This window comes from Cryptomeria japonica, chromosome 10, assembly GCF_030272615.1.
Source record: "Cryptomeria japonica chromosome 10, Sugi_1.0, whole genome shotgun sequence".
NCBI classification, from domain to species: domain Eukaryota; kingdom Viridiplantae; phylum Streptophyta; class Pinopsida; order Cupressales; family Cupressaceae; genus Cryptomeria; species Cryptomeria japonica.
In genome coordinates, this window is record NC_081414.1 from 137,393,284 (window position 1) to 137,465,372 (window position 72,089).

General features: G+C 35.3%; 4 protein-coding genes, 2 non-coding genes and 5 pseudogenes across 6 annotated transcripts; 3 read left to right on the plus strand and 8 right to left on the minus strand.

Annotated features, from left to right (window-relative positions):
- Positions 1–3,562: 3,562 nt before the first annotated feature.
- On the minus strand, positions 3,563–4,725 carry LOC131027170 (cytochrome f-like; annotated as a pseudogene).
- Positions 4,726–7,691: 2,966 nt separating this feature from the next.
- LOC131027160 (photosystem II CP47 reaction center protein-like) lies at positions 7,692–12,909 on the plus strand (annotated as a pseudogene).
- Positions 12,910–12,966: 57 nt separating this feature from the next.
- LOC131027555 (DNA-directed RNA polymerase subunit alpha-like) lies at positions 12,967–14,156 on the minus strand (annotated as a pseudogene).
- LOC131046950 (small ribosomal subunit protein uS11c) lies at positions 14,123–15,975 on the minus strand. Its single transcript, XM_059212267.1, has 2 exons — positions 15,816–15,975; positions 14,123–14,409 (listed from the first exon to the last, which is right to left on the minus strand). Exons 1-2 carry the CDS (start codon positions 15,973–15,975, stop codon positions 14,123–14,125), a joined length of 447 nt encoding a protein of 148 aa, XP_059068250.1.
- A 2,771-nt stretch (positions 15,976–18,746) lies between these two features.
- Positions 18,747–28,522, minus strand: LOC131858818 (large ribosomal subunit protein uL2c-like). Its single transcript, XM_059212268.1, has 3 exons — positions 28,002–28,522; positions 20,619–20,807; positions 18,747–19,927 (listed from the first exon to the last, which is right to left on the minus strand). Exons 1-3 carry the CDS (start codon positions 28,520–28,522, stop codon positions 19,495–19,497), a joined length of 1,143 nt encoding a protein of 380 aa, XP_059068251.1. The 3' UTR covers positions 18,747–19,494.
- Positions 24,719–24,792, plus strand: TRNAP-UGG (transfer RNA proline (anticodon UGG)). Its single transcript has one exon. It is a non-coding gene; the product is annotated as a tRNA-Pro (tRNA).
- TRNAW-CCA (transfer RNA tryptophan (anticodon CCA)) lies at positions 24,943–25,016 on the plus strand. Its single transcript has one exon. It is a non-coding gene; the product is annotated as a tRNA-Trp (tRNA).
- Positions 28,523–29,479: 957 nt separating the features above from the next.
- On the minus strand, positions 29,480–31,697 carry LOC131027158 (acetyl-coenzyme A carboxylase carboxyl transferase subunit beta, chloroplastic-like). Its single transcript, XM_057957145.2, has 2 exons — positions 31,395–31,697; positions 29,480–30,200 (listed from the first exon to the last, which is right to left on the minus strand). The coding sequence occupies exons 1-2, from the start codon at positions 31,695–31,697 to the stop codon at positions 29,592–29,594; spliced, it is 912 nt and encodes a 303-aa protein (XP_057813128.2). The 3' UTR covers positions 29,480–29,591.
- A 481-nt stretch (positions 31,698–32,178) lies between these two features.
- Positions 32,179–33,938, minus strand: LOC131027157 (ribulose bisphosphate carboxylase large chain-like; annotated as a pseudogene).
- Positions 33,939–34,375: 437 nt separating this feature from the next.
- Positions 34,376–34,690, minus strand: LOC131027141 (ATP synthase epsilon chain, chloroplastic-like). The gene has a single exon (XM_057957132.2). It carries the CDS (start codon positions 34,688–34,690, stop codon positions 34,376–34,378), a length of 315 nt encoding a protein of 104 aa, XP_057813115.2.
- Positions 34,600–36,175, minus strand: LOC131027169 (ATP synthase subunit beta, chloroplastic-like; annotated as a pseudogene).
- Positions 36,176–72,089: the final 35,914 nt, after the last annotated feature.

Consider the following 72,089-nt stretch of genomic DNA (forward strand, 5'->3'; position numbering starts at 1 on the left):
ACGAAGAAAAAGAAAAACTATTGAGGATGTCAATGAAAAAATTTCAAGTTCTTTTATTTTCGAAGATATTCTCCTTCCAAGACATCGTAGAGAATTTCGAATTTCGAATCTTTTGAATCTAGAAACCCCTATAGATCAAAGTATAGGATTAAATAGTAAAGCGATACTAAATGACAAAGGTCTCATCGAAAAAGATGAACCTCTTTGCATAGATACAAGAGCAAAAATCAGACGTTTTCTTTGGCCTCGTTATCGAGTAGAGGATCTAATTTGCATGAATTGATTCTGGTGGAATACTAGTAATGGTAGTCGATCTATTATGTTGAGGGTATGCATGTATCCCAAAATAGATCATTGGGAGCATATGCAAAATAGTTTTTATTTTATAAAACAAAGTTTTGTTTCAATAAGAGAGATTCTTCAAGATTTGGCAAATTGGACCAAAAGTTTATTGGGTACGAAGTGTTCACCAGTTTTTGGACAAAATGAACCTCTAAATCAGGCAGAGCTGCAAAAAAAGAATAATTTTTGTAGCATAAGTGCGTCTTTTCCTTCCGGCCGCTCCCCGTGCAATGAACTTCTTACAAAAATGATAAAATTGATAAGTTCTTTTAGGGATCAACTTAGAAAATTTCTAACGGAAAGTAGAGATTCTCTTCCAAAATTGATAAGTTCTTTTAGGGATCAACTTAGAAAATTTCTAACGGAAAGTAGAGATTCTCTTCCAAAATTGATAAGTTCTTTTAGGGATCAACTTAGAAAATTTCTAACGGAAAGTAGAGATTCTCTTCCAAAATCGATAAGTTCTTTTAGGGATCAACTTAGAAAATTTCTAAAGGAAAGTAGAGATTCTGTTCTAAAAAATGAAATCATAAGAAAAAATCTTAGAAAATTTCTAACGAAATTAAAAAATTATCTTTCAAAAAAGAAATGGGTAAGAACCGTTTGTTCTAAAATTACAACTAAGTTAGAAGAAACTATACGTTATTTAGACAAATATGAACCGACTCGGTGGCAAAAAATAAAGAATTTTGCCAAGTCTTGGTTGACGGCTTATAGCATCGGGGGGATTCTCGTGCCGCTAGGCAAAGATTGTGGACTCTATTTTGGGATACCTGATTGGCTAAAGTTTAAATTATATCATTTAGCTTCTAAAATAGTTTTTATAGCTAAAGATTGTTTTAAGTTAGCATTTTATTCTATTTTTTATTTTTTTTTTAGAAGATAAAAATTAGTTTTTGTATTTACGAAGTTAAATAGATTCCTTTACAAATTTATTACTAATAAGCTGTGTTGTTTCTGCGGGAATATGCAAATAAATGCATCTCCCGTAGAAACCTTCGGGACGAATAAGAATATATTAATGTTCAATAACAGAATAGATCTACACGATCTTGTTTACCGTTGCTTTCGGAGCAGCAGGATTTGAACCCACGACCTCCACCACCCCAAGATGGCACGCTACCAAACTGTGCTATACTCCGTTATAACGACCAACATTGCATTTTTCTATTTAATGTTAATTCGGACATTGAAGAGAAAAAAATACTCTTCTCTCAATATTTGCATTGACAATTTCAGGAAAAATAGTCTAATATAGTAACTAAACAATATCAAGCCGCCATGGTGAAATTGGTAGACACGCTGCTCTTAGGAAGCAGTGCTAGAGCATCTCGGTTCAAATCCGAGTGGCGGCATTATTGTTAATAAGATACTATGGGTTCAATCCCTTCGATATATATATATATATATGTGTGTGTGTGTGTGTGTGTGTGTGTGTGTGTGTGTGTGTGTGTGTGTGTGTGTGTGTTATTTATAGAGTACCTATATAGATCGAAATTACTATCATTGTTCGATCTATGTTAATATAATTGATGACATATCAATCGATTTTATCTTTCTCTTACGAAACGAATCCTATATTAAATAAAATAAATGGGTTTATTATGATATTTATAACTCTAGAACATATATCGGCTCATTCTCTTTTTCTCTTACTTTTGTTGTCACTCTCATTTATTGGGGAACCTTAGTTTATAAAAGTGAAGAACTAAGTAATTCGGGAGGAAAGGGCATGATAGTATTAGTTACTCGTTCCCTCTATTCAGGGCATTTACCGTTAAGTAATTTGTATGAGTCATTCATGTTCCTTTCATGGACTTCCTCCATGATTCATATAGTTATAGAAGTACGGGGCCAGGATGCTTGGTGGTTAGGTGTAATCACCGCGCCAAGTGCTATGTTAACTCATGGTTTTGCTACTTTAGGTCTTCCAGATAAAATGCAACAATCTGCAATGTTAGTACCCGCTTTACAATCTCATTGGTTAATGATGCATGTAAGTATGATATTGCTCAGTTATGCAACTCTTTTATGCGGATCCCTATCATCGATAGCTTTTTTGGTCATTATGTCCCAAATAAATCAAAAGATTTTTATTAATGTGAAGAATTCCTTTTTCTTCAATAAAAATGGGAATTCACACGACCAAGAAAAAAAGGAATTGAAGCATACTTTCGGCCTTTCATTTATAAATTATCGTAAATGGTAATTTACTAACCAATTAGACCAATTGAGTTATCGTGCCATTGGTCTAGGATTTTCTCTTTTAAGTATAGGTATACTTTCCGGGGCAGTATGGGCCAACGAAGCATGGGGATCTTATTGGAGCTGGGATCCAAAAGAGACTTGGGCGCTAATAACTTGGATTATATTTGCAATTTATCTACATACTAGAATAAACAAGGGTTGGAAAGGGGAAAAACTGGCAATTGTTGCTTCTCTAGGATTTATTCTAGTTTGGACCTGTTACTTAGGGGTTGATTTATTAGGAATAGGGTTACACAGCTATGGCTGGTTGATTTAGTAGAAATAAAAAAAAAAACTACATCTTTTTATTTATGTACTCGAATTACGAGTAGACAGTTTATTTAATTTGACTTAGGAGGATACAATCGTTCTTATGGAACGGTGGAGAGCAATCGACATTACTGCAGGTCTTCCTTAGGAAGGAAGAAGAATCGGTTTTATTGCCGGTAATAGAATATTACTGGGGGAGAATCGGGAACTCAGCAAAAAACAAATCCGAATTTTTCGCAGAACTAAAGTTTTATCATTTCAGTCCAAAAAGGAAAAATTAAATTAGAAAATGAATGAGCTCCTTTGACTTTGGCGAGATAATGGTAAAAAGTAAATATATATATATATATATATATATATATATATATATATATATATATATATATATATATATATATATATATATATATATATATATATATATATATATATATATATATATATATATATATATATACTTTTTACTTTTTCAAGGAGTAGGATAAGTTATAAAATCAGCGAAAATAGCAAGCCAAGATTACCAAATTCTCTCCTTCCTTCTATTTATGCTTTGATTTATTTATTTTGAATATGATAAATCAAGGTGAAAAAAGATAACATATATATATAATATTGAATGTCGCGCATAACTAGGGAACTCACTGTTTAACAAGTTTGTTCCTGAATCACTCATTATTAAAGATGCACATATTCTTTATATCTCCTCATTCTTCACAATCAATCAATATATTCGAACAGAGGGAAGGGGCAAATGAAGGGCTCCGAAAAAGTATGACTTTATTATTGCAATTTTTATTTACATAATTGCATGAATCATCCATAAGATGGAGATTCACTTTTATGCGCCTAAAAATTCATTTCGACCAATTGAACTTTCTCAAATTGTTTCTTCTTAAGAACCAGAAATATCTGTGCTAAAACGACAGATGCTAAGAATAATAAAAGACCTTGAACACGTAAAGGATCTTGAAGTACTATTTCTGCATTTTCTTGACCAAATCCACCCACATTAGGGTTATTCATTAACGACTGATCCGCCTTGATGAATTCACCTTCTGAAACAAGAAGTTCCGGTCCCAGAGGTACAAAGTCAACCACTTGTCGACCGTCTGATGGATTATCAATAGTTATTTGATATCCACCCTTTTCTTTACGCGCAATTTTACTTACTTTACCCGTTGCTGAAGCGTTATAGACTGTATTGTTGCTTTTGCTCCCATCGAGATAAATTTGTCCTCTTCCTCTATTACCACCTACATATATGGGATATTTCAGGAAGTGAGCTGCTTTATTAGTAGCGGGATTTGGTGAAAGCATAGGAAATACAATTTCACTATATTTTTGACCAGGAACAAGACCTATTATTAGAATATTTTTTTGATTGGGACGATAGTTTTGAAAATAAAGATCACCTATTTTTTCCTTAATCTCAGGATAAATACGATCCGGAGGAGCTAATTCGAAACCTTCGGGTAAAATAAGAACAACTCCTACATTTAAAGTCCCTTTCTTACCATTAGCAAGAACTTGTTTTATTTGCTTATCATAGGGTATTTTAACAACTGCTTCAAAAATGGTATCAGGAAGCACGGACTGTGGAACTTCAATCTCCACAGGTTTTTTAGCCAAATGACAATTGGCACATACAATACGCCCAGTTGCTTCTCGAGGATTCTCATAAGCTTGCTATGCAAAAATGGGATATGCATTTGCAATAGATGTGCGAGTCATTATATCTATCATTATTAAGACGGAAATTGATTGAGTTATCCACTTTTTCACCCAGTCATCATAAGTTTTTCTATTTTGCATAGTTCAATTTTTTGTTACAATTCTTTTATTTTAAATAAAATGGTGGTAGGTAACTATCATAGTTACCTACCTGCAATTCTGCTACTATATTAAACCTAAAGCTAAAAAATAAGAAGTATCGCCCTAAAAAAAGTAAAAAAGAGGGGGGGGTCAAATGGGGGAGAAACCATTGGTTATTCATTCATTGAGTGATAAATTACTACAAGTGAAGGAGATATACGATTTAAACGATGGAAGATCCAATATTTGAAAATTGTGTCTAAGATGACTGGAAAAGTTGAAACAAGACCAGATATTATTCGTTCGTTATGAGCAAATCCATAATTTTCGAAGATCCAATTGATCATCAGTTCCCAACCATGGGGCGAATGAAACCCAATACATAGACCGGTTACTAAAAGAATAGAAAAAGATTTCATTGTATCGCTTAGGCTGTAGAAGACTTCTTGGATCCAAGAATTTAGAATGCCAAGTTTCTTCTTACCCAGAATGAGACAAACACTTAGAAGAACCAAACCTATTAGATTTGCTAATAAATGTGAGATGATGTGGATACAATCTTGATTATATATTTTGACCAATTGGATCATCTTTTTCTGCATCTCTACACGAATATCTTGTGAAGGCGTTTTTGAATAATCTTTCACCATTATTTCTAACAGGAATAGTTCTTCTATTTTTTCAAATTTTCTTATAGCGTTTTCTTCTTGTAAATAATCAAATTTTTTTTTTGATTGACCAGTATTCCACCAATTTGTAACCCAAGATTCTAAACTGTTCTGTAATGAAATTGAAATTGCCCAAGGCAATACTATTAAACATGTAAGATATTGTAGAGAAGCGAATGTTTTATATTTGGCGACTTCCAATTCGTGAATCGCTAACGAGCTCGATTGACTCGTTAGCTCTGTCCAAAATCTGAACAAAGTACGAATTATAGAACGAGGTATGAGATCCATAGAATGATCTTTTGTGTAATTCTTCGACCTTGAAAGAAAATATCTTTCGGATGAAAGATGGTTTGTTCCGACTGAGAAGTAGAGTAAAAAAAGGAAGGATCAATCCTTGAAAATTGCTTGGATCCGGACTCATTTTCTATTTATTGTTTTCTTATTTAACTCTTGACCCGAAGAGTCGCTCCAATTTGAGTGGCAAATAAATGAAAATTGAAGTTCAATTCTGGACTCTTTGGTACATAGAGGAGATGATAATATTTCGGGCGCATATGTAAAAAAAGGTGTAAAAAACAATAGTCATCTACTTCATTGTATTCTTTTAAGATATTATACCCATGTTTTCTAATAGATAAAGAATGATATGGAGTGTTTGCAAACTGCCAAAGAATATCAGTATGGTTCCATAAGTAACATTTCGTGTTGGTGGAAATATACTGGCTATATGGTCTTTCCCCCCAGACAAATGTTATGTCAAAATTTTTTCTGGTATCTACTGATACGAGATCTATCAATTTGTATATTAAGAAGACTTTCCCCCCTCATTTCAAAATCCTTCAATGGATACGCGCAAAAAATGGGCTAATTCGACAGCTTTCTGTTCCATTTCACGCAAGGTCAAATTTCTTCAGTACGAGTTAAGGGGATTTCTTGTTGGCCCTTTATTTCCATATAAAGAACACCACGAGGAAAAAGACCTTCTTGAACTTCCATTTTGATCGCTTGAATATCCTTCATATGAAATTGAAGGAAAATATGATGATTTCTTCCGGGAAATCCCCAGCGAAAAAGGCATACAACTTCTTCTTTTTCATCAAACTTATTAGAGCCACTACCCACATTGCACAAAATAGTGCACCACAAATAAGAGCTAATGAACATACCTGCAATCCCATAAAAACACATCACAATTCCTTGTGGCACAAAAAGTATTTGCTGAGATGACAATAAGGGTATCAGGTTCCTACCAAGATAACTTGAAATTCCGACCACAAAAAATCCTAGTGAACCCAAAAAGAGGAGACAAGCAAAAAAAAATTGCTTATTTTTCGAGACCCTGTTATGGGTTCTATCCAGAGCCATTTGGATCGACAATTCATAACAAATTGCGTCCTATTTAATTTGAGGGATTGAACAAATTTTGACTCCCACCCCGAAGTCATTCTCATAAATCGGCTATATTAATAAACTAGCAATATACATATAAGCATTTAAAAAAAAAAAAAAAGGAACATATATATATTCTTCTTCTTTTTCCATGTTATTTTTTTGTCTTCTCTTTTTTAACATGGAAATTTTGTCCTTAACTTATTGACTATCAAAATAATACTTCATTGTATCAGTCAAATAAAAATACGAATCTCTCTATTCAAATGTATATAAACATATTTTGAAGTAGAAGTAAGAAAGACTTATTCTTTCACACACGGGTCTGTATGAATATGTCTCATACATATGATACCATATACATTTACATTTTTTGTTATTTATCATATATGAAAAGATCTAAATAAAGAAAAATATCTATTTAGATCTATTTAAACAAGGTTTTATCTCATATTATAAAAAATATATCTATGTGATATATTGATCAGATTCATAAAATTTCGTCATTTTGAGTATAGAAAAAAAGAAAAAGTATTGTAATTGCTGGAAAAAACAAGCCCACCAAAGGGACTAAAAAAGAGGGTAAGCTGTCGATTATCATATCAAAAGTATATTAAATAGTCTTTTTTTTTCTATTACAAAGATAGATTATAAGATCAAATGAGTGATAGGACCAAATAAGCGGACGTGCCTTTCTTCGTAAAATACCTAATTCATTGGGTGTTTTGTAAAGTAATTAATTACTTTACTTTGTTTGATACAAAACAAATGGGACCAATTACCACATTGTATATTGATACATATAAATGATAAAATATATCCGCTTCTCAATTCTATTTTTTGAAACTGTTCTATTAATAGATAGATGTTCACCTTTGAGACAAAGGTATAATTCCATAGCATAATCTGTCTCTAATGCGAGAAAGTTACAGTGTCTACTTTTTCTGATAAAGGGGTATTTTCATGGGTTTGCCTTGGTATCGTGTCCATACTGTCGTGTTGAATGATCCTGGCTAGTTAATCTCTGTGCATATAATGCATACAACTCTACTTTTTGGATGGGCCGGTTCGATGGCTCTTTACGAATTAGCAGTTTTCGATCCATCCGATCCTATTCTTGATCCAATGTGGAGACAAGGTATGTTCGTTATACCTTTTATGACTCGTTTAGGAATAAAGGATTCATGGGGTGGATGGAGTATAACCAGAGAAACCAGATCTAATCCAGGTATTTGGAGTTATGAAGGTGTGGCCGGGGCACATATTGTGTTTTCTGGCTTGTGCTTTTTAGCAGCTATCTGGCATTGGGTATATTGGGATCTAGACGTATTCTGTGATTCCCGTACAGGAAAACCTTCTTTAGATTTGCCTAAGATTTTTGGAATTCATTTATTCCTCTTAGGAGCAGCTTGTTTCGGATTCAGAGCGTTTCATGTAACGGGTTTGTATGGCCCTGTAATATGGGTGTCTGATCCTTATGGACTAACTGGAAAAATACAGCCTGTAAATCCGACATGGGGAGCTGAAGGTTTTGATCCTTTTGTTTCGGGAGGAATAGATTCTCATCATATTGCAGCAGGTATATTGGGTATATTAGCAGGTCTATTCCATCTCAGTGTTCATCCTCCCCAACGTTTATACAAAGGATTACGTATGGGGAATATTGAAACTGTCCTCTCCAGTAGTATTGCTGCTGTGTTTTTTGCAGCTTTCATTGTGGCTGGAACAATGTGGTATGGTTCCGCAACCACTCCGATCGAATTATTTGGTCCTACTCGTTACCAGTGGGATCAGGGATACTTCCAACAAGAAATAGATCGATGAGTTCGTGCCGGTCTGGCTGAAAATCTGAGTCTATCAGAAGCTTGGTCAAAAATTCCCGAAAAACTTGCTTTTTATGATTACATTGGGAATAATCCAGCTAAAGGGGGGTTATTCAGGGCGGGTGCAATGGACAATGGAGATGGAATTGCTGTTGGTTGGTTAGGACACCCTATTTTCAAAGATAAAAATAGACATGAGCTTTTTGTATGTCGTATGCCTACCTTTTTCGAAACATTTCTAGTCGTTCTAGTAGATGAAGAAGGAATTGTGAAAGCCGATGTTCCTTTTAGGAGAGAAGAATCAAAATATAGTGTTGAACAAGTAGGTGTAACTGTTGAGTTCTATGGTGGTGAACTTGATGGAGTTAGTTTTGGTGATCCTGCTATAGTCAAAAAATATGCTAGACGCGCACAATTAAGTGAGATTTTTGAGTTAGATCGTGCTACTTTGAAATCGGATGGTGTTTTTCGGAGTAGCCCAAGGGGTTGGTTTACTTTTGGGCATGCTACATTTTCTCTTCTTTTCTTTTTTGGACATATTTGGCATGGTGCTAGAACTCTATTCAGAGATGTTTTTGCCGGTATTGATCCGGATTTGGATGCTCAATTAGAATTTGGGGCATTCCAAAAACTGGGAGATCCAACTACTAAAAGACAAGTGGTATAATATGGTATTGCTCCATTCGTTAATGCAATAGTGAGAAATGGCATCTCAGGAATCAAAATCTTTTGATTCCACTTTTTTTATGGAAAATGTTGTAATTAGTACAAAAGCTATCTCTATTAATTATAAACTACGATCGAATCTATGGAAGCATTGGTTTATACATTCCTTTTGGTTTCGACCTTAGGGATAATTTTTTTCGCTATTTTCTTCCGAGAACCCCCCAAAGTTCCGGATAGAGGGGGGAAATAATTTTCTATTTTTCTAATCCTCCTTCTTACTTATAATAAAAAAAGAGAAAATGACCTTCCTAATCGGGAAGGTCATTTTTTTTCAACTAGTCCTCGTTCTCTTCAAAAGGATCTTGAAGTTGTTCAGAAGGTTGCCCAAAGGCGGTGTATAGGGCATAACCAGTAAAGCTAACAAGTAAACAAGATATGGAGATAGCGACTAAGGTTGCAGTTTCCATTGGTAGGTAATCCTATATATGTATATATACATAATAGTATACAAAGTTAATTAGATCTCAACCAATACTATTGTTTTTATGGCTACACAGACCATTGATGATACTTCCAAAACCGGACCAATACGAACTACTGTAGGAGATTATTTAAAACCACTTAATACAGAATCCGATAAAGTTGCTCCCGGATGGGGAACTACTCCTTTTATGGGCATTGCAATGGCCCTATTTGCAGTATTCTTATGTATTATCTTGGAGATTTATAATTCTTCCATTTTATTAGACGGAATTCCAGTTAGTTGGGTCTAGAAAAACTAGAGGATCCACTCAGATCCCAAGTTCATCCAAAAGAAAAAGAATTAAGGAAGGCAGAATTTTGAATAGCTTTCATTTTTAGGTTATTACGTTCTGGTAGTTTGATCGTGTAATTACTTTTATCTAAGGATTTTTGGAATTATGGGTGTGCGACTTGTTAAAATTGATCTCTATTCTAGTACAGAAAACCGATCTGTTGTCTTTATAAAATAAAGATGGTCCTCCTATCTCGTTAGATATTGCTCTAATAGTTAATATCCGAAGCACGAGGTATATAATATATTCAAGAAAATCTGAACTATGGTTTATGCCTGTTTTTAAGACCTCGTGACCAAGCTTCTCATCAATAATTTGAAAGAACTATAATAATGCTGACTAAAGAATGAGATAGTATTCCAGTTTTTATTTTTATTAGTTAGTATATTTCATTAAGTGAGTAACAATGAAATGGGAAGGTTATAACCCATAAAACCTTCTGAGTATTCAAAAAATCATCGGGGTGAAATGAAAATCTGAGGTTTAGATTTATTCATCTATTGAGATCTCGACAAGATAATTCCTATTGATCGTCCATACTAGTTGTTCTCTAGGTGATTTATACCACGAATAGGATAAAAGATCGTTCAAAAGGCCTATAGCGATTTATTTTGCATAAGAATGAGCCAACTTGAAATTTGAGCATTATCACTATGAAGTTTTTTTCCTTCTTATTGTAGGAAAGGATGGATTATTCTCAATCCTCTTCCTTCATACAAAGAAATGAAATTTTGTATTTTACAAACAATGTACATTCTTCAAAAAAGTATTTAGGTGTTCTTGTTTAAGCCGTATGAAAGGAAATTTTCATATACGGTTTTCAGAGGGGGAATTTGAGTTTACCTATCTCAATAATATATACAATTGGTTCGAAGAGCGTCTCAAGATTTAGGCGATTGCAGATGATATCACTAGTAAATATGTTCCTCCCCATGTGAATATATTTTATTGCCTAGGGGGAATCACACTGACTTCTTTTTTGGTACAAGTAGCTACCGGTTTTGCTATGACTTTTTACTATCGTCCCACCGTTCTAGAAGCTTTTTCCTCTATTCAATACATAATGACTGAAGTTAACTTTGGTTGGCTAATCCGATCGGTCCATCGATGGTCGGCAAGTATGATGGTTTTAATGATGATCTTACATGTATTTTGCGTTTATTTAACAGGTGGGTTCAAAAAACCTCACGAATTAACTTGGGTTACGGGTGTAATTCTAGCCGTATTAACCGTATCTTTCTGTGTAACCAGTTATTCTTTGCCCTGGGATCAAATTGGTTATTGGGCAGTCAAAATAGTGACCGGTGTGCCTGAGGCCATTCCGTTAATAGGAACTCCTTTGGTAGAGTTATTACGCGGGAGTGCTAGTGTGGGTCAATCTACCTTGACCCGTTTTTATAGTTTACACACTTTCATATTACCCCTTCTTACTGCTATATTTATGTTAATGTACTTTCTAATGATCCACAAGCAAGGTATTTCAGGTCCTTTATAAAAAGGAAATATACATTTTGAATCAGTATTCAAAGCCTATTATTATTACGATATATCATTGCCGCGAAAAGCATGTTTCTATGATTTCTCCTTTCAATTATAAAGTATTCTTTATTTAATAACAAAGAATTGAAGTAGATACTCATCTCAGATGGAGAAAATGGATTATGGGAGTGTGTGACTTGAACTAGTGGTTAGGCCGTGCAGATCAATTTTAGGATCTGCCATATAAAGATTCAGATCGAAATGTGTCTCTGTCCCAATTTTCTTTCCAAAAATAGGAAGTTTAGAACCTGGGTAAAAGGCAAACACTTTGTTGTCTTCCAAGAGAGTTATTTCTATGATCGAATCCGAATTAGGCTCCGTGAGATCCAGGTAATAGTAATAGCATTACTAAGTAAAATTTATTACTTAAATTATCCTTTCCTTTTCATAGTATGAAAATGCATGCATTTCCCTTGCATTTCAATAGGGTAAACTATCGGAGTAAAAGAAGGGGTCTAAAGAAGGAAAAAGGCCAGATCAGTAACAAGTCAATACCTTGTATGCAAAAAATTGTGAGGGTTGAGATAAACACAGATTACAAGGAATAAGATGATCCAAAAGGCATATTGATTGTGAGCTTACTTGGATACTGAGCATACGAAAAAAGAAAATGATGAATTAACTACAGATCTTCTTAGTTCTTAGTTATACTTATTCTAACGATACGTTGTTCATCATTTTTATTTCAACTAGTGCTCGAGCCGGATGATCAAAATTGACATGTCCAGTTCTTTCAGGGGAAAGATTCATTCATAAAAATCTACTTATCCCAATAACAAAGAAACCTGACTTAAATGATCCTGTATTAAGGGCTAAATTAGCTAAAGGCATGGAACATAATTATTATGGCGAGCCCGCTTGGCCTAATGATCTCTTATATATTTTTCCAGTACTTATTTTTGGTACTATTGCATGTACCGTAGGTTTAGCAGTTCTAGAACCATCAATGATTGGTGAACCGCCAAATCCATTTGCAACTCCTTTGGAAATATTACCCGAATGGTATTTTTTCCCCATATTTCAAATACTTCGTACAGTACCTAATAAATTATTAGGTGTCCTTTTAATGGCTTCAGTACCTGCAGGACTATTGACAGTCCCTTTCTTGGAGAATGTGAATCAATTTCAAAATCCATTTCGTCGTCCAGTAGCTACAACAGTATTCTTATTCGGTACCGCAGTAGCTCTTTGGTTAAGTATTGGGGCAATGTTACCTATCGATGAATCTTTAACTCTAGGTCTTTTCCAATTTGATCTAATTTAGAATATCTTAATATAGGAGAGGAGGGAAATCTTTTGTTTATATATCTAGGGAGTCGTTGCTTTAAGATAAAGGGTCTCTCCCTAGATATATTTTTTTATCAAATATTTTCTAATATTGTTACAGAATGGTCAAAGATTTATTCCAGAAGAACTTAGAAGAAGGGAATGAATGGGGAGATTGAATAGAACTCTTAGAAATCTAAACCGGATTCCCCGGTGAATCAATTTGAATATTTCGTATAAATTCCAAGATTTCTTTGACAGATTGTTCCCCAAGATGTTTTATTTTCATTAAATCTTCTCGACTGTAATTCAAAAGGTCCGATACTATATTTATATTTTCCTTTTTGAGGCAATTATATATCCTAGTAGAGAAGTTTAATTGGTCAATATACATTTGATCAAAAGCTATTCTCTTCGTATCAGTCGATATATGCAAAATAGGTAAGGAAGGAGTAATATCGTCGCTTAGACTGTTTGTTCCATCGCTGTTCTCTTCCTTTGCATTTAGAAAGGGAAGGAAAAAGTCAATCAAATTTCGAGAAGCTTCGTAAAGTGCTTCTTTAGGAGCTAATCCTCCATTCGTCCATATTTCAAGAAATAGAATTTCTTATGTCTCATTTTCGCTCCAATAAGAGTGAATACTGTAATTTACATTTTGAACAGGGGCAAAGGCAGCATCTATAGGAAAGACAAAGGCAGCATCTATAGCAAAAATTTCATCCTTAGGATTGTAATTATTTGGATTTTGAATAATATATCCGCGACCTTTTTCAATTTGTAATGATATATCTAAGGTAATTGATTTGTTTATGTTAGCTGTATGTTGTGTAGTATCGATTATTCTCACAGAAGGTGGTAACATGATATCTTGAGCAGTTACTTTTTTTGGTCCGACAACATGGATAGATCCTTCTCGAATTCCGTACGCATCACTTTGAAGTACAATTTCTTTCAGATTCATCAAAATTTCATGTATTGATTCTTCAATACCTATTATTACGGAATATTCGTTTGATATATTGTGAAATTTAGCACGTGTGATACATGTTCCTTCTACTTCTTTAAGTAAAACTCTTCTTATTGCGCTGCCTATTGTATTAGCTTGACCTTTGCGAAGCGGAGATAGAGTGAAATGACTATAATGAAAACGCTTATTCTCTGTTCTGGATTCAACACACTTCAATTCTGGTATCTTCATTGAGACTGCTATTTCATTCTGATTCATAATATTATTTCAAATAAATAATTTAATCCTTTCTTTCACTTTCAATTTATTCAATTCTTATACACGTCTTCTTTTGGGAGGTCTACATCCGTTATGTAGCATAGGAGTTACATCACGTACATAACTTAATTGTATACCACTTTGAGCAATGGCTCGTAATGCTGTATCTCTCCCCGGACCAGGGCCACTTATCATAACTTCTGCTTCTTTCAGAAGACCTTGATTTACTAAGGTATCAACAACATTTGCTGCTGCAGTCTGAGCAGCAAATGGTGAACGTCTTTTTGTACCTTTGAATCCACAAGCACCAGCAGAATACCAAGAAACCGCTTGCCCCCGTGTATCTGTAACAGTAACAATGGTATTGCGAAAACTTGCTCAAACATAAATAACTCCTTTCAGTATTTGATGTTTAGTTTTACGTGGCAAAAATCTTCTTGTAGCTCTACGTGGCACATATTTTCTTCTAGTTTTTGACACAATTTTTATTTTATTTTTTGACACAACGCAAATCTTCTTATAATTTTTGATAAATTTTGATATTTTGAAGTTAAAAAAAAAGTAATATAATATAAGAAATATATATATATATATATATATATATATATTTCTTATATTATAATAATTCTAAATTGGATGCCAAAATTCCTTTTAGAATTCATATCGTGATATATAATAGGAATTAGCCCTGTTTTTGTTTATGCCTCAGATTGTAACAAATTACAAGAAGGCGTTTCCATCTACGAATTAGGCGGCACTTTTCACAAATTTTGCGAACAGAAGCACAAATTTTCATATTTGTGGTCCTTTATTTAATGCTAAAATCTTTTTCTTTTTTGTTTATAGAGTTAATGGGCCTCAATATTGATCAGTAGCAGATATAAAGTCATCATCATCATTTCATTTGACGGAATGTCTATATATTATACGTCCTTTGCTTAAATCGTAAAGAGGTAATTCAACTGTCACTCTATCTCTCGGTACTACTCGTATTGTTCGATATCTAATTTTACCTGATACAACCGTTAAAACATCTATATCGTTATCTAGATGGACTAAGAACATACCATTAGGATATGCTATCGTAACTACACCCTCAACAGTGACAAAATTCTTTTTGGTACTCATTTTAACTAGACTCCTAGTTTTTTTACAATGATTAAAAAAGGAGGAATAGTTATTAACTATGACATTCATAGTTATTAACTATGAAATTGATTTCTAAAAAAGAGGAATCATTTAATTATAAAAAAAAGAAAAAAGACATTTTAATAGAATTTTAATTGAAAAATAAACATGAATAGCTTTTTTTTGTAAGCTATTACTACTCAATAATATTCATTGAATTATAATGAATTCCTTTTTTGTCAGCCAAATTTCTGACACTGAACACTCAATAATGAGTCATTATTGACTCCTATCATCAATAATATCTTTTGTCAATATTATTGATAGCATTCCAATTATTGGAAGCAAAAATGCAATTCAGGCATTTAATTTTTGTTTTGGAGTTACCATAAAATACATAATAATTTCCCTCCTATTTTTTTTTGTCGAGCTTCTCGATCAGTCATTATTCCTTGCGAAGTAGAAAGGATTGCAATCCCCATTCCACCTAAAACTTTAGGGATCTCTCAAGAATTAGAATAGATTCTCAGACCAGGTTTGCTAATACGCTTTGAAGCGGTTATATATCTCTTTTGCGTCCTTCCCCTAGATTTTGAAGTTAAAACAAAACAAGATTTTTTACCTTCTCGATGTTTCCTAACATCCTCTATAAAACCTTCTCGTAGAAGAATCCTTGTGATGTTCTCGGTAATAATAGTAGCTGCTACTCGAATTGTTTTTTTTTTTACCATGTCAGCGTTTCTTATATAAGTCATTAGATTAACAATAGTATCATTACCCATGGCGAACTAATTCTTAAGAATTTACAAGCTCAATATAAAGGCATGTTTATCTTTTTTTTAGGAATATGCCTAACATTGCTTCTACATAATTTATCAGTATTTATAATACTTCAGGAGCCAATGAGATTATTTTGGTGAAATTCAATTCTCTTAATTCCTCAGTAACTGAACCAAAAACTCAAGTTCCTCTTGGATTTCCTTTCTGATCAATGACAACTGCTGCATTGTCATCAGATCGTATTATCATTCCATCACTATGTTTAAGTTCCTTACACGTACGTATAACTATGGCTCTAACTACCTCTGATTCTTCCAGAGGCAGATTAGGTGCTGCTTCTTTAATTATAGCGATGATAATATCGCCGATATTAGCGGTGTTACGATTACCTGCTCCTAGCACTCGAATACACATTAATTTTTGGGCTCCATTGTTGTCTGCTACATTCAAGTAAGTTTGAGACTGAATCATATTTCCTCCAAAAGAATTGTTAACTCGGCAGAAAAAAAGTATTTCTTATCAAATCAATAATCTTTTTCTGCTAGAAATATCTCTTTGGTTCGGCATTATTTACGCAAACTAGTAATAAATTTAGTATGTATAGGCATTTTATATGCAACGATTTGAAAAGCTGCTCTAGCTATAGTCTCTGATACTCCACTTATTTCATAAAGTATTCGACTTGGTTTGACCACGGATACCCAATATTCTGGAGATCCCTTGGCTTTCCCCGAACCCATACGTATTTCTGCAGGTCTCGTTCTAATAGGTTTGTCGGGAAATATACATATCCATATTTTTACGCCGCGATGGGCATAGCGAGTAATTTCTCGTCGTCTTGCTTCTATCTGCCCAAATGTGATCCAAATAGGTTCCAATGCCTGAAGAGCAAATCTACCAAAACAAATGCGATTACCCCGAGAAGATATTCCCTTTATTCTTCCCCTATGTTGGTGACGAAATTTCGTTCTTTTTGGGTTCTAGTCGATGGTTGTATAATACTATTTGAATCCCATCTCTATTTCAGAACCGAATATGAAAGTTTCTTCTCATACGGCTCCTTGTGAAGAATCTATGACAAATTTGGATTCTAAATATTGAGGTCTTAGGAATAAATCTGTATTGACTCATTACACATATATATTATATATATATATAATATGATAATACAAATACCTCTTTTATTATATGTCGGTACTGCCCAATAAGTATCTTACAGGCGAATATTAACTCTAAGATATTTGGGGTCGACTTATGGACTCCAAAGAAATTTATTCTTTATTGGTTTATTTCGCCATCCTATCCAATGAATGATTCAGATTTCTATATGATGATCTTATGCAATCACAGGTTCCATCGTTCCCATAGCTTTCAAATGGCTGCTTAGGCATACCCTCTGCAATGGAGCTCTTATTTATATTTATTATAGGAATCAATTTTCTTAGTTTCCATTGATCTGAAGCTCTTTTTTTCTCGCTCATAAACTGATTATAAATAATCAGGATAATTCTTATGCTTTATCACACTGCTCTTTGGGGGTGATTTATGAACCATACAATATTGTAAGGAAGAAGATTTCATTTTTTCTTTTTCTCCTTCCTTCCCTTTTTCTTTTCTTGCATTAGCAAAGACTCTTTTTATCTTTACGAGAGATATAGGTTTGTCTCTTTGTGGGAAAAAGTCTTTCGTTTATTTGATAGAACTATTTATATTGAAATAACTAGCTTATTGGATCTTAGTAATTAATATAAAACAAATATACCAGAGACCAATTTGTTTTTATTTGGGGTTTTCTATCATTTTAGAAAAGAAGCAAAAGCTTGATCTCAACGAGTCGCACACTAAGCATAGCACTGCTCCAAGATGTTTCATTTTTTTTATTTGGTTATAGAATTTAAGATTTCTAATTGGTTAGATTAGAGAAAGATATTGCTCATCTTAAACAAAGATCCAAATTTTGATCCCCAATACTCCATAGACGGTTTGAACCGCATAATAACAATAATCAATTTTAGCTCGAAGGGTCTGTAGGGGCACTCTACCTTGCATAGCCGATTCTTTTCGGGCTCTCTCAATTCTATCAAGACGCCCTTTAATTTGTATTTTAATACCTTCTACATCTACCTTTTCAGCCAGTTCAATAGCTTTTTTCATTATTTTTCTTATTTCAACTCTCTCCTTTAGTTGTAGAGCAATATATTCCGCAAGAATTTTGGGTTCTCTATAAGGTTTCTCCACTTTTTCTATAGAAATGACAAGTTTTCTGTTTACAGAATCAAGCATACTTTGTACAAGCATATTTTGTACTTCCTTTCTTAATTGCTTAATTTCTTGTTCGTCATCTTTTTTTTTCTTTTTTTCTTGGCCTTTTTTTTCGATAAACAAGTCGACAAATGCAATATATATATTTACCAAAATCAATTCGGTCTGTTTTAGAATCTCTATACGTGTAATTCCTCCATAACTAGAATTTATGGAACTTTTTATATGTTGTACATAATTTTCAATACAATTATATATTCTCTCATCTTCTCGAAGATCTTCGGAATAATCCCTTTCTTCAAACCAAAGGGAACAATGGTTTTGCGTAAAACCAAGTCTAAAACCAAGTGGATTTATTTTGTTTCCCATACATATTATTTTAAGTACTTTTTTGCAAGTAGTAGTAGTATATTTGCGACATAAATGGATTATGCTTCCATCTATTTGGATATTTTGTTTCTATTTTTTTACCATAATTTAGTTAGAGTCAGTTACATCCTCCAATGTAATACTTATATGACAAGTGGGTTTCTGTATTGGATAACTGCGTCCCCGAGCTCTAGGTCGAAATCTTTTGAAAATAGGACCTTCATTCACTTCAGCCATAAGGACAAATAAAAAGCCCTTATCTATACCCATATTGTGATATGCATTTGCGGCTGCAGAATGAAGTACTTTTAATATGGGATAACATGCTCTATGAGGCATCCAATTCAGTATCGAAAGTGCCTCCATATAGGTACAACCACGAAGTTGATGAGCTACTCTATGTGCTTTATTAGAAGACATACGTACATGTTTAGCTACAGCTCGTATTTTTCTAGTCGAAGCCCTATTTATAAATTTCATCTTCATCCTCCACAATGAATTAATGTATACTATTTACAACGATACTTTTTTCTCGTTTCTCTCTTTTATTTATTTTTTTCATTTTTCGATTTTTTATCCTTTTTTGCATGTCCCTGGAAAATGGAAGTAGGTACAAATTCTCCTAATTTGTGGTTTATCATACCATTTGATATAAAAATGGGTAAATGTGACTTTCCATTATGAACAACAATGGTATGACCGATCATTGCGGGTACAATGGCAGATCTCCGGGACCAGGTTACTATTATCTTCTTCTCTTTATTCATATTTAGATTATCTATTTTACTCAACAAATCATTAGATACAAAAGTATTTTTTCTTAGTGAACGTGCCATGGTTAATTACCTTTCATTTTATTGATAGAAAAAAAAAAGGATTTACAACTATTCTTACTTACGTCGACGAAGGATTGAAACATCACTATATTTATTTCTTTTCCGACTCTTTTTTCCAAGTGCGCTATAGCCCCAAGGGGTCAGGGGTTTTTTTCTGCCAATTGGAGCTCTTCCTTCACCTCCCCCATGAGGATGATCCACAACATTCATAACTACTCCTCTTACTTCAGGACGTTTACCCAGCCAACATTTTGACCCAGCTTTACTTAAAGTTCTATTTTTCCATTTAACGTTGCCTACTTGTCCAATTGTTGCTAAGCAGTTCTCAGATATTAAACGAACCTCCCCAGATGGTAATCTTAATGTGGTCAATCGACCTTCTTTTGCGATCAATTCTGGCATAGCACCCGCTGCTGTAGCTAATTGTCCGCCTTTTCTGACTTGTACTTCGACATTATGTATAGTCGTGCCTAAAGGTATATTGGTTGAAGTAGACCTTTAATTTGTAAAAATCCCTTCCCAAACTGTACAAGCCTCTCTCAAGGCATACAACTTTCTGGATGTGAATAAATATTTATATACTCAATATATATATATATATATCTATATAATATATATATGTATATAATAGATATATATACACATATATCTATTTTATAGATAAATTTCAAATGAAGGGGATACTTTAAATTCCTTATGTCCTTATTTTGTACATCCTAGGTTTTTTTATTCCATCATCTGGCTTATGTTCTTTTTTCATGTAGCATTCCGAATGAATGACTTTATCAAATTACGTTAATGCTTTCGCATCTCTCGGATAACGTAGGAGGCATTTGAAATAGAAATTTTCTTTTTGAAAAATAAAAATATTTTCACTGTTCAGCTTCGAATCTGCCTTTGACCATCAAATCAAATGTGAGTTACTTGTCTTTCTCTTCATAACAAGGGTTCCTTTACCTTAGTTGTTTCTGCTTCAGACAATTAAGTCTTCTCCATATCTGGAGTCAATAATTCCAGAAACTATTGAACTCAATCACCCGCTGCTCTTTATCCTCAGTTTCCCTTTGGGGTTGATCCCATCAAACTATCTTAGTTGGATTAGTGATAGATTTTAAGGTTTTGCTGTAAACCCAATCGGTTATTTCCTATCACGTAAATTAATAATTCAAACCGCACTCAAAGGTAGGGCATTTCCCATTGATATGGGAGCTCTTGGACCGGACAAAATAGTATCTCCAATCATAATCCCCCTCAGATGCAAAATATATGTCTTTTGACCATCTCTGTAGTGCACAAGACAGATATATGCACTTCTATTAGGATCACTTTCTATTGTTACAATTTTTCCCAATATGTTGTTTTTCTCACTCCGTCAAAAATCAATTTGATGATACAGACGCTTGTGACCTCCTCCTCTATGTCGTATGGTAATAATTCCACTATTATTACGACCTTTCCCACAACGATGCTGGCCGGAAGTCAATTTCTTTTGTGGATGAGATTTTACTTATCCATCAAAACTTGATAGAGATTTATCACGTGTGCCCAGAGTAAAAGTGCTGTACGAACGGGTGTTCATGTTTGAAATTAAATAAATTTTTTTGAAGGAAAAAGTGGAATAGAATAACCTGGTTTTAGTGTAATAATCATGCGTTTATAATGCATTCTATGCTTCATTATTTGTTTTATATTTCCTCTTTTTTCTTTCTTTTGTGGAGGCCGATAACTATTGACTCCTATTACTTTAACATTGAAGAAAAGTTCAATCCAATTTTTGATCTTTGTTTTATTCGATCCCGAATCGACATTTAAAATATATTGATTTTTTTCAAATAGACTAACACTTTTCTCTGTAAGTACTAAATCTAGATATTGAACTTCATACATAAATATTTCTCCTTTACTATCATTTACAAATAAAATACAAATGCCTATATCCACCTTTATTATAAGTTCAATAAATAGAATTAAACTATATTTCTATATGATAGAATAGGACTACATAGAAAATTCTGTTTTTAAGATATTCTGATTTGGGTACCGGGTTCTATTGAATTAAAAAAGAAAAAAATGTTGGATCCTACATCTATTAGATCAATTAATGTAAATTATCTGATAATAAAAATGTATTGATATTGATATATATTCTATCTATAAGGCGGCATAGATCAATAGGAATATTGAACTATTTAATCATATAAAGTAGTAACTACTTTATTAAAATACAGAATAATTATTGAATGGCATAGCATTTATCTCAACATTTATATAGTTGGTTAGGATCAATCCGAACCATTCAAATTCAAATATAATTCAAAGTGCCTACTATTCAACAACTTATTAGAAACGCGAGACAACCAATAGAAAATAGAACAAAATCTCCCGCTCTTAGAGGATGCCCTCAGAGTAAAGGAGTATGTGCCAGGGTGTATGTGCGACTCGTTTAGATTAGAAGCTAAAACGGACCAGGAAATCACTCTAACAAGAACTTTCCTTCTGTTAAAAAGTACAGATCTATCATCTACTCTTACCGGGGATGAAATTTATGGTTTCCATTGGTGCAAATCCAATCACCTTGATGTGGGATGAAAAGCACTTCCTCATTGGTAGCGAATGGTCATCAATCCATTGAGCGAGGAAATAATGCAAATTGAAAAAACATAAAGAGATTATGTTTTTATTGCTGCGAGAATGGACAAAAGGTCAGCTACCTTGCCAACTCTCACAATTACATGTCGTTACTGTACCTATAAATCTTATTATTAAAGTTTTTCTTACTTGATAATTCGGGGGGAAGAGTAGAGCTAGAGATGGTAAACTATACAAGTTACCAAATAATTCATATCTTAGGGCTCCGACATATAGAGAGGACCTTGCCGTTAGAGAAAGAACCATAGAAATGAAGAAATCCATAAAAATATATACATTATATATATATATATATATATATATATATATATATATATATATATATATATATATATATATATATATATATATATATATATATATATATATATATATATATATATATATATTTTATTTTATTTTTTTCTTACTTAAATGCAAGGTCCAATCCCTTGCCTACTTGGAAGGTGCCTAACTGAAAAGAATTATGGTTGGGAAGGTTAGAGTAGCAAAATCCATTGGAATCTATATTTTATACACTAGAAAAATCAGTTTTATTCTTAACAATTCAAACAAGAAAATGATTGATCAAAAAATAGATTAGTCATTTATGAAGAATCTACTTCAATGACCAGAGTTAAACGTGGATATATAGCTAAAAAACGTCGAAAAAAGATTCTTGCATTTGTATCAGGCTCTCGGGGAGCCCATTCAAAACTTTTTAGGGTTGCTAACCAACAGAAGAGCAGAGCTTTAGTTTCCGCTCACCGAGATAGACTAAAGCGGAAGAGAGATTTTCGTCGTTTGTGGTGACTCGGATTAATGCAACATCCCGTGCGAATGGAGTTTCTTATAATAAATTCATACAATTTTTATACAAAAGGCAGTTGCTTACAAATCGTAGAACACTTGCGCAAATAGCTGTATTAAATAATAATTGCTTCTCTATGATGTTAGAAAATATTCTTGTGTCATGAAATAGTTAAACCCAATCTCCCGGGGAAATTCTCCGGGAAACTAGAGACAATACAAAAATGAATTTGGACCCACTTAGATAATTCAATTATTCATTTTTGAATAATCCTTTTTATTTATAGAATTGTTAGATATCCCAGCTCCGATTAAATGTAGGAGCAAGTTGGCTCTAATTACTTTTCATTTTAAAGAAAGAAAAGGTATCAAACATAGAATACGAGCTTGTTTAACAGCCCTAGCTATTAAGCGTTGTTGTTTCAACGCTAATCGATTCGTTCGACGAGATAGTATTTTTCCTTGCTCACTAATAAATCGATTAATTAAGCTAATATTTTTATAATCGATTTGCTCTCCAGGCCGAATTGTCGATAGACGTTTTCAAAAAGACTGCTGATTTGGGGAAAATCGCTTAGATGTATTTCGAAAAGATGGCTTAGATCTATTTTGAAAAGATGGCTTAGATCTATTTCAAAAATATGGCTTAGATCTATTCCGAAAATATGGCTTAGATCTATTCTGAAAAGAGGGAGATGTATTCCGAAAAGATGGCTTCATTTTATTCATAGTTTGTTTTATGAACCTTTCAAATACTTTTTTTTTCAAAATATTTCGAAAAGAAACATTGACAGTGACATATTTTGTTAAAATACAAAGATAGAAAAATATCTTTGATATATTTCTATTCCTGGGTAAAAATGATAGATTCAATCTATTTTTTTATTTCTCCATGAATAGTATGCTTGTAACAATAAGGACAAAATTTCTTTAATTCCAATCAAAGAGGAGTATTGCGTCGATTTTTTCGAGTCGTATATCTCGAAATACCCGGTGATTTTTTATTAACACTATCTTGAGTACAACTAGTACATTCTAAAGTAATTGTTACTCTTACATTTCCACCCTTGGCCATATAACTTACTTTGGATATTGTATCTACTTCTTTTCTTTTCAATTCAGAAAAAAGAGAAGAAAGAGAAGAAAGAGAAGAAAGAGAAAGGAATAGAAGTTTTCGAAGAATGATTAAAGATTTTATTACTTAATTCATTCTCGTAATAAAATCTTTAATTAAAAGTTTTCAGTAGTTTACTATTTGAGGAACTTTTGGATCTATATTTTTTTTTATTATTCTAACTTCCCCCCCTTGAATTCTAAAGAGATTGAATCTAATTTATTTTCTTTATCCAAGAAGAAAAGGAAATGAATCTAACATCATTTTTTTTTCTTTCGGGTTCGCGGGAGAGGAAAATGAAAGTCAAAAAAAGGGAAAAATAAGGGCATCCGAGAAAAAACGATTTATCTCAATTAATAAACCGGCTAAAAATCCCAACGATAAAGCAGCTAACACAGGCGCTGTGGAAAGATATGTTTTTATATCTTGCATTGTTCGTAAGTTCTCCTTCTCAATCGTGATGGATATATTATATGGTCAACTACATCCGTAGTTTATGAGTAACTGCAAACAGATATTTGCACAAGTTGGTTTTTTTTTTTTTTTATAACAGAACATGAACATGTGATAGTAATCAAGTAGTACTCTCAATAAATAGACATCTTATAGATCTGTGTATACAGTCTATTCATGAAATCAAATGGGAATCAAGGCGGATAAATGTGGAAAACAAAATTGATTTTTTTTTTTAATATGAAATATTGAATAAAAATACTCACGATTAAAAGGGATGTAGCGCAGCTTGGTAGCGCGTTTGTTTTGGGTACAAAATGTCGCAGGTTCAAATCCTGTCATCCCTACCTAGTATTCTTTCTTTTTTTTTATAAAAGAAAAGAAAAAAAAATTGAGAGATTTTTATTCAAAGAAACATCAATAATCGGTGATTGAGGCATACCACATGCAAAAATGTTTTAAGAGTAAAAAAGGCCCTTCTTTGCTTAAAAAAAAAAGCACTCTTAGTTCAGTTTGGTAGAACGCAGGTCTCCAAAACCTGATGTCATAGGTTCAAATCCTACAGAGCGTGATTCTGCTTTTTTTCCGATCTTCTTGTCACTTAAACTGAAAAAGCTAATGGAATCTGATCCTTCAGAATCAGTAGGAGACCCCTTCATAATATGGTCCTAAATCAAATATCCAATTGATCACCGCGTCGGTACTGTAAATATGCAGTTACAAATAATCCAGCCAAAGTTATAGGAATTAGACCTAACACAATTCCGGATAACAAAACTTCAATCATATTTTTTTTATTAAAAAAGAATAGGTAAGGATTAATAGCTAATCTACATAGTACCTCAAATTGACTCGGAATCTCAATCCCTATTGAGGGTTTTATTTTATTTCAAATAAGTCGTATACTGCTTAACCCGATGAATAGGACTGAGGTGAAAATAAGCAAAGCTAATAAAAAACCAAAATAACTAATTATAGTAAGCATGGAAGAGATCGATGAAAAAAAGCAATGATTGATACGTATTTTTGTCAGGCAATTACCTCAATTTTTTTTATCTAGGAGCAGAAAAAAGAGTTGAAATAAATACATACAAAGTTAGAATGGAATATCTAACAATTGTTAATTGTTATGAACAAACATAGAGAGAATAGACAATAAAAAGGTATTCTGTTATAAAAAAAGTGAAGATGAAATCTCCCACTCATAAATAAAATAAATACCAATTGTGTAGTAATTTTACAATTTATCCTACGTAATAGTCTAATACCAAGTATTAGATGAATGAATTTGACAATGATTCTAATTAAATCACCTTACATTATCTCTACTAGTCTTTAGAACGATTTTTTTTTTTGCTACAGCCAAGCATAGTAAAAACACCGTACGCTATAAATGTATTCACTTTTTCCATATGCCCCTTTAATTTTAAGGGCAGTTTTTTTTAGTAAAACCTGAAATCCTTTTTTTGTAAAAGAACTTCTAAAGGAAAATAGGAATAGAATAACATAGTTACAATTCGATCAAGATAATTTCCACTATTCATCAATTTCTTTTTATTCATAAGAGGAATAACACTTCGGTCGTTGACACTTCGAAGTGCTATCTACAGAAGTCATTAAGTTCATATAGTATTATAAACACACAATATAAATAACATAAAAACAAAATAGAAAAAGAAAAAGTATAATATTTTCAATGAGTTGTATTTATAATGAATGATACTCCTTAATCTTCTTAAAACGACATGCGTGTATTCGAGTGATAAAGTAACCTATGGAAGTGAGAGCCATTACAATTATTAATGCTCAAATGAAATTAATTTCCCCATAATCCGTATATCCAATTGTTGCAATATAGAGACAGGGTTCCTTCCGGAAGCTATTATTAAATTGAAATATGCGAGATTCTCTCATTTCTGTTCAGTAAAAAAAAAATGTTTGAATTAAGTTGATCAAACAGGGCTGGAGTAACTGGCAGCTAGCAGGATGGTTCTATCCTCCTCTCTTTTAATGTTAAGCAAAATTATATTGCTATGTTAGAAGCAGGCTAGCTATACTTAGTATACTTCAAATATACCCTTGGTATCATATTGACAATCAAGCAAAGATTGTAGAAGATATCAGTAGTTTTCCATTTCCTGATCTCTTTCTTTCATGGGATCAATTTACCCTTGATTTTACAATAATATAGGGAGCTTAGCATGTCTGGGAATACGGGAGAACACGCTTTTGCTGACATTATTACTAGTATTCGATACTAGGTTATCCACAACATTACTATACCTTCTCTATTCATTGCAGGTTGGTTATTTGTTAGTACGGGTTTAGCTTATGATGTATTCGGGAGCCCTCGGCCAAATGAGTATTTCACAGAAAGCTGACAAGAGGTTCCATTAGTCACTGGCCATTTCGATTCATTAGAGCAACTTGATGAATTTACAAGATCTAGTTTTTAGGAGGTATTAATGACTATAGATAGAACCTATCTGATTTTTACAGTTAGATGGTTGGCCGTTCACGGGCTAGCTGTACCTACGGTTTTTTTCTTGGGATCAATATCAGCAATGCAGTTCATACAGCGATAAATTTTTTATAAACTAAATCATGGAGCTATTTATGACACAATCAAACCCGAATGAACAAAATGTTGAATTGAATCGTACCAGCCTCTATTGGGGGTTGTTACTTATTTTTGTACTTGCTGTTCTATTCTCTAATTACTTTTTCAATTAGGAGCAGTGAGAATATTTTTTCTTGCCCAATTTCATTTATTGAGATATAATCTAACATGAAACTTAAAGTAAATATTAAAAGAGTTTATAGAAATGACTGATACCACCGGAAGGATCCCTCTTTGGTTGATAGGCCTTTTTGCGGGTATTCTCATTATTGGTTTAATAGGTATTTTTTTTTATGGTTCTTATACGGGATTAGGGTCTTCCTTATAAGAAAGTATCAAAAAGAATTTGAGATCGCCCTAAAAGAAAGAGCATATAGAACGAATTCTAAATCGTCCAGTACAGAAAACTAAAAAAGAAAAATAAGACCTTACCGTTCTTTGAATACAAAGAACGGTAAGGTCTTATTTTTCTTTTTTCATTTAAAATTGATTTTTTCATTTTCAATTTATTGAAATGTTTTTTTTTAATCAATTAATGCTGCATTTCTGGAATGCAGTCTAAATTCATTTAGAAGACATTTAGTTAATGTTGCGAAAGAGCATTAACTATATATAATAGTTCTATAAAGTTAGAACTCTATATTATATTTTTAAATTGCCGATTTATATCGTAGATTTCTAAATCTATTATATTTTTTTTTAAGGTTTTATAAAACATTTTATTCAAACGTTTGTTTTGTGAAAGAGGTCCTATTTGCTTGACGGACATACCTTTGCTGCAAAAAAAAAAAAAAAGAACCTTTTGATTACTGCGAGTCTTTTTTAGGAAGGAAGAAGAGTCGGTATTATTGCCGGTAATAGAATATTACTGGGGGAGAATCGGGAACCCAGCAAAAAACAAATCCAAAATTTTCGTAGACCTATAGTTTCTCCTACAGAACTGTAGTTTGTAATGTTTTTGCACTATCATTTTCCCCTCGCAAAACTATAATCCTTGCCTTGCGATGGTCCAGGACGGGTATATTGTTTGGCCTGTTAGAATCCAATGTTGTGGGATTCCATGGTGAAATCCATTCCGCAGACCGACGGTCGATGCTGCGATCCTCACGATCACGAGCAAAATCACGAATAAAATGAGCAAAACTACTATCATGGGCATCAGCATCGTCATGAACAAACAATGTATCTAATGTATCTGAAAAACCGAGTCCTTCTATGCCGATTTTGTCGATAAGACCAAACTCTACTGCTTGCTCTGGTGTCATATAAATATCTCGTTCTAATAGATAACAAATTAGTTCGAAATCTTGCCTTCTTGTTCTTAAATAAGTTCGTGCAACATACGAATGCAAAAAGCCCAGATACTCTGAATCGAAGCTTGATTCTATTGAAGTGGCGCGACGATCATAAGGAGACATATGGGGTTGGTGGATCATAATTGATGCGTTTTGGGTCATTACCCGTTTAGTAAACGTCCCCCTGTGTAGAAGGAAAGCTCCCATTGAAGCATTTAACCCGACGCCTATTGTAAATACATCCCTTGTTACGTATTGCATAGTATCGTAAATAGCGACTCCCTATACCATTCCTCCACCTCGACAGTGAAGAAAAAACATAAAATCCTTTGTTTGATCTTCTTGATTTAAATAAATCATACTTTTCATGATTTGATCAGCCGGTTGTTTTTCGAGTGGTCTAGCTAGGATAATATATCTACCAAAAAATAATCGGTGATATAATTCGACCTAGTTTGCTTCCTCCTCTTCGAGCCCTTGATAGGGCACTTTCGGCACATTTGCTACGTCCATGCTCAACTACTCTTTTTTTTACTCTTTCTCATTTAAAGAAGCCAAAAAACAAAAAAACAGAGAATTTTTGTTTTTGTCATTCTTTTCATAAAAATCAATTTAAATGATTTTTTGTTACAAAAAAATGCGGATATGGGACCTTCATAAAGCTCGGAGGAAACCCACTAAAAACCTTTTCTACGCTATTTTTTTTTATCTCACTTTACAACGTAATAAGTTAAATTACCTTTACCACACTATTCCTATTTGATACAATATGAAAACAAATAACAAGGTTATTGGATTTGCACCAATGGAAACCGAAAATGGTTTTTTGCTAGAAAACATTCTTACTATTTCTTTTCTTTTAGTTTTCCAATGTTAATTTGAAAATCGACAGAATTCTTATTCTGTAAATGGATAAAATTCTTATTCTGTAAATGAATTACAGATGTACTATAAATACATTTACATTTTTTGTAGTACATTTAGAATAAAAGATATAATATGTTATAATCGACATAAGTTTTTTTCTATTATATATTTACGTTTGGAATAATAGAAAAATATAATGTATTATAAATACATTATTTATAATATAAATTTATACTATAAAAAGGTAAAAACCTCTACATAATTGAAAAACTTTCTGTGTTATTTTGATCCCCAAAAAAACAATTCTTAAGGGATCAAGAATTGTTTTTGGGAATCTTAAAATAGAATGAATTATTCTGACCTTTCAATCACCATACATGTATATTTCAATTGTCTTGCTTAGAACATTTTTTAAAAGAGCTCGTGGAACCATGCTATCAAACATTCCAAAATCAAATAAAGAATCAGATATTTGATCTTCATCATCTACTATCTGGTTTAATGTCTGTTCAATAACTCTTTTACCTACAAATGCAATGCATGCATTAGGCTCAACAATCGTGACATTAGCCAACTTACCAAAACTAGCAGCGACTCCACCAGTTGTCAGAGATGTAAGAATTGAAATATATAGTAAATTTTTCTCCTTTTGATATGTATGCAACATAGCAGCTATTTTATTCATTTGCATTAAGCTAAAACTTCCTTCTTGCATGCGCGCTCTGCCAGAAGCACATACGAGAATTAATGGAAGAAAATTCTTAGTAGCAAACTGTATTAAACGGGTTATTTTTTCACCCACTACCGAGCCCATACTGCCTCCCATGAATTGAAAATCCATAACTCCGAGTGCAACAAAAATACCATTTATTTCACCTATGCCTATTTGAATAGCGTCGGGTAAACCTGTTTCTTTTTGATAGGAAGTGTTATAATCTTGATAAGACTGTTCGTCTGTTTCTATAAATTCTTCCTTTCCTAGATTAAATGTACTCTTAATTAGTTCTATGTTAGCGTCGACATATTCTTTTTCTTCTTTAGTTAAAGAGTCATAAGTTAAAGGATATTCTTCTTCAATATCCTCCTCATCAATACCTTCAATATCTTCAGTATCTTTAGTATCTCTTCCTTTTTTCTTAGGAAATTTATCTTTGGAATCTAGTGTTAATGTAGAAAACTGTTTCATTATCTCTAGTAAACAGAAATAAATTCCCTTAGTATTTTCAGTATACGACAAAAAATTATTGTCACAATCTTTTTCATTGTTCTTGTGATGGAACAAGAGATTTATTTGTTGAAATAACTCAACACTATTTGTACTAGTGTGTAGATCATCCTGCATGATATGATCTATCATATTATAACATTCATAGCGATCTTGTTTTTTAACATATTCTATTAGAATATCAGAACCAAACCGAGGAAATTCTTCTTCTTCTAGTAAACCACAATAACGATTTCTAAACCAATATTTAAATTGTTTCAAGACCAGATATCTTTCCATCAAAGAGATCGCCATATGTGTTCGCAGCCATAAAAAGTAATCTGTCTCTAGGTCAGTTCCTGGATAAAAAGGAAATATTTTTTTTATTTTCCTTGTTTTTCTTTTGTCTTCCGGAAAATAAAGTTCTTTTTTCACTAAGCTTGTCGCCACTGCTTTCAAGAACTTATCTTGTGATAGTAATTGTTCTTTTACATCGGCTAATTGTGTATTTAATTTCAATAGTGATTCTAAAATGAGGAATTTTTGAAGTCTAAACGCCATTCTATCAAATTCTATAGAAATGATTTCAGACTCGTCATCCCTCCTATCTTCCAAATTTTGAGCAAGCAAGCTAGAAATTTGCTTATTTTCAAATGCTTTATTTAAAAGCGCAAACCTATAGAATTCATTTTTTATTTTTTTTCGTATTTCAAATAGTGCAAATTGAGCTGTTTTCAACCCTGTATCAATAATATCTTGTAGTATCTTAATAGTTTCTTTTGAATCTAAATTCAAATATTTTATGAATTTTGATCCTAGTGCAACCTTAAGGATATTAGCAAGAGTATTATTGTATGCTACTAATATTCTCAACGCTTTATTGTAATATTTATTTTTAAAAAATTCTTTGTAAAAATATTTGCCAAAAATTACTTTGTACAATAAAATTGAGACCTTTCGAACCATTTTGATGTCAAACGTCGTATGTTTTTTCTCTAAAACATCTATACTAGATAACTTCGTGTTTATAGAACGCCAAGTGCCATTATCAATTAATAGTTCAATTCGCTCTGAACTAGTCATTTGCAGAGTTGCTCCACATTCTGCACAAACACCTTTTTGTTCTAGTAAAGATTTCTTATATATAAGGGTCTCACAATTCTCGCACAAAAACCACAAATGCTTAAAACGTTCCGAATTGTATCCACTTTCTATGGCGGTTGTTTCGATATATTCAGAATCCTTGTTTTCATTTTCCTCACACATTTTCCTATATTTTTTCTACATATTGTTAATGTACAACTTTTAACAAATAAAATACAAATTTTGCTTCCTTTTTATTCCATTTTTATTTCTTTTTTTAAGAAAAAAAAAGAAATTGATCCATCTGACTCACTCGACTTAATCGGGAATTAATTCGATCTTATCGTCGTAATTCATTTATTTGCTCAAATAGCGTACTATTATATATATAATAGTATTTCATTATACATTTGATTCCTTGAATCAAATTCGGCTTTTGATTAAAAAAGAAAAGAAAAGGAAGTCTCCATCAAGTTCTTTCTGATCTGTCCAATGAATTCACGATGATTCATGAAAAATAATGAACAATTGACTTAATAAAATATCTATTTTTACATTTTTACATAATACACTATTGTAGTTTTTTTTTCACTAAAGCTCCGGACAAAGCCGATTCAAATGAGCTTTTATATAGATATAGATTAGAAGAGATTTGAGTGGGATTTAATTTGTTAAAGATAACAAATTTTGAACCTCCTTTGAGCGCGTGGCTAGAAGAGATTGAAGGCCCTTGCTCCCTGGGCCTGGATCTAGTGATCCACCGACCCGATCGAATAATCCAGAAAATATATTTCTATATTAGTAGGTAAGAGGTAAATTTCTTTCCTCTAGCCGAATTATCTATTCCCATCCATTCGGTATTCGGCTCAATCTTAAAAGAAAAGATTGGGCCGAGTTCGATTTGATTAAGGGACCAAATAGACGAAAGTCACTCGATTACAAGCGATCAATCGTATCAAATTCAAATTTGATTTCTTTCCATACTTCACAAGTGGTAGCTAGTTCAGGGCTCCATTTAGTAGCTTCACGGATCACTTCATTACCTTCACGCGCAAGATCACGTCCTTCATTACGAGCTTGTACACAAGCTTCTAAAGCGACCCGATTAGCCACTGCACCAAGTGCATTTCCCCAAGGGTGCCCCAAAGTCCCTCCACCGAACTGTAATACGAAATCATCCCCAAAGATCTCGGTCAGAGCAGGCATATGCCAAACGTGAATACCTCCTGAAGCTACAGGTAGAACACTCGGCATAGAGACCCAATCTTGAGTGAAATAAATACCACGACTTCGGTCTTTTTCAATAAAATCATCACGCAATAGATCAACAAAACCCAAAGTTACTTCCTGTTCTCCTTCAAGTTTACCTACTACAGTACCAGCGTGAATATGATCTCCACCAGACATACGTAGTGCTTTAGCCAGTACACGGAAGTGCATACCATGATTTCTTTGTCTGTCAATAACTGCATGCATTGCACGGTGAATGTGAAGAAATAGGCCGTTATCTCGGCAATAATGAGCCAACGAAGTATTTGCCGTAAACCTCCAGTCAGATAGTCATGCATGACTATAGGAACTCCCAATTCTCTGGCGAATACTACTCTTTTCATCATTTCTTCACATGTACCTGCAGTAGCATTCAGGTAATGTCCCTTAATCTCACCCGTCTCAGCCTGAGCTTTATAAATTGCTTCTGCACAAAAGCAGAAACGATGTCTCCAGCGCATAAATGGTTGGGAATTCACGTTTTCATCATCCTTGGTAAAATCAAGTCCACCACGGAGACATTCATAAACCGCTCTACCATAATTCTTGGCAGATAGACCCAATTTTGGTTTTATAGTACATCCTAACAAAGGACGACCATATTTGTTTAATTTATCTCTTTCTACTTGAATACCATGTGGTGGGCCTTGGAAAGTTTTTGAATAAGTAGGAGGAATTCGTAAATCTTCCAGACGTAGAGCCCGTAAGGCTTTGAATCCAAATACATTACCTACAATAGAAGTGAACAGGTTAGTAACAGAACCTTCTTCAAAAAGATCTAAAGGGTAAGCCATATAGGCAATAAATTGACTTTCCTCTCCAGGAACGGGTTCAATATTTTAGCATCGCCCCTTGTAATGATCAAGACTGGTAAGTCCATCGGTCTAAATAGTCGTCCACGTACCAGTGGAAGATTCGGCGGCTACTACTGCTCCCGCTTCTTCGGGGGGTACTCCAGGTTGAGGAGTGACTCGGAATGCTGCTAAGATATCAATATCTTTGGTCTGATATTCCGGAGTATAATAAGTTAATCTGTAATCTTTAACACCAGCTTTGAATCCAACACTTGCTTTAGTCTCTGTTTTTGGTGACATAAATAAGTCCCTCCCTATGATTTATTGGTTAATAGCTCTTACAAGAACGAGGTCTACTCGACCTGGGTGTTGAACGTAAAGAATCACTTTTGTATTACAAAATTTTTTCTAATACAAAATACTCATTTTGTAGCCTTTATTGTCAAAAAGGCTTTTCTTTCAAGTGATATTATATCATGTTATGTATGTATGACGCAACCCAATTTCTTATTTCGATTGACCTGAGGACCTTTCCGCAATTCTCATTTTATATAGAAAAAAAAATAGATTTTTTCAATTTAGGCGAAAAAGAAAATGAGAAAAAAATTGCAATAGCAGACCGTATGGGCATAGGTGAAAATGTGCCTAGTTATTGGCTCAGGCAAATTGAAGACTTCTTTATGATCGTTATCCATTTACTTCCAATTTCATAAATTAAAGAGCATCAGCAACCTCTAGTCGTGTTCTAGCTCTTTTGAGAGCCACATTAGCCTCGATTGCTTGTCTCTTGCCTTCAGCTCACGCACGATCAGCTGCAGCTAGTCTAAATCTTTCCTGAGCCTCTTGAAGATCAATATCAATACCTCTTTCTGCATTATTTACCAATAATGTGATTTCATTATTGTCTATCATGGCAAAACCACCCATCAAAGCCATAGTGGACCACTGAGCATTGAGTCGTATCTTCATGACTCCTATATCCAAAGCTGTTACAAGTGCAGTATGGCTTGGTAATACACCCATTTGACCATTATTAGTAGCTAATATTATTTCTTGAACTTCTGAATCCCAAACAACTCGATTGGGAGTGACTACACGAAGGTTTAGGTTCATTTTGTTTCTTTAAATTTCTTTTAAGTTCATAGCCTTTGCGGTAGCTTCATCAATGTTACCCACCAAATAAAAAGACTGTTCGGGTAGAACATCTAATTCTCTGGAAAGGATCATTTGAAAACCTCTAATTGTCTCTATTAGACTAACATATTTACCGGGGGAACCAGTGAATACCTTTGCTACAAAAAAGGGTTGTGACAAAAACCGTTCAATTTTTCTTGCTCTTGCCACGATTAAATGATCGTCTTCTGATAATTCATCTAATCCAAGAATAGCTATAATATCTTGAAGTTCCTTATAACGTTGCAAAGTTTGTTTAACTCCTTGTGCAGTTTCATAATGTTCTTCACCTACGATCGAAGGTTGGAGCATAGTTGACGTGGAATCTAACGGATCTACTGCTGGACAGATCCCCTTGGCAGCTAATCCTCTCGATAGTATAGTAGTAGCATCTAAATGTGCAAATGTTGTAGCAGAAGCGGGATCAGTCAAGTCATCTGCAGGTACATAAACTGCTTGAATGGAGGTTATAGATCCTTCTTTGGTAGAAGTTATTCTTTCTTGTAAAGAACCCATTTCCGTGCTAAGAGTTGGCTAATAACCCACTGCGGAAGGCATTCTGCCTAATAATGCAGATACCTCTGATCCTGCTTGGACAAAGCGAAAGATATTGTCAATAAATAGGAGTACATCTTGTTTATTTACGTCTTGAAAATATTCAGCCATAGTTAAAGCAGTTAAACCTACTCTCATACGAGCTCTTGGTGGTTCATTCATCTGACCATAGACCAAAGCTACTTTTGATTCTGATATATTTTGTTCATTAATGACTCCCGATTCTTTCATTTCCTTGTAAAGATCATTCCCTTCAAGGGTACGTTCTCCTACTCCGCCAAATACCGAAACACCTCCATGAGCCTTAGCAATGTTGTTGATTAATTCCATAATTAACACTATTTTACCCACTCCAGCTCCCCCAAATAATCCAATTTTTCCCCCACGGCGGTAAGGAGCTAAAAGATCCACTACTTTAATGCCTGTTTCAAAGATTGAAAATCTGGTATCCAATTGTGTAAAGGCGGGAGCAGATCTATGAATAGGAGATCTTGTGAGAGCATCTACAAGACCTAAGTCATCAATAGGTTCCCCAAGAACATTAAAAATTCTTCCAAGAGTAGTTTCACCAACTGGAACAGTAAGTGGACCTCCTGTATCAATTACTTTCATTCCTCTCATCAAACTGTCTGTAGCACTCATAGCTACAACTCTAACCTTATTATTTCCTAATAATTGTTGTACCTCACAAGTCACACTTATTGGCTGACCAGTTGTATCGTTATCCTTAACTATCAAGGAATTGTAAATTCTAGGCATATTACCTGGAGGGAAAGATACGTCGAGTACTGGGCCGATTATCTGATCAATACGTCCTGCCTTCTTTTCTACAAGTGCGGAAACCCCAAGAATAAAAGGATTGGTTCTCATACAAATAAAAATAAAAAAAGGATATTGATTCCAATTGCTAATACTAGCAAAAAACCTAAAAAAGCACAAATGCTCCGTAATGAGTTGATCAGTCAATAATCATTTAGAGTTATAACTTACATTTACTTAGTAATCTCTTTCTTTGTAAAGTTCAACTTCGATAATGATCTAAAAATGGATTCATTATTTAAATGAATCGAAATAATTGATATTATTTCAAAATAGAGTAAAACTTATTTGATGCGATTGAGTAATAAATCGCATCAAATAAGTTTTACCTACTATTGGATTTGAACCAATGACTCTCGCCGTATGAAAGCGATACTCTAACCACTGAGTTAAGTGGGTTATTTATTATCATAGATAGAGTCGTACCTAGAAACAATTCTAGGTATAATTAGACATATAAACAATATGCCCTTAACTAGGATTTGAATGATTCAATCAAATATCATCCGTCTTGACAGAAAGTGATCTATTTTATTAGTATATCTTCAAGACTAAACTGTGAAGGGCTATAGCTCAGCTGGTAGAGCACCTCGTTTACACGTGCGCCAATGGTTTTCAGGAGAGTTTATTGGTTCACTTGGTCCATAAAATAGATTTGAGTCTTACTCTATGAATTGGGAGAACAATAGCATGACAAAGATTAAGTTCGATCTGATTCGAACTATAGATCTAGTTGATATGGTCAATCTCGTGGACATTCAATGTCAGACATAATGAGTACAATACGAGGATCTCAAAAAAGAATTCTTTTCGCTCTATGAACTTTGAGGTGTATGAAGGCTCATATTATTCTATTTTTAGGGTGAGAGAGACTCCATTTGGAGAATCTATGTCTAAGCATGACAGACCTACGTCAAGGAAACCTTTTGAAGCACTTTGGGATTGCTTCCGAAAAATTTTCATTTGAAGCAAATGGAGCCATCTTATTATCTTTCTGGAAAGAAGAGAATGACAGACTAACTGATTTTTCCATCAGTTAATGAAAGAGCCCAATGCAATAAAAATGCATGTTGGGTTCTTCGAATAGTTCGAATCATTTTGGTAATAAGAAATTTGATCTGTTCTACCGAGAAGGTCTACGGTTTGAGTCCGTATAGCCCTATACAATTAGAAAACTATTCTTTCTCTCTCATATTGTCCCTATTATTCGATGCTAATTTTCAATTAAAAATAAAGCATCTCGTTTTTTTTTTAATGCGGAACACAGAAGATAATTTTTTGAAGAAAAAGTAAAGAGGAAATATGAATGAAAAGCAAAAAAGAATATAGAATTATAAGAAATAATATTCTTTCAACTGCGACTCAGAGTCTTATTCCCCAATATCTGAGTTATACAGAACAATAGATCAGAAATCGTGTCGGAATATGGGCACATAATCATTTTTTTTATGAAAGATTTCATAGGTTCCACGGGTCGATCGGTACCTATTGATTATAATCGATATATAATCGAACTCCATTGTTTTTTTGTTTTTTTTTTCGATTTGCTAGAAAGACATAGTATCAATTTGATTTCCCCTTGAACATTTTATTCCAATATGTGCGCCTTAAGGAGGACTCCAACCTCCACACTCAGCAGTAACGCGTGTTAGGGCGTGCATATCATATGCTCTTTTATAGAGCACGTCTGCTCTTGTTGACCCGCATGGCGGGCAATATACCTCTCCGCTTGGGGGAATAATATAGAACTATTCTGCCCTCATTGAGCAGGTGAGAAAATCTACGTGTCTATAAAGTGGAGCAGAGGTACTACCGCTCCGCGTATCAGCACGTCTGTGCTTGTAAGCACATGTGAGATACGTGGGGTATGCGGGGTATACGGGCCATTTTGCGGCGCGTGTGTCTACTGAGACGAGACTGTTTTGGTCTCGCGTGTCTGCCATTTCACCATCAAGGCAGAAAAAAAATAAAAAATTATTATTTCCCTATTTCGAATACTATATTATACTAGATAGTTTGGGTTTGTCGAATACATTATCTATTTGTTCCATATTCGAATAATATATTTAACTAGGTCGTTTAGTTTTGTTAACTTTATTTTAATATTTGAAAATGGATCAAATAGATAAAGTTGAACTTGCTAGCACATCTCACATCGTTAGAAACAACGACCCTGAAAGAACCCTTATTTCAATAAATAAAGTTCCCTTACATATTCACACGTTACAACACGAACCAACCTGAAGTCTGCCGAACTGCACGGGTTCTTTTAGAACCAATTATTTCAATTGTATTAAATATATAATATTCTTTTATGAATTTCTATGTTAAGTCACAGACGAAACATTTTTTTAATATAAAAAATCATAATGAATCATTCGGGAGAGGAGAGAAGCGATTAATAAATTGACAATAAATAGAAGAATTTAATCTATTTAAACATGAATCTATTTATGTATCTATTTTTTGAATATGATACTTTTTGGATATATTTATCAATATCCATATGACTAGTGAAAAATCTAAAATTCTACTTTAGCGCCACTATAATTGTCACACCCAAGTAGGTTTCATTACTTACAAGTCAAGGCACGAAAATAATAAAAGAAAAAAGTTATGCCAAATGTCCATCTAAAGGCAAAAAGGGCAATGATATATAACTGAAATATCATGTATACAAATGCGATATAAAAACTTGACTATGGGAGCATGCAAGTAACTCCATTAGGGCTATGAACGCCTACTGGCAATGGAGCAATATTTGAGAAATTACAGTCTATAACCTCGTTAGAGCTCTCAAGGCTTGCTGGCAGTGAGGCTCTATTCGGGATGCTTTTGAAGCTAGAATAATCCATGTAACTAGTCGTATAGGATGCTAAGGATCTTTAGTGAACACAAGAGCGGGAATTAACTCATTTGCACACACATGGGCAAAAGAAGATCAAAGTTTCATGAACCAATGGGGAAGTTTTCCATGTCTTCATTTGTAAAACCTAGTCACTAAGTGTGTTGAGATGAATGTTCCGAAGGGCCTTAGAGATCGATTGACCGCTTATCTATGAAATGTTTTGCACCTCCATTTCAATTGATGTATTCAAATGCAAAAACAAACACAGTCAACCTTGTTCGAATAGGAAATGCATCTTCATCCTGCACGTTGCATTCACATAGGTCATGTCAAAAATTCATTTGTCTCCATATGCATTCTACAGATCATCATGTCATACAGGTAAGCACACTAGGGGCATAACTGAAAAAATCCAAAAAATCAAATAAAGCCCTGAAAAAATCCAAAAAATCAGATAAAGTCCTGAACAAATCCAAAAACATTGAAAAACTCAAAACCCAAAAAAATTGAAAATCATGAAATACCAAAAACATCCATATAAAGTCCTAAAAAAATCATCCAAAAATAGTCAAATACGATCCTGAAAAAATCATCCAAAAACATCCAAATACGACCATGAAAAAATCAACCAAAAAAATTCAAATATCGATCTACATAATCCAAAAACATCGAAAAAGCTATTGGAAAAGAACTAAAAATAAAAAATCAATCAATCAAAACACTTGCAATAAAATGTCTTGTGAGAAACAAATACCCTAGCAGATATCCAGCAAACACTTCACACGAAGTTAACAAAGGATATGACTATCCAGTCAAACATCTGCAATCAACTGATCAAACTATCTTATCAATCTTATCATATCCATATCAACATGATCATTATCTTGTCTTAAACAGAAGAGGATACACTCGAAATCAGACAGGTCAGTCTTAAATGGGGTCCGCAACTTTATGAGATCAGACATTATCAACCATCACATCAAACAACTAAGAACAAAGGCACAAGGTCAATATAGCTACTGAATTTTGTCCGGGTCAGTCTTTATCTTTTTATCATTTGGCGATAGATATTGTTTCTATGCTACTCAAGGATGTCCACAAGTGACTAGAGGAGCTATGATGAGCATTATTTTTTTCTTTGTTTGCTATTTGTGGTGTGAACCAATGAAATTCTAGGGAAATTGCTCTAGTGGGTGTCTGTGATAAGAGCCTTCACATCAAGGTGAAATCACCACACATACCTCGACCCCTAACACAATTCCCAGAATGGAGGGTTCACTCCTTGTCTGCTACGTGTTTGTTTCTACAATGAGATATCTTTGCATCTTGGTTTCTTATACCCTGATGTGCTATGGTTTCTTTGCTCAAATAATAAGGCTCAATGATGAATATATATTGGTGCAATAAAATATGTGACATAGGTTCGTGATTCATTCAATTTCATTATCATTTTCATCTCATTTGCTTATTGATAGTTTGTTGGTTTCTCATCTCCCGTCTAAATCATGTTCTTTCTAACATTCTTTCTATCATCAATTTTTCTCTCTACCATCTGACTAACATTTCTTCAAGTAGTATCTGAGTTAAAATTGATTCAACCATTATCATACAAAAAGGCATTCATTTATAGATTCATTTGCATTTCATTTATAGATTCATTTGCATTTCATTTATAGAGTTCATTTGCATTCATTATAGGTTCATTTGCATTCATTATGGGTTCATTTACATTCATTATTGCATTCATTTAAATCATCATTACTACATACATGTATTACCATTGCATTTAGAATCATATAGAATTCAAATAGATATGCATCATAGAACTCAAAAGCATACATGGAAAGCAAAATAATATACATAGATCATTTCCAAAAAACCCACATTCTATATATATAACTCAAAAATGATAATGTGTGTGAATACAATAAATAAGCTCGAAGGCTCAAATAACATGATCATCCAACACTGCCTCTATCAGCAGGTGGATCCTATCCACTAGATCCTGCCCTAGGATGTCGAGGTGGTCCCATAACACCACCACTGCTAGTCCATCATGAAGTAGATCTACTCAATCTCCTCCCCATGTATGCACTAAAGCTAGGCTCTCTCTGACCCTCAGGGACAACTCTCTCATATGCCTGCCGATAATAAATAGACTCTTGCGCAGCAGTGAAATACCTATCTGCCTGGTCGTGCGCATCTGTACCTGCTCTAAAAAGATGATCGAAGGCATCCATAGTAATCTGACATCTCTGCATTGCCTCATCTCTCTCCCTCTAGAGACGATCTCGCTCGATATCTCGTCTGGCGACCTCATCCTCCAAACTCTGAACCCATGCTCTAAGAGTCTCCAGCTCATCATCAACCTATCTTATCCCACCCTCTGTGGCAGGCACATCCTCCAACTCTGGCATATCCTCATCATCATCCCCACCATCGCTGCTCGATGACTCTGAAGAATTATCATTGTCCTCACTACTAGAGACTCGGTGTCTCCACCAATGTCTATGTCCTCATCTCCCTCTCCTCCCTCACCTCCTCCCCCATCTCCACCACCTCCTCCCCCATCTCCACCATCTCCTCTAGCTCTCTCCCTTGCATCTATCCTCAACCACTGCCTTAGATGGCAAATCTGCTGTGCTATAATAGGAACAATAAGATCGGTCAAAGGCACTGGCCCGTGCCTAGCAAACCACGTATCATACTCCGCAGTCATCCCCGGATCTGCTCCACCTCTACCCCAACCCCAAAGTAATGGCTGCAAAGAATCAAACTCTGCAGAAGCAACATGTGGCTGAATGCACACACCCCAATCAGATACCTCTCGCGAAACACGAGCAAAATATGCAGTAACCACAGGTGTCACCTGTACCTCACTGAACTATCTGAGAACCTGCCCAGGAAGATACATCTCTATGATCTGCTGAGTCTAAAAGGTCCTCCCAATGAGATATCTCTACTGTTGGTAGAAAGACAAGTGTGCTACATCATCAGGCCAACCAGGGCAATCTAAGTAAGGTCTCCAAATAAAATGCTGCAATATATCAAGCTGATGTCTCTAGTACAAGGTGTTCCCCAAACCCCTATGTCTGATACCTGCTGTATACCTGAAAGCATAAGGCTCACCCGGCTGTAAGTCTACATGAATGACAGGCCTAGATATAGAAATGTGTCCCCATGCCCATGTCTAAAGCAAAGTAACACCACAACTGATAGAACGGTATCCTAGATACACAATACCATGCATCTGCTAATACAACATGGCAAGTAGACAAGGACCCCAAGCATACAATCGATGATGCACAATCATATCATGAAGCACTTTGCCCCATCCAACGGGAAACCCATCACCTCGTCTGTCAGATATCAGTAAACCACCAACAATACCGCATAATACAATGGTCAGGTCATCGTAATCTAATCGGGCCCAAGGGATCTCAAATCGACCACTGATCTGCAAATCTTGAATCTCACACTCAAAAAGTGCACATAGTCCGGCAACGCCATCATCATGGTCATATACAACTCTCTCACCATGAATGGGAATACATAATATATGCCATACATCCTCTAAGGTAATGGATGCCTCACCAGTCGGAAGATGAAATGAACAAGTCTCAGAGTGCCACCGCTCTATCAAAGCTGTAATCATGGCCCTGTTGGCCGTAATCTCTGGCAAATGCAAAACATGGTATAGACCAAGTTGACGGATATGCTTGATCTCATCATCTGGTAAGTCAGCTCGAAGATCAAGACCACTGGGTCTGCTTTGGCAATGAGAAAATGATCATAATATCAGATATCAGATCCAGAAAAAACCTATAAATTTTCAAACGCATGACAAAAAGTTACATATACAACAAATGCGTGACAATTATGACTTATGCGGTACAGAAATCACTCTTGCGTGACGATTAAAGCTAATGCGTGACACAATGAGCACATCTGTAACAAAAAACATTTATGCATGAAGCTATAAACGAATGCGGCATGTTAACACTATTGCGTGACACTTACAGCGCATGCATAGCATTTACAACGAATGCGGTACAGTTAATACTATTGCGTAAAAATCGACAAGCGATTGCGTAACAGAGAGCAAAAAAATGATCAAGGAATTTTTTTGAAAAAACAAGCATAAAACAGGCAAAAAATAGGAAAATTTTGGAAAAGTACCATGCCACCAGTCCCAGCAGGTCTCTGATATGAATGTACTCGGTCCGACAAGTGCAAAAGAGCTCTATAACCAGCCATGATGATCAAATACTCAGAAACAGGCACAAAAATTGCAAAGATAACAAGGAACTGTCAAATCACAAATGAGCAAATGAAATCCTAGAATTCTCTATTTATAGCTCAAAAAATTAGGGTTTTATGACACTCTGACGCTCGTGGTCCCCGCCAGCTTCAAACAACTTGTAGCCTACTCAAACGATCTCGAAATGACACGAAATTTCACATGCTTGCTCTTTACACTGGTATCGAAAACATGGTCTAAATTTTTGAATTTTTTGACCACCTTTTCTGAGGGGGCATATTTACACTATACAACAATACCAAGGCATACTGGGGCAGAATTTTTCATTTTCTTTGAAACAATGTCGTTTCGACATTGTCTCAAAGAGGGACAAATGTAGACACCTAAAAATGTCTCATTGATCATGTACTAATTATTCCTCTAATTGATTAAATGATCTTCATTATTTAATTAAATTAATTAATCTCATTCTTCTAATTTCATATTTCCTCATCATTTCACTAATTATTCTATTTTCTTATTCTATCAACATTTAATCATTTCAATCATTTTCTAAATATTAATTAAATATTTTTTATTTAGTTAATTGTGTTTGATTCCCCAATTTAAATAATCTTTATTATTTAAATAAATTAATTCTCAATTTCTATCTCTAATAATCTAATCATTAACCCTTTTCTAAATATTAATTAAATATTTATTATTTAATTAATTGTGATTTAATCCTTTAATTTAAATAATCTTTATTATTTAATTAAATTCCATTTCTATATAATTAAATAGTTTCTTTAAATTATTTAATTAACTAATTAATTCTTCTAGTTCCCCAAATTCTAATTTCATTTACTTTCATATTCTTCTAAATTCTTCCAAATTCAAATACATGTGCATGATTTCAAAAACCAAATTGAAAATCAAAGTCAAGTTCTAAATATATTCAAATGCTAAATTGAATTAATAAATTCAATTATTTGAATAATATCTCATGCAAAGATTAAATTAAAAATCTAAATCTAAATGCAAGCACATGCTAAATTAATTAATTAAATCATTTATCTCTTCAACTTCTATTTCCATCTTTCAGTTAGCTTTTTCTAAATTAAGCTCTCTGTGTCATCTTCTTTATTTCCTCCAATCATTCTTTTTCTTCCTTCAGACAGCTTTTTCTCAATCAGTTGACTCAATTAATCTATTCAATCTATTATGTTTCACCTCCAAGTCAATAGTTCAACTATCAACTTGCATTTGAGCTCACCTGAGTTCACACCTGTTGATCAATCTGTTCCACCTTTCAATCAATCTTCTCCAATTATCTATAAATTGAGCATCCAATCTCCATTTTCAACAATCACGAACTTTGAATCTTTGTGTCACTTGCAGTTACCAGCGCAATATCTGAGAGCCATCATACCATGAAGAGGAGAAGAGCAATGGAAGCAATACGCAGTCACGGAATAGGGAGTTTTTATAGATTGAAATCATAATTCCTATTTTTGCTTGATTGTACCATTTCATTGTCTGGTTTGTTAGATTTGTTGATTAGATAGGGATTCGTGATTTCCCTTGTGCTTCTAATTGATAGCTTTGTTTATTTGAAGAAGATGAATTCTAGCACGCGTTACAAAAACATCTTAAACCCTATCACCTATATATTGTTGGGGCAACACCCAATATATCACTACATACAAAATGCCATTGTTACCACAAAATGATGGCTAAGATTATACACTCTTAGCTTCTATTCTATTCATTCCCACTAGCATAACCACTTTATCACATCATATAATATATGTTGGTATTTTGGTATGGTTTTGTCATTGATGTCAACACCTACTGAAAACAAGCACTTTGGAGATCCAACAACATTCACCGGCAAGCAAGTAACTATTGCACAATTACTGGTATATGATTCACCGTCAGGATATAATGTTCACGGTACCTGGAATGATATGGAAGACACTTGGTAATGTCGAAGACATCATGTGGACACTTTGTTTTGAAGAATTGATCATTGGTATATTCATATTTGCATATTTGCTTTTACCGGCAAATAGGTCCAGGGTTATCTAAGGTTACACCGACACGTTTATCTTTTCCAGATCAGCATGGCACGATATGGAGATGATTTATTATTGATGTAAATGCATTAAGCCGACATATTTAATCGGTTATTGCATCGAATATTATATTGTACGTAAAATGTTTTTATTGTAATATCTTGTAGAGCCGACCTACTAAAATTGCTCTCAGGGTATGGTATAAATGTAAGATCTTATTTGTAAGATCAAGTGTGGAATGCGAAAAAGAATTGAGTGAAGGTATATGTGAGATTAAGCAGAGGTATACACGAAGACATCATTTGAAGGTGAAGCTAGGTTTTTGTATAAGCATATCAGCATTACACCGGTACTGAATCCAGCATATGAAGATGCTATTTTGTGTAGTACATTCTTATTGGATTTAACCATCCAATTGTAGTCAGTGTGACTCCCATTTTGTGATTGAGCAGTGAGCTCTAGGCTGTTGGCCTTTCTGCATGTGCAGACCCCATCTATGTACACTTACTATCTGCAGTGGTATCATCTGATTGTGGGTAAGGTTTCCCACCGTGGTGTTTCCCCTTATAGGGTTTCCACGTACAAATATTGGTGTTATGTGTTGTGGATGACTTTATGTTTATGTTTCATACATTAATGCTTACCGGTATAGTAATTTACTATTAACACTATCTACCGGCATATTTAACTAGTTTACCAGTATTAAGCATTAAGCTGGTTAAATGGTTTTTGGTTTAAATTTATTTGACAACTGATTCACCCCCCCTCTCAGTTGTCTCCAGGACCTAACAATATATACTATATAGAAACCAAACTTCTATGTCATTTGAGCTACTTAATTCACACACACACACACACACATGTATATGTATAATTGAATTAAGTAGCACACACACACACACACACACACACACACATGTATATGTATAATTGAATTAAGTAGCAAATTTTTTCACCAACATCAATAAAAAATGAAGGTACATTAGTATTAAATCATGGCAAGGTATAGTCAAAGTTATCCATAACTCTTTATTAGGATTTGTTAGATGGATCAAATTTGGTATCAAAATATGGAGAAATATTTGAGTTAAGTGACCCCGTGATGTATTCACCTCACATTTGAATAAAGATTTGGTCATGATCACCATTCACGAGTTATTTTGAGAACTTTATATTACAATAAAGTTAGAATGGAATTGACAAAAGTGATGAATAGGGTTAATATTAGAGATAGATTGGATGCAAGTTCCTTACGAAAGACCCATTTTCTCTTATTAGGTGAACCTGCATTATTATTGTGATGCAGGAGCATCCCCGGCTTGGCAATCTTGCATCAACCAAAAACATTTCTTTTCAGTTTGTTTTCTATTTTGCAGTTTCAACATTTCTTTCTGAAGTTTCTTGCATTGGCTCACCGAATCTTGCGGAGCTGGATTTTGCTTGAGAACGTGATTATCTTCCTTATTCCTAAATTGCAAAATGTTTGGATAATTTTTTGATAATTTATTGCTTCCGGATTCCGAGACAGTTGTCTGGCTTAGAACATTGAAATTGCTTGGACCTATTTTTCTATTGGTGAATCTTGTGGATCCTTTCCGTAGCTTGCGGAGCCCCAGTTCATTGATTCCAATGCTCCTTGGCATGTGGCCAACCTTCCCTCTAATCCACACTTCATCCTTTGTATTTTCTGGAGGAAACTTTTTTGCGGAGGCTGACCTAGTGATTTCCACATTTGATCTTGTTCTTCGACATTTTATCCCTCTTGGTCCGACCCGGATCACTCTTGACCATATAAATCAATGTAATTTAGCATCGTAATTCATCAAAGATAGCATAGAAGACATATCTTAAGATTTAGAGGTTTGGAGTTGACCGATCATGTAATTGAGCATGTATGTGGTAGGCCAGTGAGCCGAATCTTGTATTTCGGATGTTATCGGTTATTTGTAATTAGTTTTCATGATCTAATTCATTTAGTTCTACATTACCTCCATCATATCCTCTTGTTTTCGTTGTGTTTACTCTTGCTGCCAGGTTTAGATTTATCTCTTTAAGGTCACTCCTAACCGGTGACTGCACCAAGTGGTATCAAAGAGAGATTTTATCTTTACTCTTGTTTCTGTTTTGTTTACTCTTGCTGCCAGGTTATGCTTGTTTGTTTGAATATCATAATAAACCATTGTTCTAAGCAAATTAATTTTCATTTCGTATTCTAATTAACTGATAAAAAAAGTAGGATCATAATTTGTTTCTTTAATTAATCTAGTATGTTATTGTTTAAAAGAAAAAATAATATAGATTATTTAAGTTTGGAGTAGGATAATAGGTTGTGTTGTGTCCATTAACCATGTACTTTTAGGGCATTAGTCATAGGAAGAATGTATATGATATTTTGGGAGGACTATAGAATTTTAGTTTTTAGTAGTAGTAGAAACTGAGTAGATTGATTTTTTGATAAAATTATCGATACAATTTATTTCATACGGTAGGGTTGTGAAGATGATTTAAGATGATATTGATATTGCAATTTCTTTAGAAAAGTAATACAAATAGAACCACTTTCGATAACAAAAATACATATAGATAAATAAGAATATTTTTTTAACAAATAACATAATCTTTTAGCAAATAATAATATTAACAAATATAATAATATTTTAGCAAATAATAATATTAATAATTATTATCATTCATTTATACTCTTTTTACCTTTTAATAAGTTTCATAGTAATTTTACCTTTTTAAGTGTGATCTTACTTGTAACTTTCAATATAAATGTTAAAATTTATTACAAGTGAGTTTTAATTTTTTAAATTAATTTATTTAAGGAATTTAACTATATTTATATTCAATTTTACAATAATTTTTATTTGTTTTTTATATTAAAAGCAACCAAAACAAGGGGGCTGACCCAGGAATAGAACAAAGAAACAGTGGCAAGCCAACTGTTAGCAGATCATCAACAAAATTACAGCCCTCTTACTTTCCTCTATCAAAAACTATGATCATTCTATGCAACTTCAATAGATATATAAAAGTCTTAATAAACTTTTTAAACATTTGCCATGTAGGGCAACAATTAGACAAGTTCAAATATAAACATAAATTAAAACTATCAGCCCGAAGGCTACTAGGATCAAACAAAAAACCGGACATCCGAGACGTAGAAACAGACTATTTATTTTTTCAATGGTTCCTCTTGGAGAGGAGCTTTTGCCTTTGGTAGAACTTTCCTGCAGAAGACAGAGTGGTTGCCGAGCAAAGCATCAAGTTCAAAGCAAACCTAGAGATGTCTTGCAGCTTGTTTTTCATGGCCTCCATTCTGCTGGTGATTTCTTGCACATTATCAAATAAACCCTCCACTTTCTTACCCAACTCCGTCAAGTTGTTGACTTTTTTATTTGTTAATATTGAATCAAAATTAATATAATTTATAATATATAATTATTTGTACAATTTATTCTGGGTTAGTTACTAGCTACTAAGGGGTACTAACCATTATATTGATATTAAAAAAGTTTATATTCTACATATTGTCTCAATGTCTTCCATTAAAACATCTTAAACCGTATCACCTATATACTATTGGGGCAACACCCAATACTCACTACATACAAAATGCCACCATTACCACAAAATGATGGCTAAGATTATATAGTCTTAGCTTCTATTATATCATTCCCACTAGCATAACCACTTTATCACATCAAATAACATATACTATATAGAAATCAAACTTCTATATCATTTGAGCTACTTAATTCAATCTCTCTCTCTCTCTCTCTCTCTCTCTCTCTCTCTCTCTCTCTCTCTCTCTCTCTCCACACACACACACATGTATATGTATATGTATAATGTATGGGTAAGTGCACCAAGATGGTGTGCAAAAAGGGGGGTATAAGTGGATACTTTTTTCTTCTTTTGAAAAATAGGTTAACTTGAACTTGGAGGAGAAAGTTGAGAGTCATCCACTCAGATATGAAGATACTCAAAGAACAAAGATTGTAGTACTTTGAATCTAGTTTCCAAACTACTAATTTTTTTCAAAATTGGATAAAATTAAAGGGGTCAAATCTTTCATGCACGAAATACAGATCCTGATTTTTTCTAAAAAACATAACATAGTGTTTGACGTGCACATCAAAAAAGTCATAGTTAGATCTCGTATTTTGACAAATCCTTTGGTATAAAGATAGTTAAGAGTGAGCACTATAAGTTTTGTATTTTTTTGTACTTTTATGTAATTTTTTGTTGATTTTTTTTTTTTTATGATTCGAATCGAGCACATCCTGAAAATCAGATACCTGTTTGTGCGCGAAGCATAACTTGCACCCAAATAATCAAAAATGCAATTTTTTTTTAAATTGTAAAGAATCAAGTGCTCTACAATAATATATTTTTAAATTTTTTTTTGGATAAGTAGATGAAAAGTTATTAAAAAAATGGTACACATATTTCTCTGAGAACTATGGAGACACTGGTAAAAGAAATTCAAGAATAATATGTTATTGTTGTTCAAATTTAAATAAAATGATATGGTTAGAAAGCTTAGAAGATGGGTGAAAATATGGTGGCAATTTTAGAAATACCCAGTTGATGAAGTGTAAACTTGATGATGACAAAGTCGAGAAACCAAGTTGTTAAAAAGGAGGGAAATGGAGGGAAATCAAACTTCCAACTTGCAACTTTGTCATCCAAGCCTATTCAGAAGCCTAAATAAACTAAAGTGTGTATGGGGTATTTTGAATATGAAGTGTGTACGTTGTTTTAATAAACAAAACCACGTACGAGGTATTTTGAATATGAAGCGTGTATGGGGTTTTAATAAACAAAACTACGTACAGGGTTTTAAGAAGATAAACTGGGTATGAGGTTCAAATTAATAAAGTTAGATTAGTAATATAGACTTGTATGCAATTCATTTAGCATTCCATTAGGTTTTTCAGTAGGATACATACATAAAATATAACATTCAAGAATAAGAAAGATAAAAGACATATACTTTAAGTTATATATATATTGTCGGGATGTTTGAGAGTGGTTTCACATCTCTAGGAGTCATAATGCAGATTCTAGATTTTAGGAGATCCTATAATTTTTCAAACTTAGTCAAATTTCAGTAATTAGTAGGCTTGTATCATCATTCACTTTCTATCTCTCTATCTCATGCTATTTGTCTCCCTTAAGCTCCAGACCTATCTATATTCGTATCTCTCTCATCCTTTCTTCGCCTCTCTCTATCTCATTCTCTCCTCTCTCCCCAAGCTTTGGATATTATAATTTCTCAAAGATAATCAAATTTCAATAATCACTAAGCTCTTATTATTTACATAATCTACCTACCTTTTTGCACCCCCCCCTTAAAATATTTATCTAAATACCTACATAGATAGAGAGAGCGATATTGATAGGTTAGATAGATAGAAGTGGAGGTGATATTTAGAGAGAGAGAGTATGAAGGGAAGGATGTAGAGAGTTAGGAGAGTTAAATGTAGTGAGGGATGAAAAGAGTGGTGGTAGAGAGAAGGAGAGGGGTTTTTAAGAGTGTGAGATAAAGAAAAATAGATAGGGAAGGAGGGAGGGATGAAGTGAGAACGACAAAAGTAGAGAGCCCTACCTTCCTCCCTCCCTCTCTCTCGCTTGAGATATCTCTCTCCCCCTCTCCTTCCATCAACCCCTCCCTTCCTCCCTCCCTTTCTCTCACATGGGCTCTCTCTATCTATAGTCTCTTCTTCTCTTTCCATCAACCTCTCTCTCTCTCTCTCTCAACTCTTCCCTTCCTCCACCCCTCTATCTCACCTAGGCTCTTTCTCTAGTCTCATACTCATTTTCCATCCCTTCCTCCCTCTCACTTAGTCTCTCTCTCTCTCTCTCAGGTTAGGCTTGGGAGGGAGAGAGGGAGAGAGAAGAGAGAGGATGGAGAGAGAGAGAGAGAGGAAAAGAGAGGGTGAGAGGGAGAGATACTTGAGAGAGAAAGAGAAAGGTAATAGGAGAGAAAGAAAGAGTGTTACAGGGAAAGAGAGAGAGACTTGAGAGAGAAAGAGAAAGGGAGAGAGGGAGAGAGGGCAAGAATGTGAGAGATAGAGACACTTGAGAGAGGGGGAGGAAAATAATGGGAAGGAGAGAGGGAGAGGGAAGAGAGAGGATGGGGGAGGGAGAGATGGGAAGATGAAGATAATAGGAAAGAGAGAAACCTAAGAGAGAGGGGGGGAGGGAGAGAGACTTGGTAGAGGGAGACAGAGAGATAGAGGGAGAGAAGGCTAGAGAGGGAAAGAATGTGAGGGAGAGAGGGAGAGGGAAGATATAGGATGGGGGAGGGAGAGAGGGAAAGAGGGAGAGAGAGGTAGAGAGAAGGAGAGAGAGACACCTGAGAGAGAGAGAGAGAGAGGAGAGTGGGAGGGAGAGAGGGAATGAGAGAGATAGTTGAGAAAACAAAGAGAGAAGGGAAGGGAGAGAATATAAGAGAGAGATGCCAGAGAGAGAGAGGGAGAGAGAATGGAAAGAATAGGAGAGAGAGTGTAGTACCCCTACTTGTTTGAACTCATTAGACTCATATTTTATTATTGGTTGTTTTCAGTGGATACATTACCATCATATATTATTCAGATTTGTATGACATTATGCTTTATCTGGAGATGAGATGTATAATTTATTTGCAGTATTTCAGTATTTGTGATTTATGGCTTTTTATGGATTATTGCTATGTACTAACATTTTACTTTATCTATGCAATGTGTAATTATATGTTGTGTGTTTGCAAGTGTATTGGATGCAAGGGGATGATTTTACTTCACTCATTTCGGTGAGACAAGGAAAGTCGCGATTCTCCTTCATCGGTGTGTATACCATGTTTTCCATATTGTATATATGCATGTGTGGTTCGGTGATGCATGATATTGCAGGTACAAGTACCGGGTAGGTATGGGGTATCGTCTCAAACCTGGCTTCACAGGTCTGAGCGTGCCTTATATTTTCTGATGGAAGTGGAGGAGATAGTAGTTGACCCTATTTTACTCAGTTACACTCGTATGAGTGTCGTCAGTTGGTCGTCTTGTTAGTTAGTTCGACCTTCGTATTTTGTCATTTGATCTTTTTATGAGTATTTGCTTGAGTTTTGTTTAATTTGAGTGTTTTAATGGATTTAATTAATTAATTAATTAAGTTTATGGAATTATCTCATAGTTGTATTGTTTATGCATGGAGATTATAAATTTAGTTAATTAAAAGAAATTATTAAATTAAGTTGCATGCTACATGATATTAGAAATATTTTTTTATTAAAATGGAAAAATAAATTAGATTAATTGCTTTTATTATTTCCTAAAATTTTAATTAAATAAACGAATAAAAGGATTAATTAGAATAAAAATATATTTTTAATTCTTTATTTAGAAAATTAATTAATGTGCATGAGAAAAGAAAAGAAAGAATAATGTTTTTTAATTATTGCACGCTAGCTTATCTTTTGTGATAAATTTAGAAAATAAAATAAAAATTACTATTATTCTAAATTTAGGTTTTTTATGAAAAAGCTATTGAACCTAGAATTTTAGTTTAAATAGGGGTATAGGTCTTTATTTTAGTTACACAGGGAACATGTCAAGAATTTTAGGTGAAGAAATTTATTGGAAGTTTATTGAAAGGATTATGGCTCTTCTACAGATATCTTCCAGGAAAGCTATACCAGGTTGGATGATTTCTTAGTTGTGTGTTTTTAGTAAATATTTCTATTTTTCTCTGCTTGATGTGTATGTAAAATAATTGGCAAATCCAAAACCCTCTTCTAGTGAATTCAAGTTTTGGTTTTAGAATTCATGCCTGATGTGTATTTCTAGTTTGTGGAAAGGATTTAATTTGGAGAAAATTAGGAAAAATTTATTATGGAGAAAAAAAAATAGTCAAGATCCTCATGATTGCGTGAAAAATTGCAAAAGTTGAGAGAAATAGTATTTACTAGAGAAATTATTCTCTCATGTTTGATTTGTTCTAATTGCTCTTTTTTTCAATAAAGGTATCTCTGTGGAAATTGTTGATCACTTTAGGAATAAATTTAATTTTGAATTAAATTTATGAGAGTATCTAATTTTTTTAAAAAATGGAATAAAATTCTAAAAGAATTTTATTGAATTGGGTATTTAGTTTTTTTTTTATGCTGCTGTAATGGTTTTAATAAAACTATAATTTTATGTTAAAAAAAAAAAAAAAATTATAAAAATGTGGGGAGGCAATGCCTCAACCCACGCCACACTACTTTCGGTAGTGGCTGTTGCCATAGGGCATCAGCGCTACCCAAAGGTAGCGGCTGCTGCCTTAGGACAGTAGCGCTACCCAAGGGTAGCGTTGGTTGCCTATGGTAGCACCGCTACCTTAGGGTAGCCAAATAGTTAGCGAGTATTATTATTTTTTTTTAATTTTATTTTATTTTAATTTTATTTTTGAATTTCGTTTATAAAGAAATTTAATAAAATAAAATAATAATATATTTGTTTTATTATATATATATATATATATATATATAGTTGTCTTTACTTTATATTACTTTTAATTAAAATAATTTCTTTATGCTTTGGGATTTTAAATAAGGTTTTGGTAAAAAAAAAATGTGAGAATTTTATAATTGGAGATTTTAGTTTATATATATAATTAAATTCAAAGTTAGTTATTTCAGAAAAAAGTTTATAAATTAAGGTCCCATATTTATGTTTGTAAACACATTAGGAGATTAATTCATATGTGAATATATTTAACTTTATTAGACAAATGACAAAATTGATTTATTTAAATATAGTTGTATTTCTTATTTTCTGGGAAATCTTTATTTGCAAGTAATTCATGCTTTGGCTATGTTGAGAAAAGATTGTTTGTAATAGGATCTTGTGTAAATGGTATTCTTGGTCAAAGCTTAATTTCATTGCAAAATTGGTTGTGTTGTTGTCATTGTGTCTTATGTTGCTATATCTCCTAGACTAGGTGTTGTTGTATAACCTTTTTGATATGAGCCATTGTGTGTTGTTATCCAAATGGTCAATCTTTGGTTAGTGATTGTGTATCCTTCACTTGTGCTTTGTTAGGATTGTTTATGGTTGTCTGTTTCGCCATAGAGTTCTCATAGAGAGAGACATTTCCTGTTAGTGTTCTATGAGAGAGAGTGGCTTTCGAGCGGGGGCCGTGCTCAATGTGGATGATAGGATAACTCATCGAAAGTTAGTTAAAAAGTGATAACATAATAATATATTGGGGGGGAGTGAGATAAATATTAATTAAGATAAGTGTACCTCATGCATAGGTGAGTGCTTGTACAGGACTCATAATGTTACAAGAAGGCCTGGAATGACAAACTTACCACCTTGTCTTCATGAAAGGATTGGTAGGGTCCACATGAGACTTAGTTGGAACCGGAGGCTCGAGAGAGGTTACCAGGAGAAACCCAGGATGGGGGCCGGGACTTATGGAGGCTATACCATGGTAATCATCAAGCTATGTGATGACACTCTCTTCTTAGAGTCACTTGTGTTTTGTGAGTTGAGTTACATGGATGTTTGCGGAGTCTTGTAGTCCTTTCGTACTTGTCTTACTTTGCTTGCTTGAGGGTTTTCCACTATCTCCTAGCATGGTGGGATGGTTCCATTTCGGGATCACATGATCGGGTGGTAGTGCCACTTCCCATCGGATGTTCTGGATTGTATCTTCAGGCGAGGAAAGGCTTCGCTGGTGTTTCTTGGTTCATGGTTCATGTACCAGCTCTTGTTCGAGATCATTGTTCAGTTGAGACCTTGTGGTCATTGTATCAGACTTTTATGTAACCCTGATATTGTAACCTTATAAATCGGTGGCATTTTTGGAAGCCATGTATTTGGGAAGATCTCAATATTATGTCAGTGAAATGAATGTTATTGCTTTGATCTTATGCTTAAATGATTTGTGGAAATTGGATACATTGGATTACTTTTATTTCTTTATTATGAAATTTGGATGTATGTGTAGTTTTAAACTTAAGCATTCAATTTATCTAATCAAATGGATTAACTGTGGTGTTAATATAATCTACGAATTAATCTTTGTTGGTAACCCTTAGGAAAACATATGTTAGACTTTTGCTATGTTATTAAATGTGCAATGGTTTTAGTTAGTGCACTTAGTCTTTAAAAGAAAAAAAAAATTATTTCACCCTTTATTTGCCTAGTTGTGTTGTTTTCCTTTAGGGTTCTTGGCAGGGCATTACATTTGGTATCAGTGCCCAAGTTTCAACACTGGGTACTTTGGGTTTGTAGTGTGCCTTTCAGTTGACCATCTTGCTTATGTCATAAATGTTTGTATCTCTCTTGTCTTATCCTTGCTATGGATCTGAACCATTTTCTCTTTTATGGTACCAGGTCATGGCTAGGAAAGCTAGAGGAGGTGACTATATGGGTGGTCGCAAAGGAGGCAGAGGTGGAGGACGGGGCCGTGGTTCTGACCATCACAGTCCTTCACCACCACCCACTCATGTGAGTGTTGAGTTGGAACAGTTAGTTCATCAGGAGTAGGAACAATCTGTTCATCAGAACTCTCAGCATGCAGGAGAACATGTTCCCGAAAGGGAAGAGCTGAGGTAGATGTTTTAGGAGGTTCTGGCTAGGTTAGGCCAAAGGCCTGAGTTTGAACAACCTATTCATGCTCTAGTTGAGGAGCCGCTTCAACAGGTTCCAGAGGAGAGAGAGAGAGAGATCACCAAGGAGAGGGGAGATTCCAGTTGTCCGAGATCCACCTTCCTTGGGTCACATAAAGGACTTGATGAGGTCCAATCCTCCTTACTTTGATGGTATGGGTACTGGTCTTGAGGCAGAGACCTGGCTTATCGGTTTAGACCGGTGTTTTTCTCTATTTCCATACTAGCAATACCAAGGCGAGATGTGCTATTATGCGTCTCAATAAATTTGCTTCAATCTGGTGGAGATTAGAGGAGGAGAAGATCAATGTATGCATTAACACCATCACATGGGAACTATTTTTGGAGAGATTCAGGGCACGATTCCTCTCACCCCAGTGGAGGTAGACTCAAGTAGATGAGTTTTATGCCTTCCGTCAGTATGGGATGACAGTAGATCAGTATGAGCACAGGTTTTATGAGCTCAAGCAATACGCCAGAATTGGTAACGATGAGGTTATGCTTGTCCAACATTTCCTAAGAGGTTTGAATGACTGTATCAGTGGAGGTGTGAGGGTATTTGAGCTAGCTTCAATGGAGATAGCCATGGCGAAGGCTAGATTAGTTGAGCCTAGGAACCATAGTTACTTCAGTTGACCTTCGAGTTATTCCTTTGGGTTCTTATGGAGTTGTATTGGGGATGGATTGGCTATCATCTCATAGTGCTCAAGTTAATTATCGCAAGAAGACAATAGTGTGTTTAGATGACCTTGGCAGAGAAGTGGAGATTGTTGGAGTACAGAGGCCGATATCCCTACGTATGATCTCCGCTATGCAACTTAAGCGGTGCATGCATAGAGGATGTCATCTTTTTGTAGTCACTCTTGAGGAATTGGATGAGTTAGAGAGGCGCGAAATCACTCTTGATAGTCACCCTATTCTTAGAGAGTATGCAGACGTGTTTCCATTGGATATTCCTGGTATGCCTTCGAAGCAAGACATAGACTTTCGTGTCAATTTGGTTCCTGGTGCAGAACCTATTTCGAGAGCTCCATATCAGATGAATACTTAGGAGTTAAGTGAGTTGAAATTGCAGATAGAAGAATTATTGGCCAAGGGATTCATTCGTCCTAGTGTTTCCCCTTGGGGTGAGCCTATTATCTTTGTTAAGAAGAAAGATGGTTCTCTTCGGTTATGCATTGATTATTGATAGCTGAATAAGGTAACCATCCAGAATAGATATCCATTGCCTCATATAGATGACTTTTTTGATCAAGTTAAGGGAGCCAAGGTGTTCTCTAAGATTGATTTGAAGTCTGGATACCATCCATTATGCATTCAGGATGCAAACATTCACAAGACAACGTTTCGTACTCGATATGGTCACTATGAGTTCACAGTGGCACCATTCGGGTTGACGAACGCACCTTCGGTTTTCATGAGCTTAATGAATGGGGTTTTTTTCACCTACCTTGATCATTTCATCATTGTATTCTTGGATGACATTATGATTTATTCCAGATCTATGGAGGAGCATGAGGGTCACTTATGTCAGGTACTGCAGTGCTTAAGGGAAAATCAACTCTATGCCAATTTAGCAAAGTGAGACTTCTTCCAAACTGAGGTGAACTATCTTGGTCATGTGGTTTCGGGAGAAGGTATATCTGTGGATCCTTCAAAGATCCAAGCCATTGTTGATTGGCTAGCACTGACCAACATTTCAGAAGTTAGGAGTTTTATGGGTTTGGCTGGATATTATTGTCGCTTTGTTGAAGGTTTTTTCCGGATAGGACACCTGATTACTTCTCTTTAGAGAAAAGGGAAAAAGTTTGTTTGGTCAGAACAGTGTGAAGCAGCTTTTAGGACCTTGAAGGAACTCCTTGTCAGTGCTCTGATTTTGGCAGTTCCTGATCCATCTGGAGATTTTATGGTATGTACATATGCCTCTTTGGAAGGTATAGGTGCAGTACTTATGCAGGATGGACATGTGGTTGCTTATGAGTCTCGTAAACTCAAGAACCATGAGTTGAACTATCCAGTTCATGATTTAGAGTTGGCAGTTGTAGTTCATGCTTTGGTTAGATGGCAGCATTTCTTGTTAGGGCGTTGGTTTGAGCTACATAGTGATCACTGTAGTTTGCAGTATATATTCACAAAAAACCAAATTTGAATGCTTGACAACAAAGATGGATGGAATTCTTTTGCGAATATGATTTTGAGGTTCGTTATATTCAGGGGAAAGAGAACGTAGTGGCAGATGCTTTGAGTCGTAGGCGGCATGAAGTTTTAGCAATGTCCCTTGGAGTAGACTTGAGAGAGAGGATTCTTGGAGTTCTTCATCAGGATACTTGGTATCAGGATGTTAGAGCAGTGATAGAGTCCGGAAGGCCTTTAGAGGGTAGATTCTCTGGATATAATCTTGAGGTAGATGGAATTCTTCATCACCATGGACAAATCTATGTACCTCCTTTGGAGGGCCTTCATATTTTGATCATGACTAAGGCCCATCATGCACCTTATTCGGCACATCTAGGTGTCAAGAAGATGCACGCAGATCTTAGACAGATTTATCATTGGGTGGGTATGAAACGTGACATTGCTGATTTTGTGTCGAAGTGTTTAGAGTGTCAGCAAGTGAAGGCAGAGCATCAACACCCAAAGGGCTTTTACAACCTAATCTAGTACCGGATTGGAAATGGGATATAATTTCCATGGATTTCATTATTGGATTACATGTCTCTTCACATCGTCATGATGCCATCATGGTCATAGTTGATAGATTGACTAAGGTTGCTCATTTTGTTCCTATTCAAGCTTCTTATACGTCAGTAGTGGTGGCACGAGTCTTCTTAGAAGAAGTAGTGAGATTGTATGGAATTCCGAGGTGGATCATATTTGACAGAGATCCTGTCTTTACTTCAGCATTGTCGACCTCACTTCAGCATGCTTTAGGGACTCAGTTGAATTTTAGTTCAACTTATCATCCAGAGATAGATGGTCAGATAAAGAGAGTGAATCAGGTATTAGAGGACATGCTTCGCATGTATGTGATGGACCAACAATCATGCTGGGAGGACTATATATATCTAGTGGAGTTTTCTTATAACAATGGATATCCTAGCTCCATAGGTATGTCCCCCTTTCAGGCATTGTATGGTCATCCTTGCCGCAGTCCTCTGAGTTGGGATCGACTAGAGGATAGGGTACTTATAGGACCAGATATTCTTTGAGAGATGGAGCAATAGGTAGATTAGATCCGTGAGCATTTAGTAGCAGCACAGGATAGACAGAAGAAGTATGCAGATGCTCATAGGGTAGATCGTCGGTTTTCTGTTGGTGATCATGTGTTCTTGAGAGTGCGTCCACGGAAGAGTCCTATCCGTTATGGAAAGGGTTCTAAGTTGGCACCAAATTTTGTTGGACCTTTTGAGATCCTTGAGAGGATAGGACCTATTGCCTATCATCTTGCCTTGCCACCGAGTCTATCCCACATCCATGATGTCTTTCATGTTTCAGTTCTTTGACCTTATCATCCGAATGTGACACATGTTCTTGATTGGAACTCTTTGCAGGTCGAGGACAGGCAACTTTCCATGGAGCCCGTGTGCATTCTTCAGCGTCGGGATTTGATCCTCAAGGGTCGTACCATCGACCAGGTAAGGGTCCTATGGGACCCAAATGATGAGACCTTAGCGACTTGGGAGGATGCAGCGAAGATGAGAGAACTGTATTCTTATTTATTTTAGGCTTCCAGGAGTAAGCCTAGTTTTGGGGGGCAGAATGTAGTACCCCTACTTGTTTGAACTCATTAGACTCATATTTTATTATTGGTTGTTTTCAGTGGATACATTACCATGATATATTATTCAGATTTGTATGATATTATGCTTTATCTGGAGATGAGATGTATAATTTATTTGTAGTATTTTAGTATTTGTGATTTATGGCGTTTTATGGATTATTGTTATGTACTGACATTTTACTTTATCTATGCAATGTGTAATTTTATGTTGTGTGTTTGCGAGTGTATTGGATGCAAGGGGACAATTTTCCTTCACTCATTTCGGTGAGATAGGGAATGTCGCGATTCTTCTTCATCGGTGTGTATACCATGTTTTCTAAATTGTATATATGCATGTGTGGTTCGGTGATGCACTATATTGCAAGTACAAGTACTGGGTAGGTATGGGGTATCGTCTCCACCTAGCTTCACAGGTTTGAGCGTGCCTTATATTTTCTGATGGAAGTGGAGGAGATAGTAGTTGACCCTATTTTACTCAGTTACACTCGTATGAGTGTCATCAGTTGGTCGTCTTGTCAGTTAGTTCGGCCTTCGTATTTTGTCGTTTGATCTTTTTATGAGTATTTGCTTGAGTTTTGTTTAATTTGAGCATTTTAGTGGATTTAATTAATTAATTAATTAAGTTTATGGAATTATCTCATAGTTGTATTGTTTATGCATGGAGATTATAAATTTATTTAATTAAAAGAAATTATTAAATTAAGTTGCAAGTTGCATGATATTAGAAATATATTTTTATTTAAATGAAAAAATAAATTAGATTAATTGCTTTTATTATTTCCTAAAATTTTAATTAAATAAATGAATAAAAGGATTAATTAGAATTAAAATATTGTTTTAATTCTTTATTTAGAAAATTAATTAATGTGCATGAGAAAAGAAAAGAAAGAATAATGTTTTTTAATTATTGCACGTTAGCTTATCTTTTGTGATAAATTTAGAAAATAAAATAAAAATTACTATTATTCTAAATTTAGGTTTTTTATGAAAAAGCTATTGAACCTAGAATTTTAGTTTAAATAGGGGTATAGGTCTTTATTTTAGTTACACAGGGAACATGTCAAGAATTTTAGGTGAAGAAATTTATTGGAAGTTTATTGAAAGGATTATGGCTCTTCTACAGATATCTTCCAGGAAAGCTATACCAGGTTGGATGATTTCTTAGTTGTGTGTTTTTAGTAAATATTTCTATTTTTCTCTGCTTGATGTGTGTGTAAAATAATTGGCAAATCCAAAACCCTCTTCTGGTGAATTCAAGTTTTGGTTTTAGAATTCATGCTTGATGTGTATTTCTAGTTTGTGGAAAGGATTTAAATTGGAGAAAATTAGGAAAAATTATTATGGAGAAAAGAAAAATAGTCAAGATCCTCATGATTGCGTGAAAAATTGCAAAAGTTGAGAGAAATAGTATTTACTAGAGAAATTATTCTCTCATGTTTGATTTGGTCTAATAGTTCTTTTTTTCAATAAAGGTATCTCTGTGGAAATTGTTGATCACTTTAGGAATAAATTTAATTTTGAATTAAATTTATGAGAGTATCTAATTTTTTAAAAAATTGGAATAAAATTCTAAAAGAATTTTATTGAATTGGGTATTTAGTTTTTTTTTATGCTGCTGTAATGATTTTAATAAAACTGTAATTTTATGTTTTTTAAAAAAAAAATTTAATTTAAAAAAAAAATTATAAAAAAAAAATTAATTATAAAAATGTGGGGAGGGAATGCCTCAACCCACACCGCAATACTTTCGTTAGTGGTTGCTGCCATAGGGCAGCAATGCTACCCAAAGGTAGCGGCTGTTGCCTTAGGACAACAGTGCTACCCAAGGGTAGCGTTGGCTGCCTATGGTAGCACCGCTACCTTAGGGTAGCCAAATAGTTAGTGAGTATTATTATTATTATTTTTAATTTTATTTTATTTTAATTTTCTTTTTAAAGAAATTTAATAAAATAAAATAATAATATATTTGTTTCAATATATATATATATATATATATATATATATATATATATATATATATATATATATATATATATATATATATAGTTGTCTTTACTTTATATTACTTTTAATTAAAATAATTTCTTTATGCTTTGGGATTTTAAATAAGGTTTTGGTAAAAAAAAAAATGTGAGAAATTTATAATTGGAGATTTTAGTTTATATATAATTAAATTCAAAGTTAGTTATTTCAGAAAAAAGTTTATAAATTAAGGTCCCATATTTATGTTTGTAAACACATTACGAGATTAATTCATATGTGAATATATTTAACTTTATTAGACAAATGACAAAATTGATTTATTTAAATATAGTTGTTTTTCTTATTTTCTAGGAAATATTTATTTGCAAGTAATTCATGCTTTGACTGTGTTGAGAAAAGATTGTTTGTAATAGGATCTTGTGTAAATGGTATTCTCGATCAAAGCTTAATTTCATTGCAAAATTGGTTGTGTTGTTGTCATTGTGTCTTATGTTGCTATATCTCCTAGACCAAGTGTTGTTGTATAACCTTTTTGATATGAGCCATTGTGTGTTGTTTTCCAAATGGTCAATCTTTGTTTAGTGATTGTGTATCCTTCACCTGTGCTTTGTCAGGATTGTTTATGGTTGTCTGTTTCGCCATAGAGTTCTCATAGAGAGAGACATTTTCTGTTAGTGTTCTATGAGAGAGAGTGGCTTTCGAGCGGGGGCTGTGCCCGAAGTGGATGACAAGATAACCTGTCGAAAGTTAGTTAAAAAGTGATAACATAATAATATATTGGGGGGGAGTGAGATAAATATTAATTAAGTGTACCTTGTGCATAGGTGAGTGCTTGTACAGGGCTCATAATGTTACGAGAAGGCCTTAAATGGAAAACTTACCACCTTGTCTTCATGAAAGGATTGGTAGGGTCCACATGAGACAGTTGGAACTGGAGGCTTGTGAGAGGTTACCAGGAAAAACCTAGGATGGGGGACGGGACCTATGGAGGCTGTACCATGGTAACCATCAAGCTATGCGATGACACTCTCTTCTTAGAGTCACTTGTGTTTTGTGAGTTGAGTTACATGGATGTTTGCGGAGTCTTGTAGTCCTTTCGTACTTGTCTTACTTTGCTTGCTTGAGGGTTTTCCACTATCTCCTAGCATGGTGGGGTGATTCCATTTCAGGATCACATGGTCGGGTGGTAGTGCCACTTCCCATCAAATGTTCTGGATTGTATCTTCATGCGAGGAAAGATTTCGCTGGTATTTCTTGGTTCGTGGTTCATGTACTGGCTCTTGTTCGAGATCATTGTTTAGTTGAGACCTTGTGGTCATTGTATCAGACTTTTATGTAACCGTGATATTGTAACCTTATAAATCGGTGGCATTTTTGGAACCCATGTATTTGTGAAGATTGTAATATTATGTCAATGAAATGAATGTTATTGCTTTTATCTTATGCTTAAATGGTTTGTGGAAATTGGATACATTGGATTACTTTTATTTCTGTATTATGAAATTTGGATGTATGTGTAGTTTTAAACTTAAGCACTCAATTTATCTAATCAAATGGATTAACCGTGGTGTTAATATAATCTATGAATTAATCTTCATTGGTAACCCTTAGGAAAACATATGTTAGACTTCCACTGTGTTATTAAATGTGCAATGGTTTTAGTTAGTGCACTTAGTCTTTAAAAGAAAAAAAAAATTATTTCACCCTTTAGTTGCCTAGTTGTGTTGTTTTCCTTTAGGGTTCCTGGCGGGGTATTACAGAGAGAGACACCTAAGAGAGAGGGAGAGAGGAGTGAGAGTGAGAGAGAGTGATGGAGAGAGTGAGAGAGGAACAAGAAGGAGAGAGGGAAAGAGGGGAGAGAGAGAGGGATGGGGAGGAAGGGAGAGAGGGAAAGAATGGAAAGAATGGGATAGAGACACCTAAGAGAAAGGGAGAGAGATAGAGAAAGGGAAAGGGAGAGGCATATATATATAATGAGAGAGAGAGACACCTAAGAGAGGGGGAGTGAAAGAGAGATAGAGATAGAGGGCGAGAGGGAGAAGGGGGTTGGGAGGGAGAGAGGTAAAAATAGTTAGAGGGAAAGAGATAGAGATAATATGACCAATAACGACACCATATGGTGTCCTTAAGGGGTCATATGGTGTCCTGACACCATATGACCCCTTAGGACACCATATGGTGTTGTTATTGGTCATATTATGTCCTAAGGGGTCATATGGTGTTCTATGATCCCTTAGGACACCATGTGACCCCTTAGGAGTTGTTAGGGGCCATAATGTGTCCTAAGGGGTTATATGGTGTCCTATGACCCCTTAGGACACCATGTGGTGTCGTTAGGGGTCGCATGGTATCTTAAAGAGTCATATGGTGTCCTACAACCCCTTAGGACACCATGTGACCTCTTAGGACTCCATATGGTGTTGCTATGGGTTGTATGGTGTCCTAAGAGGTCATATGGTGTTCTATGACCCCTTAGGACACCATAGGACCCCTTAAGACACCATTTGGTGTCGTTATATGGTGTCCTTATGGGTCGTATGGTGTCCTAAGGGGTCGTATGGTGTCCTAAGGGGTCATATGGTATTCTATGACCCCTTAGGAGACCATATGACCCCTTAGCACACCAAATGGTGTTGTTATGGGTCATATGGTGTCTTAAGGGTTCATATGGTGTCCTATGACTCCTTCAGACACCATATGACCCCTTATGTGTCGTTAGGCTCATATGGTCTCTTATGACCCCTTAGGACACCATATGAGCCCTTAAGAATCCATATGGTGTTGTTATGGTTCATATGGTGTTCTATGACCCCTTAGAACACCATTTGGTGTTGTTATGGGTCGTATAGTGTGCTAAGGGGTCATATGGTGTCCTATGACCCCTTAGGTGTCGTTATGGGTCATATGGTCTCCTAAGGGGTCATATGGTGTCCTAAGGGGTCATATGGTGTTCTGTGACCCCTTAGGACACCATATGACCCCTTAGGACTCCATATGGTGTCGTTATGGGTCATATGATGTCCTAAGAGGTCATATGGTGTCCTATGACCCCTTAGGACACCATATGACCCCTTAGGTGTTGTTAGGGGTCATATTGTTTCCTAAGAGATCATATGGTGTCCTAGGGGTCATATTGTTTCCTAAGAGGTCATATGGTGTCCTATGACCCCTTAGAACATCATATGATCCCTTAAGACACCATACAACCCATAACAACATCGTACAATGTCCTAAGGGGTCATAGGATGCCATATGACCCCTTAGGACACCATACGACCCATAACAACACCATATGGTGTCCTAAAGGGTCCTATAGTGTTCTATGACCCCTTAGGTGTTGTTAGGGGTCATATTGTGTCCTAAGGGTCATATGGTGTCCTACGACCCCTTAAGACACCATATGACCCTTTAGGACACCATATGGTGTCGTTACATGTCATATGGTGTTCTATGACCCCTTGCACACCATATGACCCCTAAGGACACCATATGGTGTTGTTAGGGGTCATATGGTCTGCTACAACCCCTTAGGACTCCATATGGTGTCCTAAAAGGTCATATGGTGTTTTATGACCCCTTAGGACACCATTTGGTGTCATTATGGGTTGTATGGTGCGCTAAGGGGTCATATGGTGTCCTATGACCCCTTAGGACTCCATATGACCCCTTATGTGTCGTTATGGGTCATATGGTGTTCTATGACCCCTTAGGACACCATATGACCCCTAAGGACACATGCGTGGATCCCTAGGATACCATATGACCCTAGAGAGGGAGGGAGGGGGAGGAGAGGAAGGGAATGGAAGAGAGATACACCTAAGAGAGGAGGAGAGTGAGATAGAGACTGAGAGGGAGAGACAAGAGATAAATGTGTGTGTGTGTGTGTGTGTGAGAGAGAGAGAGAGAGAGAGAGAGAGAGAGAGAGAGAGAGAGAGAGAGAGAGAGAGAGAGAGAGAGAGAGAGAGAGAGAGAGAGAGAGAGAGAGAGAGTCATAACCCTCTTTTTAGACCTTGGTATGACTAGTTATTATTATTATTATTATTATTATTACTACTACTACTACTACTATTACTACTACTATTATTATTAATTTTATGAGGAATGTTAGTTAAAGATGAAAAAATTGAATAACAGTTAAAGATGAAAAAATTGAATAACGATGGAATTGGTTTAAAAAGAAGATTTAATAAGTGGTGACTTGCACGTGAGGTCATAATTTATTTTCTCGATATTCTAATTGAGCACATGGTGTATGAGAAATAAGAAGATTCTAGAAATGAATTCAAATTCAGATTTTAAATGCATGGTCAAATGTAACTGCCACTATGACCCGCCACAAAAAAGGCTGGGGGATACAAGATCACCCTACGAGAGTCACACGACCAGTGGCCAGAAGCAAAAAAAACAAGCTATTCATCAAAAAACTTCCTCAAGCAGCCAAAGTAGAGGCAGTCGAGGGAGGAGGATCAGGATCATCTTTCTTGCCCCATACATCAGCGGGGTCAGGATGTGGGTCGAACACAAACCACCCATCTTCAGGATCTTTGTCAATTTCTCCTTCCTGCTACTTGGGAGGTGAAATCACCAGAGCCAGGCGAGGAAACTTGGAAGTGGTGGTAGACGGCCACCCAGAACCATCACCAGTGGGAGGAGAAAAAGTCACAGGAGCAGTAGAGGGATAGCCTGAGGTAGAGCCACGATGCAAAGGAGAAGTCAAGCAATACCTCCAAGCATCGTCTCTCCTGCCTGAGGAGCAGAGAGGAGCTTGGGACCGCGGGGTTTGAGAGAGGCGGGTAGAGGAACTGCAATCACGGCGGTGGCTACGGGGCAAAGTGTGATTGACAAAGACAAAATCCAATAGCACTCTGACAATCGCACAAGGGGCATTGCCCTAGTACCGGAAGAGCTCCTGAAGGTGGCCCACCTCTAGGGCCAATTTGTCATCTTGTACCTGAATCTGCATTAATACATTATTACAAATGCAAGCTTTAGCATAAAGTGAGACATTAATATTCAAAAAGCTATGAGTAAAAATAACTGCATTTCTATCCTTCCAAAGAGTGAATAGGATCTCCATTATGAAAGCATCCATGTCTGGGAAAATTTAAAGGGGATTCTAGGTGAATCGCCCAGAAGAGCCATATGCCAAGAAAATGGCTTAGACCGAAAGAAATCATGAATCTAGCTCTAGTACTGTTGAGCTATTCTATAGAACCCAAAAATGTGCATAAAAGTTTTTGGGTGACCACAAAAAGGGCATCGGGGATGAAGAACCCCCAAATGCTTAAGTATAGAACCCAAAGACAACCCTTGGAAAAGCACACACAAAGCAAAGTGTGCAATCTTGGGTTCAGTGGTGGCGGACCAGACAACAAGAAACCTGAATTTCCAGAAAGTTTGAGAAGACTGCAAGTGCCACCGCTGATTGAGAAAATGGACCATAGGCAAATGAGGAACCAACTAGAGATAACCCATTTTGGGTTTGTAGTTGGTGAAAGGAGTCCAAGGATACCATTTCCAATCTTTCCACCAAAGTTTGATAGACCGAATGCCAAGCTTATGTAACAAATTTGAGGGTAAGGCTGAGACCAGAAAGTCATAAGTTTGTCGATCTGGGCGAGACAGACAAAATTGGACCTGGAGGTCCTCCCATGACCAGAGGCTCATAAAAGCTCTGGAAAATAGATCCTTAGGTGTTCTAATGTCGCGTTTGTGAAAACACAGAGCACTAACACCTTGGATTTTGGCTAGTGGTAACCCTTGCACTTGAAAAAGAGGTGACCACTAGAGGTTATGTTGATTCATGGATAACCCATCCTGAAAACCATCACTAGCCCATCAAAGCCAAGACTTGATAGCTTCCAAAGCATGCTAGATGATTTAACCACAAAAGTACCCTGGATCTAAATAGGGTCTTTCATATTGAGCAGGGTTTGAAAACCAATCCCCTTCCAAGATGGCCTGTTGGTAGGAAAGCCTGAAGAAATGCATTGTCGAAGAAGAATTTTCCAAGCCTCGTTGCCAGATAAGGCTTTGATAATCCATTTAGCACATAAGGCAAGCCCTTGTTTCTAGGTAGAAATAAGGCCAAGCCCTCCGGACTCCTTGGGAAGACAACAATATTCCCAAGTGACCCTATGGAATCCTTGATGGCCAGAGCCAGAGGCCCAAAGAAAGGCCCACATAAGTCTTTCCAACTTCATGTAAGAGGCCTTAGAAGGAGCCCAACATGAGGAATAATAGACATGGGTGGCAGCTAGCACCTTGGAGAAAATTTTGAATTTACCAGCCAAAGAGAGAGGCTTGGTAATCCAGTAGACCAACTTTTTCTCAATCTTGGCTAAAACAACATTCCAAAGATCCACAGGTGAAGCTTGAAAGGCAAACATAATGCCCAGAAAGCAAAATTTTTTGCCATGATGAAGCCATTTCTAGTCATATTGGAGAATCCAAGGTGGGGTGGGTAGAAAATACTTCCTATAACATTGCGTCTTGTGCCATTGAATGGCCGAACTAGAAGCCAAGCAAAAGGTGTTCAGACAATGAAGAGTGGTCTGCACATTGTCTTCTTCCTCAGGGAGAGTGAGAAAGGAATCATCCATAAAGTGGCCATTGACAAGTTGAGAAGGTGACTCAGGCAGGGAGATACCATAAACACACCCAATAGAGATAGCATTAGCAAGTAAGTAACCAAACCCTTCCGTCGCAAGAACATATAAAGCAGGAGCCAGAGGACATCCCTAGCAAATGAATTTGAAAAGGCCAAAAGCCTCAGACTACTGACCATTAATGGTGATACAGGCTAAGGCATCTCTGAATAACATCTGGATAGACTAGATGAAATGGGGACCAAAGCCAAGGGCTTTGAGCATAGCCAAGATAAAAGGCCACTCAATGCGATCATACACCTTAGCAAAGTCAATCTTAAGGAAGATTGTCTATTGTTTAGAGCGTCTAGCCCAGTCCATCCCTTCCCAAATGACAATAATATTGTCCAAAATAAACCTGGACTTGATAAATCTAGTCTTCTCTGGATGAACAACAAGAGGTAGGAAAAGGTGAATCTTGAGAGCCAGGGCTTTGGCAATGATCTTATATGAGACATTAAGAAAGGTAATAGGCCTCCAATTGCAAATATCCTCTCGATCCCCAACCTTAGGGATAAATTTGATGTTGCCTTGGTTAATCATTTTTCCTAGGGATTGAGAATGAAAAGCTTCCAGATAGACCTTATGGAGGTCAGGACCAATACAAGGCCAAAGAGCTTTATACAATTCATAGGGGAAGCCATCACAGCCAGGGGCTTTATCATCTGCCATAGAAAAATAGCTTCTTTGAGATCATCAATGGTCATATCATAAAAGGCTTGTTAAGACTTGGAGAGCCATTTGGGAACAACAACTAAGCAGTCTTGCAAAGCTTGGGCTCTAGCCGAAGAGTCTCCCTGCGTTGTGAACACCTTCTCATAATGACGGACAAAGGCTTGCAGAGTGTCAGGCAGCTTGGTGAGAAGAGTCTGCCCCTCTTTGATTTTCTTGATCCCTACAAAGGTATGACGGGCATGCAAAGCCAGGAAAAATTCCTTAGAGGACCTATCGCCCACCTTGAGCTAGTGTAACCTAACTTTGATTTGAGATCCTCTGGCAGAGTGGCTATCTGCAACTTGTTTCTGATGGCGGAGCTAGGCTAAATGAAGTTGCAGGTTAGAATCAAAAGGATTCAAGGAAAGAGCTTCTGTGGTAGCATAGAGAGATTTGGTGGTCACATCATATGACTGCCTGCGGTACATGGCAAGTTGTCTACCATAAATGCACATAAACTTCATAGAGCGGGTGATTGCATCATATCACCATGCAATCCGACTAGTATGATGATGGGGCCTTGGCTCTAAATTCCAAACCCTTTGAATGTGGGCCATCATGGTTTGATGATGCAGGAGAGACTTGTTGAGGTAGAAATTCATTTTAGAAGGATGTTGCCTAGCTGACTATCATTTGATGCTAAACTTTATGGGGAAGTGATCAGACAACGTCACATCAACAAGAGGAGTGACAGGTAGATCATGATCTTCAGAAAAAGGAAAAAAAAGATTGCGCAGTTATCATAGCCTTTTAAGAATTTTGTTAGAGCCAATTCTGAAATTAAACCAAGTGTGCCAAACCCCACCAGGATGACGGTGGTTGGTGTTGGGGTTGAAAAGACCCAATTTTTTACGCATATAGTACTAGGCTTCTTGCTCACCAGCTGTCCAGTGGAAAGACAAAATTTTGTCCTTATTGGATGCCACCTCAACCATATTGAAGTCTCCACACATGACCCAAGTTACAGGTGGCAGATTGTCTACAATCCATCGCCAGAAGTATGATCTATCAACCACATCATTGGGAGCATAAACATTAACGATCCCAACTGAATGATTATCAATTGATAGCAAAACCTAAACGATGTGCTGCATGGGATCAAAACCATGAGAAATAACTGCAAAGAGCCAATGAGGTGAAATGAGTGTAACAACTCCACCTTGACCAACTTCATGCTAGGAGGCAAAAAACAAGGCTATCTAGCCAAATAACACGACATGCAGTTTTGAGCATGAAACTAGCAATTTTGACTTCCTGGAGGCAAAGAACATCTAGGCCTACAACACGTTGATGAGCATCTCAAACAAAATACTTTTTGGTGAGGTCTATGAGGCGTTGAACATTTCATGAGATGTAATTCATGACAAAACTTGCATATCTTCCTCATCCCCAAGAGAGGAGAAGCTATTGCGCAAAAAATATGGGTCCCCACTGGAGATAACTAGTCATTTTTATGAACCACCATCTACAATCTCAACACGTCAAGAAGGGCTGCGAGAGCGGCGTAGAGAGTATGTAGCAGAAATCATAGACACAGCTTGAGGAGTGTGCACCCAAGGTGGGTGAGTGACACCCCCAGAAGAGTCCTTCCCCTGTCGGTCAAGGTTTGAAACTGAAGTAGAAACCACCTGGGAAGACGATGTCTGCGTAGGAAGTTCCACCGTCAGCTGAGAAATGGAACCAACGAGAGTCTTTTAGGCTGAAGCCGCAGAGTTTTTACCTTTATGAACTACAGTGGTCCATTCATCCTTCTTAGCTCCCTCCATAGGTTGAGAGTCAGACTCCTTAATAGGGGGTTTTATTTTCAGAGTAGCCAAAGGACAATCCTTGATCTTGTGTTCCGTCGACTACCACTGATAACAGGTACTGGGTAGATTCAAATAAAGCACCTTCTGGGTGAAGGTATTGCCTCCCACTTGGATATCAATAGTTTCTTTCAGGTCACGAGAAAGGTCGACCTCAACACAAACCCTCTTTTGAGGCAAAGCATTACAAAAATGGTCTGGCTCAAGGCAAACCACTTTGCTAATAGACTGAGAAATGGTTTGCATGAAAGGCCAACAAGGCAAAGGAAGACTGAGGAACTCAACCCAGATGGGTACCTATAATTTTTTGTCATCTGAGACAGAAAAGTCGTGAGACCAATGCTGAAAAACCAAGAGGGAAGACCGAATGGTCCAAGACCCATGGGAGAGGATAGCCTCAACATGGGAAGGGTTTGAAAAGCGAAACAAAAAGAATCCCTTTGTGAGACTTTGGATGCCATCAAGCCGGACTCCATGAGGAGACCAGGCTTTGGCAACCCAATCACGAAGCATGCTTTCAGGAGGGATCCTACCCACAAAATATCCTATCAAAGTACATTTTTCAAGCCATTCATAGGCATGATCAAAATCTTGAACATGAAGTACAACATCAAGCGAGGACATACCTCGTGAAACACTTTCGGAAAAAAATTGTGAGGGCGCTTGTTCTGAGGCATCATGAGGGTCCGTCGCAACAACTCTAGCACCGACATCAATTGCTAGGCTAAAGTTGGCCGGAGCCATAATAAATGCAAAAATCTCGCAGTAAATATGGTCTGAAGAAAGCAATACGTAATACACAACCTCAAACCCTAGCAAAGCTCATCTCTCCACCTAACGGGCTATGTTTATTAAATTTTGATTGATTAAAATTAATAAAATTTATTTTAGTAGATAAGAATAATTAAAATTTATTATATTAGAAAAATAAATTATTATTATTATTTATTGTGGAGTTATTAATTTAAAATTGTTTATTAAAATTTAAAGTATAGTTTACATTTAAAAATTTATTAAAATAAATAAATAAATAATAATAAATATTTAGGATATTGAGATAGGCGAATCAATTTATATTTTGAATTTTAAAAAATAATTAAATCTATTTGTATCATTAAAATTAATTTGTACATTTGTTATTTAAAATTTATTATATTGATAGAATTGAATAGTTACAATAATTCTAATAGTTGAAATTTAGTACAATTTATTTTAATAAAA

Excerpts from the sequence above, each read along its gene's own strand:
- LOC131858818 (XM_059212268.1), bottom strand. The coding sequence starts at position 28,522 with ATGACCCAAAACGCATCAATTATGATCCACCAACCCCATATGTCTCCT. Across the intron at positions 20,808-28,001 it reads ACATTACAAACTACAGTTCT|TGAGAAAAACAACATATTGG; the intron begins GTAGGAGAAACT and ends TTTTTGACGGAG. Across the intron at positions 19,928-20,618 it reads ATGGGAAATGCCCTACCTTT|AACCAATATACCTTTAGGCA; the intron begins GAGTGCGGTTTG and ends AAGGTCTACTTC.
- LOC131027141 (XM_057957132.2), bottom strand. The coding sequence starts at position 34,690 with ATGAACCTAAACCTTCGTGTAGTCACTCCCAATCGAGTTGTTTGGGAT.
- LOC131046950 (XM_059212267.1), bottom strand. The coding sequence starts at position 15,975 with ATGGGTAATGATACTATTGTTAATCTAATGACTTATATAAGAAACGCT. Across the intron at positions 14,410-15,815 it reads TGTTAGGAAACATCGAGAAG|ATACACGGGGGCAAGCGGTT; the intron begins GTAAAAAATCTT and ends TTACTGTTACAG.
- LOC131027158 (XM_057957145.2), bottom strand. The coding sequence starts at position 31,697 with ATGTGTGAGGAAAATGAAAACAAGGATTCTGAATATATCGAAACAACC. Across the intron at positions 30,201-31,394 it reads CGACGTTTGACATCAAAATG|GAAGAATTTATAGAAACAGA; the intron begins GTTCGAAAGGTC and ends AATCTAGGAAAG.